We start from the raw sequence: 60,948 nt of genomic DNA on the forward strand, positions 1-60,948 counted from the left end.
AGAGTCAAATTGGTTGTTAAGTTTTAAAGTAGGGTCAAAAGCGCAATTGCTCTATCTATAGAACACTTCACACTACAGCATCCAAGTAGGGTGTTGCAAGCTACAGCCTACAAGAGGCTACTTTTTTAGTATCAGCCATTGATGTACAGCACCCTGGTAGATGCATGGAGTTATGCATTCATGATTCTACCGCCACATAGAAAATATTATATTGCTATATTGTAAAAGGTCTAATGAAGTATCTTTAAAAAAACCTCTCAGAAGGATTAATCCAATCTTATCTTTTTTTTTAGAGCATGGAGGACTTCTAACCATGTCTTAGCATGATTTTGATACCCTGTGGCCCATGGGGAGTTGGATCCTCTAACCATGTCTTAGCATCTGTTTAAAAGAGTTTTTTAGTGGCTACAACTTCTTCTAAAATTTACATCTCCGCTATGCAATTTAAATTCTCATCTAATTTGTTAGACTCTATATTTATAAAATCTAGAAAATAAATTAACAGTTAGAAACTATGAAACCCAACCTTTTTAGATTTTCATTACTTCCTTCTTGTCAAAATATAAGAACCTAGTCATATCGGTTGAGATGCATTCTGTACTATGAATCTGGACATATTCAGCACTATATTATTATATTTTAGGATAGAAGAAGTAGATGACTTAGTAATCACTAGCTGCATATTATAATCTCGAGCTCCACAAACAATGTCTTAATCAATTGATAGTCTCGGATAACTTCAGGCGTCGAGTTGTACCATCAAACTGAGGATTTTGGAGGCGTCTGAACATGTACCAACATGCCTAATTGCCTATCAAAGTAGTCCTAATGATGCAACATCAATGTCTGGATTGGGTCCAATCATGTCTGACCATGTCTGTTGTAGACCAAATTTGTAGGACCCTGGACTCCAGTGGACATGTTATAAGTACATCACATAGGCACGTAGCACCATTAAGTGTGACCGTGTCAAAAGGGAGGAGCTAGACGAATGGATTGCCACTTATTAACCTGAAGAAAGTGTCTTGTGAAAGCACGGTCGGTGATGTCATCAGTCATCTGACTGAAAATGGTTATGGTACTGTTCAGCTAGCCACTTGTGAGTCTCCCTCCATCAATATTGTTTTACAGTAGAGATATTCCAGCATTTGTTCTTGGACTAGACGTCTTGACGAACGAAAAGTTCATCGAGCTAGGCAGAGTCCGAGCTGGAAATATGAACTCTGAATATAGTTACACTGAATTTGATACAATGTAATCATGTGAACAACCAAAATGGATCATCTAACTTACTGCTCTCTAACTTTAAAGTACTTGATATGTAAATCACATAACTTGTGGTCCATATGTCAGCGACCTATGTCAGAGAAGTTTCTTCCTATGGACAACATAGTTTGAAGCCATTTTTATTTGAAGCCTTACTAAAATTTTGATAGGATAAAATATATTAGACAGTTTAATACTACCAATATTTTATATTAGATTGTCTCAACTACATAGATTTGATAAAAAGTTGTATCCAATCAAAACAACTATCACGATCGGAGAACTCATTTTTACTACCGGTTAACAACCTCTTTTATTATCGATTGTAACACGATCTTTAGTACCGATTGAAAGAACCGGTAATAAAGATGCGTACTAAATCAAAAATAACATGTGTGATATAGGATTCAAACTCAAGATCTCTCATCTCAACCCTCACACACGTTACCATCCCGCCTACTACACACATCTAACTTGAATAAATATGTTTTCCTTTTAAGCTAACCCTGAGGCATCTTTAGTACCGGCTGGTAACATTAACCGGTACTTAAAAATAGCTTTAGCTAGTCCGAGTTGGTGGTACTAACCGGTACTAAAAATACTAACCCGCACTAAAGATCTTTTAGCTTTAGTCTCGGTTAGTGTTATCAACCGGTACTATCTTATAGGGGCTTGAATTTTTAGAACCGATAGTAAAGCATCTTTAGTACCTATTTTTAATCTAACCGAGATATTTATGTTTAGGGGACTAAGGCCCTCTTTGTTTAGGCTTAGGCTTATTGGCCTAGACTTTTAAGTCAGCTTATTGGCTTATATGATTTATAAGTCAGTGGATTTAATGTCCTAAGTTTAGTGGTGGAGTCATACATCTATCTCATATAAACCAAAAAAGCTTCTCCAACCTAGCTTTTGGCTTAATAGTGTTAGAGTGGCTTATGGCTTCAAAAAAGCCAAATAAAAAAGCTGCTTGTTTGTTTTGGCTTAGACTTTTCGACTTATAAGTTGGCTTATAAGTCTAAACAAAGAGGGCCTAAGATAAAAGATCGTTTCTAGTAATGTACTGCTCAAGTTAGCAAAAAATTTGGCAAGGGGCAACAAACAAAAATGCCTCTTCCGGTTCTTTCTCTCCCTCTCTCTTACTCTTTTTTCTTGCCAAGCATCACATATTTATTACAGCGATAACCATTATTCTGTGTTATATCAAAATGATCTTCTCTTTGTAGAAGAAAGTATTTTTTAAAATTGAAAATCGATGTGGAGTACAATAGTTTGGTATGGAGTATGAAGATTTGTGAGTGTGGGCGTAGCGATAGGTTATACAGGCCGCCATCAATCATCACTACTTCATTAGTACAAAAACATCTCCCGGAGATCCGGAATAAGGGCAATGGAAAGACATTGATTTGTAAACCTGATTAACAACCATGGATGCAGATTGGAGTGCAGGAAACCGGCCAGATCCATGCATGCCTCCAGTTAAGAGGATCGTGACAGGTGACTACGAGTCTACGAGTGCTGAGTTGTTCTGGTCTCTTTACTCTGCATACCACCCAAAAAAACAGCTACTAGCTGGTTTCCGATTACCGGTTTACTTTTTTTAGAAAAACAAAGGAGAAACAAATTTAAAGGCAAAACATTTTCCTTTGCAGCAATCAAAGGCACATGTACATAGTTCATACAAATTCAATTTTCTGAGTTGCCACAAAACAACCACGCGAGCACAGGACAACTCTGACCTTCTAACATCAAAGGATCAGGGAATGTTAACTAAATTATTTTTATTTTTTTAAAAAAAATTGACAAGATAAATTCACATGTGAATAATGTGATACGCCACTCTATAAACATGTAAGTTCAAATTCGACTTCTATCAATTACAACAAAAATAACAAATCAAACTCTAATTAGTACACATATATTTACATATTTACAGTTAAATTTGATATTTTTATTATAACTTATAGAAGTTGAATTTAAATTTATATGTTTGTGAAGTGATATATGTCGACGGGGATATCCGTAGACCGGATATAGAGGGTATTGGTGTACGCTGGTACGAGGATCTACGTAATATGACATCAAGCAGGCAGAAAACAAAGATTATACTGGTTCAGGCCCCTTGATAGGTAATAGCCCTAATCCAGTTGATATGGGATTATATGATGGAAACCACATATTACAAAGGGAAAAGCAGAACTCGATGATACCGACGAGGTCGTAATCGAACAGGTTCGATTAGATCTCCCGGCGACTTGGCTCCTGTGGGCTTCAACTCCGTAGGCTGTCGTGGATGTGTTGGCTATGAGATTCGATGCCTTAGATCCTCCCGGGGGTCCCTTTTATACCGCAGGTCAACTGGTCTCCAAGTAGGACTCGGAGACATCGGACCTGGCACGATACAATGACGACCCAGTTCTGTCCGAGTAGGACTCCTTCCATCTGTAAACTCCATGATGAATTTCCTTAACGTACGCCGAAAACGTCCGTATACGCGCAAGTATACCATATCGATATGTGACGTATATCAAAGGTAGAGGGTATACCTTACCCGTAACCGTGACAGTAGCCCCCGACTTCTGCTTAAATGAACTCGTGTAACTGATCGTGACTTCTGATGTCGAGGTTGTTGTCGTTCTAGGTGTGAGGACCAAGAGATAAGGAGTAATCGACAACGCCAAGTGAAGCTCAACGGTCATGAGTGAATTTAAATTGAAGTCTGAAAAACTGCCGCGCGTAACGGACCTAGAAATTTCCGGCGGCCATCTCTTTCCTTTCCTTGGAATTCGCACCGTCGGAAGTGCGACTATTTAAGGGAGTTTTGGGGATCCATTTTGAAGTCCGCCTGTTGTGAAAAAACTCTCCAGCCTCCAAGCGTTCCTCGTCTTCTCTGCTCCCGCAAAAACCCTAGCTAGCTCATCTCGGTCCTTTCTCCGGCGATCCCCGGCGGCAATGGACCTCGACAAGTCTACCTCCACCAGCGCGTCGCTGAAGAAACTACAGGAGGATGGCGCCCTTCCCGGTCGCGGGACCATGGAGAGAGAAGCAGGAGGTATTGAACCCCAGCCTGTCCTGGGTCGCATGGTTGCGATCGAGGACTATATTCTCTGTGGTTTTCTTCCTCCGCCTTCTGAATTTCTTCTCTTGGTCTTGAATTTCTACGGCCTTTCTTTGCTCCATTTGAACCCCAATTCCATGGCCTTCCTCAGTGTTTTTTTGCATCTTTGTGAGACCTACATTGGGGTAGAGCCGTTTCTTGACCTTTTTCGTTTCTACTACGAGTTGCGTTGGATGGAATCAAACAGGGTATCCGGATGCGTCGGTTTCCGACTCCGGGATGGCCTGAAGTCGCGCTATATCCCTTTCCAGTGCCCTTCTTCTCATAGCAAATGGCGGGCGAGGTGGTTCTATCTTCAGATAGAAAATTCGGATCCAGTCTTCGTTGCTCCTGAGGAACAACCAGACAAGATTTCGTCTTGGACCGCAAAACCCGCCTTAACCCCTTCTCTTCAGTCCTTCATCGATGCCATCGATGACCTCCAAATATGAGGTTTGTCAGGGTATGAAGTCGCTGCCGACTTCATTGGTAGGCGGATCCAGCCGCTCCGGGCTCGAGCCCACCCATCCTTTGACTATTCTGGGCCGGAGGACGCGACCCGGGTTTCTTCTCGGGGTATTTTTCTTGTATTTAAATTGACTTCCTTATGTGCGTGTTCCTCCTGACTTATCGAATTCTGGTTCTCAATCTGCAAGTTTGAACAGCGAAACCGTGGAGCGCCGCGTCGGCCAATTGATGATCAGCGGCCCGACAACGGCGAGCAAAGTCCCCGTCCCCCTTTGTGAGAAGGGGGCAGCTGAACGCGAAGCTACCATCAATGTAAGTGTACTCAGCAGCCCTTTTGCACTTTTCTTCCGAGATCGCATTGTGACTTCATAAAGCGTAGGCTCTCCCTCTGACTGATATCATCCGGCTGCTCGTGGATTATCAGGCAGCGGCGTCGCTGAAGGAGGACGTCGCCAAGGAGGCGTCCGATGTTGCTGCCGCTGCTGCCACAACAAGTGGTGGCAACTTTCCGAAAAGGGGGAGGAAATTCTCCTCCGTGATCGGAAATCGTCGGAAGGCGCCCACTCCCTCGGTAAGCTTTCCTGGTCCTTTATCGCGTAGTCGGAAAACTTCCACCTCACATCATACCCGTTATACTCCAGGCCTCGGATGCGTCTCCTCCGCCTCCGCGACGGCAGTGGCTTGTGACGCTTGGCGAGAAGTAAGTGGATGAATTTGAGGTTTTGTCACTTCGTCAAACTCTTGCAGCCTGTCTCAACTGCAGCCTTTCACAGGGCGGCGTGGGCGAAGGCGGCGCAAGACAGATCTGGAGGGACCTCCAGCGCGTCTCCTGCTGTGGCCTCGACAGATGTCGTGGTCGTGCCCAGGAGCCGCGAGGCGACGCCTAGTGGCCCAGCCAGCGATCTTGCGGCTAGTCGGGGCTCGTCGGCTGCCATCCTCACCTAGGAGGAGCTCTAGGTCGAGATGGGGCGCCTCCTTGAGGCTGGTGCTTGCGGCATTAGCTGTGAGATCGCGGAGGCGAGGGCGGCGGCGGCGTTGTCAGTGAATGAGCGCGCCGACCGGCTGACGCGTGATTTTGCAGAGGTTCGCGAGGACCTCCAGAAGATGAGGGAGCTGGTGGCCGGCAATGAGCGACAACGACAAGAACTCGAGCATCGTATGTCGGAGCTTGAGAACAACTTGTCGGAAACCTGTGGCTCATTGCGGGTCACCTATACTGGTCTGCACCAGCTCGCCGGGGAGTGTGGCGTCAAAACTACCATCCCGGCGAATCCCGACGAGTTCTCGCTGACGTCTTCGCTTGCAGAACTGGCGACAGCGATGGAGGCAATCCCCCTCCAAGCACGCGACCAGGATCGGACAGGAGACGTCCAACTTGATCTATACCGGGGCATGCCATGTCCTCGCGTGTGTGAGGCTGGCACACCCTGAACTCAATCTGCGGAAGATCTTGGATCAGGGGGCGGCTAGCGACGCGCGCAAGGACATGATGGAGGAAGTCGGCAATCTGGGGGAGTCCGTTCTCCCGCTTTTTGAAGAGTAGGATCTTTAGTCATGCTTTGTAAAACTCTCATTGGTTCCAACCGCCTTTGTGTATGCAGTCATCACCTTAGTTTTCTTTAGCATTTTGATCTCGAGTACCTTGTTGTCATTTGTAGAGATGTTGATGTCGAGGATGTCCAGCAGCGTGGGCAGCCTGAGTTGCCAGTGATCGTTCCGGCACTTGCGTTCGAGCCATATGTGCCGCAGGGCGATGTAGATCAAAATATGCCTGTGGAAACGGGCATGGCGACGACTTCCTTAGGTTGGTTATTTTTTTTCATCTCCTTTACTCTTCCGTCTAGATCGACTTGCTTTGCTGTGTTCTTGGGAGAGAAGAGCAGTTTGCCTTAGTCATTTACATGCTGAGCAGACCTTGAGAGTGCGCTTGCTGACCAAGATCGCCGCATCCAGTATTGGAGGACGAAATTTGAAGTCGCGGAACTCGAGAGGATTATGCTGGAAGTGAAGAAGGATCAGGCCATGGAAACACTCCGAGGTCGTGAGGTGTGGTTCAGCTCGTATCTGAAGAGTTGTTGCACATCCATGACAAGGGTCTGTAGAGAGCTCCGAGTACCCCGTGGGGATCCCGAGGAATCGGCGGCCGGATACATCTCGTGGCTAAATGGGGCTTGCGCCCAGCTCGAAGGCATCGGCCAGCGTATCGACGAGGCCCTGAAGCAGGAGTGCCGTCGATCGAGCCGATATGCCGGGGGCATGTATTGGCTTGCATACGATATCATCGTCCGCAGCTGCACCTCGAGTTCCTCCACGAAGGGTTTTCTCGTTCTCGAAGAACTCCTACGGAGATAGATGGCCTGGCGAAGTCGATGGCGCTGCTGGCGGAGAAGGTCTTCCAGTCCATGGACTGGCGTTGGCCTTCCTGGTAGTCTCCGTGTCCTGTGACAAATGTCTTAGGGAAAAGTGTAATATAATTTTGGATTTTTACGGAATTGTAAGAAGTACTTGTAAAATAAAAAAGAAATCTATCTAACTAAGCTTTCTTACTCTGGACGTAGTGTGTAAGAGTGTCTTCTCACTTCGCGACTTCGATCAGTCGTTTGAGTTATATACTCTCCCTAGCCCCCAACCTTGTCATCGGAGAATTCTTCTTGGAAGATAAGGCTCTTGGACCTTTGACCTGCCTCAGTTGAACAAGCACTGATCCTAGCCCCCAGCCATGAAGTTGGAAAGTTAATTTCGGATTACACGGCTTGGTTAATACGCACGGCGAGAACTCTTACACGACCAGATCTTACATGGTCTTTCGTCTCTACAGGATCCGACAAGGCCTTATCGGCTCTGGGCATCCCCAACCGAAGTTCCCTTAGGTTCCTCAGAGGCCTTGTCAAGACGGCGTAAAGGGACATGAGGATAGGTTTCAATGCTAGGTGTCATCTAGGTAAGGGATCATCGGGAAGAAACACTTTGATTGTAATCTGTACCTGAAAAATAGGCTTTATTGAAGCTGTAAGATGTCTTACAAGTATGGATACTATTGACTTATACATAGAATTTACGTAATTGATCAATGTTCTAGGAATTTGCCGACTCGCGACCATCGCCGTCTGCAATTTTGAATGCGCCTGGCCGCAGAACTTGTGTGATCGTGTACGGTCCTTCCCATTTGGGTGAGAGCTTGTTTCGCCCTGCTTGGCTTTGAACCCGTCAGAGGACGTAGTCACCGATCGAAAGCGTGCGTGCTCGGATGCGCTTCTCGTGGTAACGGCGAAGGGCCTGTTGGTAGCTGGCTGCTCGAACGGCAACTCGTTCGCGATGTTCCTCGAGTAGATTCACATCGTCGTATCGCTGCTCCTCCTAATCCTCATCGGAATACTTCTGTACTCGTGTACTTTGATGTCGTAGCTCGGTGGGGAGCATGGCCTCTGAGCCGTATACGAGGAAGAAGGGTGTCTCCTTGTTGGACGTTGTCGGTGTCGTACGCACGGCCCATAGTACTGATGGAAGTTCCTCGACCCACTTCTTGTCGTGTGACATGAGCCTGTCGTAGATGCGGGTCTTGATTCCTTGTAGTACTATGCCGTTTGCCCTCTCGACCGTCCATTGCTCTAAGGGTGAGAAACCGAGGCAAAGCAGATCTTGACTCCCAGCCTGATGTAGTAATCCTGGAAATCGGCACTGATGAACTGGGAGCCGTTGTCCGTTATGATACGGTGAGGCAATCCGAATCTGCAAAATATCCCTTTGATGAACTTGATGGCATTGTCGGCCTTGATTTCCCCCATGGGTGTCGCTTCAATCCACTTAGTGAATTTGTCGATCGCCACGAATAGGAACCTGTAGCCGCCCTGTCCTCGTGGGAATGGCCCGAGTATGTCTAGCCCCCAGCACGAGAACGGCCAAGTAAGAGGGATAGTCTGGAGTGCTTGCGCTGGTAGCTTTGTGTGTTTACTGTGGAATTGACAGGCTTCACACCGCTGAACCATGTCGCAGGCATCTTTGAGGGCAGTTGGCCAGAAAAACCCTTGTCGAAAAGTTTTTCCGAGTAATGTCCGACCGGCAGCGTGTGACCCACAGATCCCTTCATGTATGTCGAGGAGGAGATGTCTGCCGTCGTCGGACGAGACACATTTTAGGAGTACCCCGTTTGGCGCCTTCTTGTATAGATTGTTGCCGATCATACAGTAGATTTTTGCTTTACGGGTTATTTTCTCGGCTTCTGCATCGTCCTCGGGCAACTCTTCGCTACCTATGAATTTAATGAGTGGGGTGCGCCAGTCGTCTTTGGTTTCGATATCAGCAACGGCGCATTCTGCCTCTGTAGCCCCCGAGCTGTTGTTGAGGGCGACCGGGCTATCTTCGCCGCTTGCCTCTTTCACTGATGGCCTTGTCAGGACGTCCAGAAAGGTGCCAGGTTCGAGTGGCTCTCGTCTAGACGCACGCCGTGCTAGATCATCCGGCTCGATGTTGTCCTTGCGGTATACATGTCGGACCTCGATCCCATCGAACCTTTTTTCCAGCTTCCTGACTTCTGCGAGATACTTGGATAACTCGGGGCTAGAGCACTTGTAATCTTTATGCACCTGGTTCGCGACTAGTTCGGAATCCCCTTTCACGACCAGTCGCCTAACTCCGAGTGCAGCTGCACCTCTTATCCTGGCGAGTAGTCCTTCGTACTCGGCTGTGTTATTGTTCGCCCCGAAGTTGAGGTGAATTGCATGCTTGAATTGATCTCCCAAAGGTGATGTCAAGATGAATCCTGCCCCTGCTCCTTGGCTGTTGAGTGCGCCGTCGAACGCCATTGTCCACGTTTCGTTGTCGATTTGGTTGTCTGACCTGTTATCAGGCATGGTCCAATCGGCTACGAAGTCGGCGAGTACCTGGGACTTGATGGCTGTTTGTGGCACAAAGTGGACATCAAATTGGCTTAGCTCGACTACCCATTTTGCAATGCGGCCAACAACGTCTTTGTTTCTCACGACTTCACCAAGGAGGAAGGAGGATACAACTATGACCCTATGGGCTTGGAAGTAGTGGCGTAACTTTCTTGATGTCATGATTACCGCGTAGAGTAGTTTTTGGATATGTGGATATCTTGTCTTTGCATCGTGGAGAGCTTCGCTGACGTAGTAGACTGGTCATTGCACCTTCTCTCTCTCGACAACAATGATAGTGCTAACGGAATATGGCGTGGCGGCGATATAGAGAAATAATTCTTCATTAGGTTGGGGGGCAACAAGTACAGGGGGATTGACAGGTAGCGCTTGAGTGCAATAAATGCCTCTTCGACTTCCTGTGTCCATACAAAATTGTCTTGCTTCTTCAGCAGAGCGAAGAAAGGTTGTCCTCGCTCTCCCATCCTAGCGACGAACCTGCTTAGTGCAGCCATGCATCCGGTTAGCTTCTGTACTTCCTTGACTCTTGTAGGCAACTTTATGTTCTCAATTGCCTTGATCTTCTCGGGATTTTCTTCTCTTCCTCTGCCAGAGACGAGGAAACCGAGCAGCTTGCCCGATGGTACCCCGAACGTGCACTTCTCTGGATTGAGCATAAGGCGATATCGTCAGAGGTTGTCAAACGTTTCCCGTAGATCGTCAATCAATGAGTCGCTTGTCTTGGTCTTGACAACAATGTCATCGACGTAGACCTCGACATTGTTTCCGAGTTGGTCGCTAAGTGCGCCCTGAACCGTGCGCTGGAAAGTGTTTCCTGCGGTTATTAGTCCGAACGGCATCTTAACGTAGCATAATACCCCGAAAGGCGTGATGAATGTTGTCTTCTCCTCGTCCTCTTTCGCCATGCTGATTTGGTGGTAGCCGGAGTAAGCGTCGAGGAAGCTCAACAACTCACAACCGGCTGTTGAGTCCACCAGTTGGTCTATTCGAAGAAGAGGGAAGTGATCCTTCGGACACACCTTGTTGAGGTCGGTGAAATCGACACACATTCTCCATTTCCCGTTGGCCTTCCGCACCATGACTGGGTTGGCTAGCCACTCTGGATGGAGTACCTCTCTGATGAAACCAGCTTTGAGAAGCTTGTCGAGCTCTTCTCGTATGGCTTGTTGGTGCAAATCTCCACAGTTTTTGCTTTACTGGCTTGGCGTCGAGTCGCACCATGAGTTTGTGCTCAATCACCTCCCTGGGTACCCCCGGCATGTCGGACGGCTGCCAAGCGAACACGTCAGCATTGTCGCGGAGGAAGGTGATGAGCACGAGTTCCTATTTCTCGCCTAGTGATGCCCCGATCTTGACGGTCTTGTCGGGGTTGGCACTGGAGAGTGGAACGATCTTGATTGCGCCGTCCAGTTTCGGCGTCTTGTTTGTCTTTCTCACTTTCTTGGGTGGCTCAACTATGGCAGGTGGGCTGGGTGTAGGGGTGAAAACGGTTCGGATTTTTTCCGGATTCCGGACCTGTTTTCGAAAACGGAATCAGCCGGTCGGAATTTTTTCGGAATTTCTCGGAAACGGAATCGAAAACGGAAATATTTTTTCGGAAACGGAATCGAATATGATAATAGCAGTTTCCGTCGGAACTCGGAATCGGTCGGAAAATTCCGGAAAGTTTGTCGGAATTTCTGAAGTAAAAAAAAGCCCATCCAAATAGTCCATAATTCCTCCTCAAGTTCCCGCCCAACCCAAGTCCCTAGGTCCCTAACTGGCTAACCCTACAGAGGCTAGAGAGGAGAGAGACAGATCGAGAGAGGCGGCGCATCTAGCCTCCAGGGGGTCGAGCACGCCACCGCCGGCCGCCTGGCTGCCGTCCTCGGCTAGTGGGCTCCTCGCGACCTCGCCCCCGCCGTCTCGCCGCCCTTCCTCTCTCTCGCTCCGTCCTCGCCCCCACAATTTTCGCAGCCGCCACCACCACCGACGAGGCGACGACGCCGACGCCACCGACGCGGACGACACCGATGACGCCGGCCACTGGCCACACCGCCGACAGCCTCACCACCACCGATGCACGACGCCTTGCCTTTCAGCAGCCATTAGCCCAGCAGCAGCAGGTGTTCCTCAACCTCCACGGCTCCACCTCTATCACTCTTTGTTGCTGTGTACGCTCTAAGTACTGAAATATTGATGGACTGATATGTGTTGCTGTTATGTGATGATTGATGACTATGTAGTATGTACTGATGATGGAGTGAAAGCACTAATAGTTTATACCTTGTACCATAGTGTTTTGCTGTAATTTTTTTAGAATATTTGTTATGCAAATTATATGAAGTTATAGAAGAATATATTTTGCTGTGAAGCTCAGTTTGAGGGGTTTCTGTATTCCGATAAATTTTCGTTACCGTATCCGCGCCGATTCGTTTTCGCTCCGTTTTCGTTTTCGATAATATTCGTTTCCGTTTTCGTTTCCGGGGTTTCCGATTTCGATTCCGATTCCCAAAAAAATATGAAAACGAAAACGATAAAGGTTGTTTCCGTCTGTTTTCGTACCGTTTTCACCCCTAGCTGGGCATGTGCTCGACCATGTCGAGGCTCCGCTTGTCGCATTGCACTGCCAGCTTAGCATTCCCTTGAATAGTGATTGTTCCCTTCGGTCCCGGCATCTTGAGCACTTGATACGCGTAGTGAGATGCGGCCATGAACTTCGCGAGTGCAGTTCTCCCAATGATGGCATTGTATGCTGTATCGAATTCAGCGACATCAAAGGTGATCTGCTCTGTTCAGAAGTTATTTGCTTGGCCGAAAGTCACAAGCAACGTAATTTTGCTCAATGGTTTGGATGATGACTGAGGGGTGATTCCATGGAAGGGTTGATCGGTGGGTGTCAACTCGCTTCGTGGGATCCCCATCGCGTCCAAGGTGCTGGTGAAGAGAAGGTTAATCGAGCTGCCGCCATCGATCAGAACTCGCGCGACCTTGATATTCCGAATAGTGGGTTTGACCACGATCGTGCACAACAATCCCATGGCGATATCCGATTGTGATATTTCGAATAGTGGGTTCGATCACGATCGTGCACAAGTAGGAACCCTGACAATATACTGCACAACAATCTATTTGTTTCAATTTTTTTATAGTTATTTAGCTAACATAATAAACTGGTGGATATCCATGGAGTGATTAGGATCCATCTCCGAGAGGATCATCGTCCATCAAAGCCAGCACAATGTGCGCGGCCTATGACCATTGTTTATCCCCCACGGCAGACATCACTGCAAGAGCTACAACCTCTACCATTTTGTTAGCCTATGTAGCAGTACATCGTACAAGTATGCATATTTGCTACTAGTCCCTTCGTTCAATATTATAAATTGTTTTGATTTGTCTATAAGTTAAACTTTATTAAGTGTGAACAAATTTATAAAAAACTTAGCAATATCTAAAACACCATATTAGTTTCATTAATTTAGTATTGAATATATTACGCTAATATGTTTGTTTTGTGTTGATAATGTTACTATCTTTGCTATAAATTTAATTAAACTTAAAATATTTTAACTAGAAAAATATTTAAACGATTTATTATATAAGGGGCGTTTAACTTTTTGCCACTTTTAAGTCTATAATATGTGAATCCTTATATATGTATGACATGTGGTCCAGTAACCTTGTAAGAGGGATAAATAGTTAAATATCTCGTTATATGGATCGAAGAAGTACTGATACTATTCCTATTTGGTGTGTAAAACCGACATTTGTTCGTGCGTTCATTTAACAGCCGTACTACACTACCAGTACGACGGTACTACATGTCACTACAGAAAAGTAAGCGGAATGTTCTTCCTCTTATCTCTCGCTCGCCAGATCTGCACCGCGCGGCGCGCGGCGCGTGACGGATCATCGAAGCTGATGACGAGTCAAAAAAAGCTGTACTCCTACCCCCTTGGGCCTCAAATCATCGAGACGCGGGACCATGCGATCCGTCGAATCGAACGGGAGCAGGCAATCCGCCAACCCAACCCCCCCCCCCCCCCCCCCCCCCCCCCCCGAGATTGGTTGGGTGGTTCGCCGCTCGCGCGCGCGCGCTGGGCTGCGTCCGCTAGTTCCTCCTCCATTCCTTTGCCATAGAATTCTCCGCGTCGAGGGGGCCGGAGACGTACGGCGCCCCGCGCGCACGTGGTGGGACGGCGACACTGATCTGAGCCGCCGCTGCGTGGCGTACGTCGGCATTGCAACGTGTGGCGCCAGTGGCGATCTCACGGGCGCGCGCGGGAGGCTATTCACCGGGCGGCGCGCGTACGTAGCCCCCACGTAGTTTTTGCCGGTGCGGGCAACGCCGAATCGCCCGATCGAGCGGTGAACAGGTGTTAGAGTGGGACGGCGGCGCGGTGGATTCGCCGTTTTCGCGTGCGCAACACCTGATGAACGCGGCGGAATAGTTAATCTACGGGACGTGACTGGCTGCTGCCTGGCAGAATGGGATGTCTGTTCGGTCGGGACTCATCAGTCGGGACGGGACCAACGGTGATTATTAACATGATCTATATCTATCTATCTCTCCCAAATGATTACGGGAAACATGTGGGAGATTATTATTGGTGGGGGCCAAATAATTCCATGCTGGGCCGATCCACGAGCCAACACGCGTATCCCACATGGGCTGGTCTCCGTCCGGTCAATGCAACAGCCAGCGAGCACTTGTCCCTGACTTCGATTCGATCGTTCTGAGATACAGATCAGCCTAGTGGAGCAGAGTGGAACAGAGCAGCTAGCTTGCCATGCGAGTCTATAAATTGCACCTGCCCGGGGTGTTCGGCATATCACACTTGCACTGAGCACTGGACGCGTCACATTCACAACAGCATACTATAGTCAGATATAGTTGTGATTAATTAGTGAGTAGAGTGTGATACCTGGACTTTGAGAGCTAGAAATGGCACCGACTTCGACGTTCCCGGTCATCAACATGGAGTTGCTCGCCGGGGAGGAGCGACCTGCGGCGATGGAGCAGCTGGATGATGCTTGCGAGAACTGGGGATTCTTCGAGGTGGTTATATGTAGCAAACTAGCAATATAGTACTAAAACCATAATCTATAATAATGGACACATTGAACATTGAACAGACAAACTAAGTTCCATTTCGATGCTGGATAATGGATGTCATCTCTAACTAACTCTGGCGTTTTGTTGGTGCGGTGCGTATCGTGCAGATCCTGAACCACGGCATCTCGACGGAGCTGATGGACGAGGTGGAGAAGATGACCAAGGACCACTACAAGCGTGTGCGCGAGCAGAGGTTCCTCGAGTTCGCGAGCAAGACGCTCAAGGAAGGCTGCGACGACGTGAATAAGGCGGAGAAGCTGGACTGGGAGAGCACCTTCTTCGTCCGCCACCTCCCGGAGTCCAACATCGCCGACATACCCGACCTCGACGACGACTACAGGCGCCTCATGAAGCGCTTCGCGGCGGAGCTGGAGACGCTGGCGGAGCGGCTACTGGACCTGCTCTGCGAGAACCTCGGCCTCGAGAAGGGCTACCTCACCAAGGCCTTCCGTGGCCCCGCGGGCGCACCCACCTTCGGCACCAAGGTCAGCAGCTACCCGCCGTGCCCGCGCCCCGACCTCGTCAAGGGCCTCCGCGCCCACACCGACGCCGGCGGCATCATCCTGCTCTTCCAGGACGACCGCGTCGGTGGCCTCCAGCTGCTCAAGGACGGCGAGTGGGTGGACGTGCCGCCCATGCGCCACTCCATCGTCGTCAACCTCGGCGACCAGCTGGAGGTGATCACCAACGGCAGGTACAAGAGCGTGATCCACCGGGTGGTGGCGCAGACCGACGGCAACAGGATGTCCATCGCGTCCTTCTACAACCCTGGCAGCGACGCCGTGATCTCCCCTGCGCCGGCGCTGGTGAAGGAGGAGGAGGCCGGCGTGGCGTACCCCAAGTTCGTGTTCGAGGACTACATGAAGCTGTACGTGCGCCACAAGTTCGAGGCCAAGGAGCCCAGGTTCGAGGCGTTCAAGTCCATGGAAACCGAGACCTCCAACCGCATCGCCATCGCTTAGCAACCCCGGCCTCGCTCGCTCTGTTCTGTGTACTGTGTGTGTGCATGAACTGTGGTTTCGTCGTCGTTTTGTGATACTCCTACATAGGATTCGTCAGAATGGTTCGTACTGTACTGAATAAAAGAGCATGCAGCTAGCCAGGTGTAGCCGTGTAGGTATGAATAGATTACTACTCGCGACGAGCTCGAAAGTTTGTACCGTGTCGGGTTCTTATTTCGATCCGTGTCATAGCAAGTCCCTGTTTATTTCTTGGATACTAGTACTAAGCACCGCCTGCAGTCTCCTCGTGACCTTGCCTGTATCTTGGTTTTTGGATGCATTATTACCTTGATTTTTTTTGGCAAAAAATTACGTACTACTTTGACAACTTGGTGACACTGTAAACTGAAATTCCTCGTGTGACGCACTGACGCTGCGTGTGTTCTGCAGTACAACTACAGCTACCGAACGAAGTTTAATTGGGCCGTGTAACTGGGCTGCCCCGGGACGGACTCATCGCCTAGCCCAGGAAAACTTTATATCGCCTCCTTCAACTATGTGCCGAGTCCAGTTAACCACCTTCAAGCAAATATATCAGTATATCACCTCCCAACAATCAAAACCAATGCAAATAAACTCCGATAATGCTTACCATCGGCTGTCCGGCCAAAAAGAAAAAAATCGGACGTCTCAATCTAAGGCCCCCTTCGATTCAAAGGAAATTCATAGGAATTTTAGAGGATTTCTTTCCCATAGGAATTTTTCCTATATAGTTCTTTGAATCAAAGGAATGGATCCTATAAAATTTCTATGGAATGCCTAATGCCATGCAAGTTTTAGAGGAATTCTAACATGAGGTAGAACCTCATGGAAACTTTCCTTTAAGGGCCCCTTCGAATCGTAGGAATGGAAAAACGGAGGAATAGGAAAAACGCAGGATTCTGACAGGAATGCAGGTGTAAAACAGAGGATAGAAAAATACAGGAAAAACACAGGAATGATCGTTTGATTGGACCACAGGAAAAACTCAAGAATCGGATGAGAGAGATAGACTCAAAGGATTTTTTTCCAAGAGGTTGGACCTCTTGCTAACTTTCCTACAAAATCTCTATATGATTAAACATTCCATAGGAATTTTGAAGGATAGAATAGAATTCAATCCTTTGTTTCAAAGGCTTTCATAGGAATTTTTTCCATAGGATTGAAATTCTTCAAATTTCCTACACTTTTCCTACAAATTAAAGGGGGTCTGAGTCTTTATCTCTCCTTTAATTCCTGTATTTTTTCTGCGGTCCAATGAAACGACCATTCCTATGTTTTTCCTGTTATTTGCAATCCTTTGTTTTACACTTGTATTCCTATCAAGATCATATGTTTTTCCTATTCCTACGTTTTCTCATTCCTGCAATTCAAATGGGCCCTAAGAGAGCAAAAGCGCAAGTGCATGACAAAGAAGTTTGTTAGGTGTACTCATATGCCAAGGGGAATGTGCATGCAAGTATGTTTCAAAGTTTAAATGATTTTTTCTCTTAAACTATTTTTCTGAATTTCAAACTAATTATATCATTGAATTTGTTATAATTAAATCTTTATAACAAGATATCACATGACTACATTCCGATAACTTTTCTTTAACTTTTTAAATATTACACACATTGTTAATGTAATGTTCCAGCAAGTATTTATTGATGTTTTACTAATGCATTTGCCCTGTTTCCCATTATTTTTATATGTTTCAGTAAATACTTTTTTATGTTTCAACAATTACAATTTGATGTTTCAAGCTAAATATAAAAATGTTTCACTAGTTAGGACATAATGTTTCATGTGATAATGGTTACTGTTGCAGTCAGTATCTTTTATATGTTGCATCTCTTTGGAACATTTTATGAAGTGGGTTAAAACATCTCCCCAAGTGACCTTTTTTTTTGTATATGGTGCAACATAAGTTTGATTTTTCTGGAACACATATATATTTTTATCAAAATAAATTCATGTGAGATCTTGTTATAAAGATTTAATTACGATGAATAAAATGGTATAATCTAGTTATAGATTGGACACATATTTTAGAAGAAAATTTTGTTTAAAGTTTGATTAAAAGAGAGAGAAAGTATTTGTCACACCCTAAAAATCCTAAATATATAAATTGTTGTTTAAATGGAATTATTAGAAATGATTTTAAAAGCCTAGAAGAGAAGATCTAATTTTAAATAATAAATTCCAATATAAAATGAGGCCAGATAAAATTTCATTAAATACTTTGCTTGATTCTATAATTCCTAGATTTTTCTGGGATTTATTTGAGCCAAGGAAGTATTTTTAATAAATGGAATTGCATTTCATGAATAATTTAAATGGAAAAAGGTTTTTTAAAAGTCTCTTTTGGCTTTGGGCCGAAAGTCGGCCCAAAACCCTCTCTCTCTCTCTGGCCCAAGCCGGCCCAGTCCGCAGCCGAGTCGCCGCTCGCGCGCGCTCCCGCTCGCTGACAGGTGGGGCCCACCTGTCAGACTCGTCGTCTTCCTCGCGCCGCCGCCGCCCGAAACCCTAGCGCCGCGCCGCCGTCGTCTCCTTCCAAATCCGGCCGATCCTTTCCGTTTCCGATGAAATCAATAGAGGGGAAATGATCTTCTCGATCTCCTCTATCTTTTCTCTTTTGGAATCATCGGCTAAAATCGTTTGGAAATTCGTGGATTCGAGGTCGAATCGGATCGGTCTCTCTCCTCCGAACCCTAGACTTTCCTTCTCGTCGCCGGCCGCCGTGGGCCTTCGCCGCCATGTCCTTGCCCCTTTAAAAGGATCCCCGGTGTCTCCGCTACCCGTCGCCACCCTCGCCTTCGCCTCTCGTCGCCGGTAGAGCTCTAGCACCGTGTAGCTTAGCGCCGCCGTCGCCGCCGTCGCTCCAGCCGTGCGCCGCCGTCGCTCCGGTCGTCGCCGTCGCTCGGGAAGGCCGCCGTCGTGGTCGCCGTCGCGTCGCCGTCCTCGTCCGCCCCTCCGCCGTCGCTGTCGACCACCGGAACACCGTCGCCGTCGTCAAGCCGGAGGTCGCCGCCGCTTCTTCTTCGCCGCTGTCGCCGTCCGTTGTTCTTCCGCCGCTTCTTTGGTCACCGGTGAGTTCGCCGTGCCGTCCGCTACCCGTAGGTGCTCTCCGTTCGCGCCGCCGCGCCGCCGTTCGCCGGCGAGCTCGCGCGGTTCGGTCACCGCCGGAGAAGACGTCATCGCCGACGTCATCGATGCCGTCCGCCGTGGTCCGGCCGTGGACCGGTCGATCTTGGCCGTTCGTTTTGGATGGATCGATCTCGGCCGTCCGTTCTCGTGAACCGTCGCCGTGCACCCGGTCCACCGCAAACCCTAGCCGCTGACGCAATAAATCCTCTTTTCCTTTTCAAAAATAATTCATTATTGCGTCATAATTCAATTAAAATCCATATAAGTGTTTTAATCCGATTTAATCTTTAAAAATTCATAACTAATTCATCTTAGCTCGGATTTAGTTGGTTCAAGTCTCTAAATTTTTCTAAAATTGAGATCTACATGTTAAAAATATCCACATGTACTGTTCATGCTTGTTTATGTGCTGTTTTGGTGTTTTGCTCTTTTCTGTTTAGATTCCGACGTTTCCGGAGAGTTCGTTTTCGCAAGAGAAGAATTTGAGGAGTTCCAAGGCCAGCAAGGCAAGTCACACAGATCCCAAACAACCCTTTGAGCATATTGATCCCGTTTAAAGCTATTGTTTCTATTCAACTATTGCATTTATTTTCGAATGTCATTGGGTGGAATTAGCCTATTGTTTGTTATAGCCCTTTTGTTCTTGATTACTTTATTCCTTGATACCTTGGGTTATTATAAATTGACTAGTTGAGCTTTATATATTGGTTCAGCTAGATATTAGATGTGATTGCTTAGCCATGCTTAGAAACATTAGCACACTATTGGGATAACTTATAATTCACTATTATTTAATGATGGCTTAATGATAGCTCATGATGGTTAATCATGATTAGTTAATTAATTAAATTGCCAACTAAAACCTGATAATGGTGGGTTGTGAGCACATGGTTTTGATGGTCGTGCTCATGACAATTAAGGACCGGTTCACGAGTTTCGGTTGTGAAACATTAACCGTGCCAACCACAAGCCAGCGTGGGCAACGGCTTTACCTTTTGTATAGCATGGTTCATTGCGGGGCACCAGACTGAGAAGTGGCGGAGATAAGCCCACGGGGGTCGCTGGGGAGTCAATGCCTTGTTTATAAGGGGGTGATTATGATCCAGGAACGGTGCACTGTGGTGGATGGTGTTGTGCGAGGGGTACTATCACAGCTCCTTTCTGAAGTACCGTGGTGGTATCAAGGCGCATGGTGACATGTCGTGGGGCTGTGTCTTGTGGGTACAGTGGTACACCTCTGATCAAAGTAAAACTATTCGAATAGCCGTGCCCGCGGTTATGGGCGGGTCTAACAATGTCTTTCGTGATTAGTCTCACACCTCTCATCATAATAAAAGATACTATGACTGGTAATAATTTGATTAGCTCCTGGTTTGGAATGGTATATTCCTGGTTTGGAGATAGAACTGTGCAGCCGGGATTGGTTGTTCAGAATGGTTGGGCCTATGCAACAGGGTATGTTGTATAGCGTTGGATTAATAATGTTTAATTATTACTTAACTGTTTTATTAAATTCTGAAATGTCTATTAAATGTTGTTTATGCAAATGAAACCATACTATGCCATCCTTTGTTATCCTGTGCACTTGCATAATTGTTGCGTGGCTTGCTGAGTATGTCATATACTCACCTTGCAATCATTCATCAGAGGAGGAGTTCTACAGTGATGCTGTTGGTGTGGAGGATTAGGTGTAGCCCTGGTCAAGCTGCCTGTGGAGTGGAGTCGTCTGCGCCGTTTATCTTTTTTTTTTCCGCTGCTTAGATCTTTATTGATTGAGAGGAACTATCTACCTCTGTAATGACATTTTATTCGCTTAATAATTAGAGTAATAATTGTACTCTATTATCAATTTGTTATTGTGTGCCTCGGCTGATTCCTGGACGAGGGTTCACACACATGTAAGCGTTTGGAATTTTGGATAGAAATTCCGGGCGTGACAGTATTGATTTGTCATGCCATTTTGGCAGCTACTCCCTCCGTCCCATAATATTACAACCTAGGACTGGATGGGACGTTTCATAGTACAATGAATCTGGACAGGTCCCATAATATTACAACCTAGGACTGGATGGGACGTTTCATAATATTACAGGTCTGTCCAGATTTATTGTACTATGAAACGTCCCATCCAGTCCTAGGTTGTAATATTATGGGACGGAGGGAGTAGCTTGCTTGCTCCTGCTTGCATGCATGCGCCAGCCTTTCTCCTCACTACGTGCATGCTACAGACACAGACGTAGCCTTGCATGTATGCATGTGTCAGATGTGATTTGTAGCTTTCTCCACTATTATGACAAATTTAGCAAGGGAAAAAACAAAAAAGGTAATGGGCTCCACGTGTTAGTGTAAGATGTTTTCTCTTTTTCCTTCCCTTTTTTCTGATGCCTTGTTGCATCTTTGGTGGCATCAACAACAAGGCAATGGCGGCATCACCAATCCCCCTTCTTCGTTGCCGACTTAGCGGAAGAGCTCGTGTCGGTGGGAACCTATCTTGCCTACCTCCTATGCCTCATCGCCTCCCCTTAGGGCGGAAGAGGCAAGGAGAGACAATGGCTCAATGAGGAGGTTTGCCAGCTTTTCCAGCTCATGCTCGCCAGCTTCTATCAACTTCTTAGGGAGGAGGAGACGGCGTTGGCGAAGCTTGAGCTCAAGCTCTCCTAGAAGACGGTGGCGGCGACGACGATGTTAGATCTAGGCATAGAGCCTTGGGCAGTACCTAGATAGAGGTGGCGGATTGATAATGGCGAAGAGGAGATGTTGACAGTAGCTGATGTTGTGCCGCCAAGGAGCCAAGCTAGCCTGTTGCTACTACTCCGCCCATCGCTATCCTCGAGCTCTATGACCGGATAGGAGAGAGAGAGCACTCGACTACCACCTTCCGGGAGCTCAAGCACTACCTTGTTGCCAGCTACTTCTACTGTTGCAATAGGGACGAGAGTAAGGAGGGTGTGTGTAGTAGAAAAGAAGATGTTTGGTTACTGACATGTGGGTCCCACATTGTTCGAAGTTAGGTCAACATGCCATGTAGGCGCCATGTAAGACAAAACCACTGTTCAAATATGTCAATGTTATGGATAAGTCATGCCTAATAATTCTTGTGTTAAGCTCAGTGAAGCCTACCACATACTAAGTTTTATAAGCAATCAAGCCTCATATACATTAGATGTTTTGGATAAGAAAAGAGAAACATAGTCCCGCTTCGGCATGATAAGGACCACTCGGATTATATCTACACTTACAACCTTATCTTTTCGCTTGTGCATATGCTTATAAGCCAAAATTTGAATTTTTAACCTTAAATTTGGAGTTCACTTTGGGGGTTTTTTAAATCGTGGTTTATTTTCCAGCCTTTTCTTTTAGATCGCTAAGAACACGTATATAACATTTTTTATTAACAAATTATTTTTGTTTGCAAACACACCGTTTGGCTTATTCCCTAAATAAGTTAAACGATGACCCCGTTAGTTCTCTAGTTCTACTTAAATAAGGGGACATCCGAGGGTATAAATACAAGACCATCGAGAGAGGCGAAGACAAGCCAAGACGGATCTAGCCAATCCAAGACAAACCAAAATATACCAAAGGCAAGCCTACAAAAAGCCAATATGGAGCCACATAGGCCGACAAAAGGGATCTAGCTAGAGCTATCTCCAATCTCATCGAGTTCATATTCGAGGAACCAGACTACGCTAACCGTCGATCACATGTGAGAGCTCCATGTCATTAGGTTGATAGATAATAGATTAGATCATCTCAAATATTGTACTCATGTGATATTGATATATATAAAAGTAGCACTGGTTCAGCCAACAGGAGTAGGGTTAGATATGTCAATTAAGGGGTTTGAACTTGTATAAAAATCCCTGTCTGCTGTCTCTTTTGCTTCAATTTCGCGTATATCTTGGTACCAACAATTCCCATACTTTATAAATATCTCATAGGCGGGTTCAGCCCGTCGATAAAATCATGTAAAATAAGTCGGTTTTGATGGATGAGGAAGACCATACATCTGTTTCACACTTTCACGGTTGAGGGATGACAATCAGGCTCAGTATAGTTGAGGGAGGGTCAACGGACTTTCCGAGCTAGCAAGGCCGTATGAGAATTTGTATTCGTGAACATTCCATCACACCGGCCACAATGGCCACATCGTGTTTCCAAACAACTGAGTGTAGCCTAGGCTCACTGAACTTTGGGACCACCTCCAAGCGTGTGTGGGCCCAGTTATATCCGATGTATCACGGTGCTCCGAGTCCACAAACTCCACGCTCTCTGGCCAATCCACTCACGCCAAGCGAGCCAAACTGCTCCGACGTGGCGGTGAATCCGACGTGGAGGCTCTCCATTGGTCCGCACACGCGTCCGTCCGTCTTCCTCGCGAGCGAACTTAAAATCGCAGTCGCACCCCGGCGCCGATCGCAAGGTCCACCTCCTCCCCTCTCCACTCCTTCTAGAACCTTCTCGACCCCGCCATGCGCCCCGCGGTCGCCGCCGCCCTCCTCCTCGTCGCCGCCGCCGTCGCGGCCTCGCCGGTTTCCGCCCTCTACTCCGCCGGCTCTCCCGTCCTCCAGTTCAACCCCAACAACTTCAAATCCAAGGTCTCTCGATCGACTCCCCCCTCACACTCTTCCCTTCCGTCTCCGGATCGGCTTCCCTTACTTGGGGGCTCTCGCTGAGTTCGAATTTCGGTTGGGGGTGCAGGTGCTGAACTCGAATGGGGTGGTGCTGGTGGAGTTCTTCGCGCCGTGGTGCGGGCACTGCCAGCAGCTGACGCCGATTTGGGAGAAGGCCGCGGGCGTCCTCAAGGGCGTCGCCACGGTCGCCGCGCTCGACGCCGACGCGCACAAGGAGCTCGCGCAGGTGAGCAAACGTCCTGTTTGGCATCTCGGTTCATTGGGATTGGCTGATCTACCTTTTCCTGGTGTGATCTGATCTCTGCATCAGTTGTTGCGTCAACGTAATTTGATCGAGCTAGGACATAACTGCGTATATGCAATGTGCAAACTCGACTCCATAAAAAAAAAGTTACACCTGTTATGGGTTTTTTGTGTAGCTCTCAGTATCAGAGAGTACAATGCCACATTTGTTTGGTGGAGGAAATATGGGAAGATCAATGTTTGGTGTCTACACGTACTGATCAAAAAGGGTCGTCGTTTTTATTTGTTAAAGGAGGGCATTAACATCGGATATGAGTTATACAATACCGAATTAATGCATATTAAAATGCTGTAGCTGGGATTAATATTGATGGAATGTGGTGCATTGTTGATTTCATACAGTAAATTTATTTATTTATTCACTTTTTCAGCATGGTGATTGGATGCTGTTCTCTTTTTTTTTAAAAAAATAACCTGGATTTTGAATTATATTGAACGAATTAAGCATTTTAGTTGGTGTTAATTAGGGTTTTATCTGTTTTTCTTTTGCTCCGAAGGTGAGAGCGGCCTTGGTTAGTTCATTGCCAATAAAAGTGTATATGTGACTTTAGATGTGGGAAATGCATACCTTTATGAAGGACGAAACCGTGGAAGCCAATGGGTTGTGCAACTTTACAATATCTGATGCAACATTGTTTATTGGTGAATCAGAAAATTAGGTTATGTATCCCAGATTCTCTAACTGAAAATTTAGTCACTCATCAAATGAAATAAAGGCATCTATCCTGAGAGAAGGCAAGCAAGAGTGAAAGATAGTTATGTACCTTTGCCATTGTACCTGCAGTGCGGTGATTTTGAGTCTCTGTCATATTTAGACATTTTTTTTTTTTACAGTAATTTTACAGTATCATGCTTATTGACCAAGAGGCATTTTTTAGCTACGTTATATCTTTGTTTTGGTGAGTATTAGTCTTCTGTCTAGGCTAAATCAATGAAAACTGCACATTAGAACGTCTTCCACCATTGCCATTTGTAAATATTTTGACTGGATGCTATCAAGTTTTTCCTGATGCATGATGCCTTTGTTCTGCAGGAATATGGAATAAGAGGATTTCCAACTATTAAGGTGTTTGTTCCTGGAAAGCCTCCAGTAGATTATCAAGGAGCAAGAGATGTAAAGCCAATTGTTGAATTTGCTCTTTCACAGGTTTGTTGCAGCTTGCCCTATTTGATATATACAAAAATGATATGTTGTTTTTACTTTTATTGCTCCTGTTCTATCTGCCACTCCACTAGTGTATACAACTACAAATCCTTTTCTGAAGATGTTAAGTGCTTCCTGGATTTTCACAGACCAAACTTATTCAGATTGCAATTGTCAGCTGAATGTTGACATAAATAACTTTTATCTTAACATGAAGTATTACTAGGGGGAAAAAACAACAGATATCATATATCAAATGATACTAATGTCCTAGGTAGCTAATTGATTTTGCTATATATCTCCCTCAAATGCTAAACCTTTCAAACTTATCAACTTTTTATATGGGATACTGGATATGAGGTGATGCAGTGATGCTTCTTAGTTCTTACCATGGTGGAGCTTTATGTACCTGCTCTTGCACAGCTGGTGCTTCTGGTAGCGCCCATGATTTTCGTTAAAAAATACACTGTCTGTCGCTGCTGTGTTACAGTGGGTTGCCATTTTACCTTTTTTTTTTTGGGGTATTTCTCTGTAAAAAATTTCAGCCTTGTGACACACGATATGAGTTTCCACTTTTAAATACAATGAATCTGTATCCTACAGGTCAAGGCTCTTCTTAGAGATCGGTTGAACGGAAAGACATCAGCAGGTTCAGGTGGCAAGAAATCAGGTGGTTCAAGTGAGAAAACTGAACCAAGTGCGTCAATAGAATTAAATTCTCAAAACTTCGATAAACTTGTCACCAAAAGCAAGGATCTTTGGATTGTTGAGTTCTTTGCACCATGGTATGTGGCTTAATGCATTTATGGTTTTCATGTTGACTGATTTATTCTTTACTGTTGTTTCTGAACTTAACTCTGAATCCAAAAGTAGAGAAGGAAAGTGAAGAAAAACACAAAATTGCATACAATTTAGTCACATGTTAGAATTGTAGTGTGTACATTTTAGATCATTGCCCTTAAGATTATGTTGTTCAAGATAATAAGTAAATCCTGTTAACTGAAGACATTATTTGACTCATCAACTGTACTGGTCTTTTGTAAGGTGTGGGCACTGCAAGAAATTGGCACCTGAATGGAAAAAGGCTGCAAAGAACTTGAAGGGCCAAGTGAAGCTAGGTCATGTGGATTGTGATGCTGAAAAGGTTCTTGCCCTTTTTCTATTTGGTCATAAGTTTTTGTTGTATGTGCATTTCTTGTTTGCAAATAATTTATACAAAATTATAAACTGAAATTTGATAATGCATTGGATATTTCATCAATTCAAAGGACTTTGATAAAGGTATTGTAAAATAAAATTAAACTGAGGGTTAGCACTCTAGTTTATAGGGACACAATCAGGATATGCATAGGAAAGTACAAAATGCTGTATCAAGGAAAGCAATGGCCTAACTTTATCCTAAGGCATTTGTTGGGATCTTATTTTGTGCTGTTTTAGGTTGTCTCTTTAACAGTTTAACATGATGTACTATGATTGAAGTTTTATGTTTTTTTTTCTAGAATACTAATTCAAGTGTTTGGTCAGTTGATAAAAGTTACCGAGTGAGTCTAAATGAACTTAGGCAGAAAATTCAGGCAGTGTATCAGTATATTTATAAAACACAGTTAATGTTTGACCTTTTTAAAGCATTCATGTGCGTTCTGTACAACATTTGTCAAACTATACAACCTAGTTTTCAAGTACCACTTATGTAACATAACGTGTGACTTGAATTTTGCAGTCTTTGATGAGCAAGTACAAGGTAGAAGGCTTTCCTACTATTTTGGTATTTGGTGCCGATAAGGAGAGCCCATTCCCTTACCAGGGGGCTAGAGTTGCCTCTGCTATCGAGTCCTTTGCATTGGAGCAGTTGGAAGCCAATGCTGCTCCACCTGAAGTTTCTGAGTTGACTGGCCCAGTAAGTTTTCGTGATATTAACAAAGTTATCCTTTTGTGGAGACAATGGTCTGGGATTGATGTTTTGACGAGGTGGTTTGGCTTCTGTAGGACGCCATGGAAGAGAAATGTGCTTCTGCTGCCATTTGCTTTGTATCTTTCCTTCCAGATATCTTGGATTCAAAGGCCGAAGGAAGAAACAAGTACCTTGAGCTGCTATTATCTGTTGCTGAGAAATTTAAAAAGAGTCCATACAGGCAAGATTCAACTAAACTTGTTGTGGACTTTATACCATTCTACCTATCATTCCTTGTCTTGTTATGTCTTTTGAGATAAAAAAATCCACAGTTAAATTGATACATCAATTTCCTTTTGCTATTGAATATTGATTGACAAAAAGATTGATAGTAACCTTCATATATTTGAAACACCTTAAAAGAATTAAATGACTTAGTTCGATAATGTTATATGCCAAGGCGTGTATACTATAAGCTCTAAACATAATGGAGATTTTATATATTATATATGCAAATCTGCCATGTGACTGAGTTCTATGTTGAGAAGTTTCCTCAGACAAATCCATTCACTTAGTTAATGCCTTGAAATCTCTTCCGTTTCTTGAGAAAGCCATTCTGAGCTAGAAAAAGCATTGTCTTGCAGTTTTGTCTGGACAGCTGCTGGGAAGCAAGCTGATCTTGAGAAGCAAGTTGGAGTTGGTGGTTATGGCTATCCAGCGATGGTTGCTCTCAACGTGAAAAAAGGCGCATATGCTCCACTCCGTAGTGCTTTCCAGCTTGATGAAATAACGTAAGTTCCTTGTGCATAGAAAATTAATTGCTGCTTAAGGTTCATTTGCCAGATGTTTGATGACAAAACCGGTCTCCTGCAGTGAGTTTGTGAAGGAAGCAGGGCGCGGTGGGAAGGGTAATCTTCCTTTGGACGGTACCCCAACGATAGTCCAATCTGAACCATGGGACGGCAAAGATGGTGAGGTTATTGAAGAGGACGAATTCTCCCTTGAGGAGCTGATGGCCGACAACTCTCCAGTAAATGACGAGTTGTGATTCTGATAATTCCGGAAATGATGTTAGAGTTGATTAGCCAGACTGTAAATCTGAGTAACACTAATGCTTCACTCGTGTCAACTGTACAATTTGGGCGGGACAATTTTCAGAATGCTCCTTTGGTGTTATTACAGTACATTTAGTTGAAGAAAAACATCGTTTGTGGTCTTTTAGGAAGGATGCTTTTCTCTGGGAAATAAAACTACTTCGTAATCTAGATATTTTGCCTCAACGTGTTTTCCTTCAAATAGAAATCTATGCTTTATGCTGTTGTCTGTTGACAAAACAAACTGGAGTAATTGTGGATTTGTGGATATGATCGGAAGTCAGAACCACAGACCGAGTCGTAACAGTGCCAACGATAGCAATGCGTTTTCTTATCCAAAGCAGCTCGCCGAAAGCAGCAGCCTGCAGTATTTCCTGTCTTTTCCAGCAAGCTTTTTACTGGAGCACATCAGCTGGCATGATCCATTGGAATTTTAGAAATCAAGAGGTCTCAGTCTACTGTGTTTCCGAGGACTTCACTGGCACTGGGATGCAATTTTATCTTGCCACTAAAGACTTGTTCGTGAAAGTGACGAGTTTCAGTCCACTGGATTCTATTCCCTTGTTATTTATTTATTTATTTATTTATTTATTGTGTGTGTAAATGTATGATTTGAGCGTGAAATTAGGGGTTGGGTTTGAAGCCAAGAAAATTTCTGTGGTTGCCTAAAAAACAATCTGAAGTTTATGCTAGATATGATTTGGGAGTCTATATATGTGCCAGACATATACTTGGAGGGTTTCTGCCATGTTCACTTCGGCCTTGTTTAGATCCAAAAAAAAGTTTAGCTAAAAACATCACATCAAATGTTTTTAGCTAAATGTGGAAAAAAAAAACCAATTACACAGTTTGCATATAAATTGCGAGACGAATCTTTTGAGCCTAATTACGCTATAATTTGACAATGTGATGCTACAGTAAATATTTGCTAATGACGGATTAATTAGGCTTAATAAATTCATCTCGCAGTTTATAGACGGAATCTGTAATTTATTTTGTTATTAGTCTACGTTTAATACTTTAAATATACGTCCGTATACTTCAAAAACTTTACACAAAAAACTAAACACACCCTTCATGTGTAATTTGCAGGTTTGCAGCCATCTTGGTTCCAAATTGACCTAATCTTTTTTTTCCGAAACAAGCCTGATTAAATATAAGAGCTGATTACAACCTTGTTTTGGAAAAAAAAATATTAGACCTATCAGGAAAGCGTTCGAGAAAAATAGACCTATCAGGAAAGAACAAAGATAATCCACATCGTTGAACACTGTAAAAATGTGAGCAGACGAGTATAACCACAACAATGACCAACTCCAACACGAGCAAAGGGATTCGGATCGTCTGACGTAGTCGAAGTTACGTCAGAGGGAAGTAGCAGCAAGATGGAGCGCACGATCTGCATCAGACGGCAATCAGTGAGTGTGAAAAAATGAACTGGCTCACACGGCCCATGACAACAAAATCCGGCCCACAGAAGCACAGTCAACAATCAAAGACCGACGATGCGACCTTCCTCCTCTACTTTCTCGCCTTGCTCCATGGCCGCCGGCTGCTCGCTTCTGCTCGCAAGCTCACCGCCTCCCTCGGCGCGGGTTCAGCTCGACCATAGATCTAGGGAAGCCTCTCCACCACCAGCCCACCACCCTCATCCCCATCTCTTGCCCGCGGCCTCCCCTGCACGAGAGTCACCCTGCTACCGGCGTGCCTCGACGACGACGGCGGCGGAGGCGGCGCCCTCGTCGAACTCTTCGGCCACATCCTCAGCAGAGCACTATCATGGGCCACACCACGACAGGAGGAAGGCACTGGCTGCTGCATTTTCTGGAGGAGGCTAATATCATCACCTCTGCCTTCTGAAGGAGGCTTACAGCAACTGCTCGAGAAGCTGAAAGGAGAATATAAATTGATATGGATTGTGATTGTAAATTGAATTAAGCCAAACATTTGAGACAGTTGTTGTTGCTGACAGTAGAATGTGCTGGTGTTGCTGAATTGAACATGTGAGAGTGAGGCTTAACATGTATACAGATTGTCCCAAAGGGTGAAAAAAGGCAAAAAGAATATGCATACTACCTTAATCTTGGCACTCTTTCTTGCATACCTAGAATCCTTCACCAGGATCTAACCAAAATAAAATCAACAGTAAACACAAAATAAGTTTTTCCTAAAATTTTTGCCCCAACTTCATCATACTTGTACTAAGTGCAGCTAAACTTGGGTTATTCTCCACAGCACAACTTTATTCCCAAAATGGTACTTCAGTAAAAATATCATCATTAATAGGCCCCTGCAAACTAAAAGAAATTGTATTCTCCAAGCTTCTCCTGGTCCCTGGAAACACTATTCTCTACCATTTGTGCCACTGCACCAACATGGTCCGCATCTCCCCCATTATTTTGTTCCTTTCAAGAAAAGAGTATCAGAGGATCCATAAAACATAGTACTGAATAGTAACATAGTGTTGGAACTTTTTGTATAACATACCTTCGAACTTTTTCCCTTTTTCCCTTTCCCTTGTTGTCTGGTCCTAGTCCTACGCTTTTTATCAAGCCAATTTCTTGTTCGCTTTAAACTTCTAACACGAACCTTCGATCCTTTTTCTTTAGGTGTGCATTACTCAACAAATTGTTTGGGGGCGTAACCTCCGTGTGAGTTATACTTGGATCCGAGGTACTAGCACATCCACTGAGTTGCTCTTCAATTTGCTTGCTAAGGTTGTCAAGGGCATTGTTTACTAACAAGGTGCACTCTGGATAGCTAGCAGCTTGTTGTGCCAAGTTGAGAAATTTGTGGGAGAGGAATTTATAGCGAAAGCAAGCATCCATCCTTGAGTTCTCAAATAGTTCTACCTGCTTGACCATATGCCATCTCCCTTTGGCGCTTGCTCCGCAAATAGTTCTTGTGATCACAAATGTTGTAGCTTAGATTATGTGATCCACCAACTTGTCGACTAGCCAACTCATATGCCGCCTTTGGCCCAATTCCAGAATCGTTTGCTGTTTCAATTTCAAAAGCTTGTAAATCTGAAATTTTCCTTTATGAGGCCATCAAGTGCAAGGTTTCATGCAAGTGCAAGGGGTGATTGTGTTCAAGAACCAACTCAGACACTTTATAGTTTCCCTTCTTTTTGTCCATTGCTACACTCATACGAGCTTGACAATTAGTTTTGGTTTCAGCTCGAGGACACTTTGTTAGATGATCCCTTTTGTCATTTCCTCGATGACCCTCATTTCCACAAACAAACCTATATGATGTTACTTCACCATCTGATTTTCTTTGTGTACCTTTTTCTAACCTCAAAGCCTTTTTGACCTCCATATCTATGCCAAAACATCCCAGCCTCATCTGAACATTTGAATTCCATACCAACATGGGGGACCATACATGGAAGTAGCCTCTCTCTATATAGAAAAACATCATCAAGTATATGACTTGTGTACACACATAGTGAAAAGAATTTGCAAAGCGCATACACAAGATGACCGAAAAAAATTGCAAAGATAAGCATGAAGTTGTTTGACATACCTTTCTTCTTCCATCTCACAATTTTGACAGCAGAGATTTAAATGTATCTTCACTTAGATATTTCTTCCATGTGAAAAGAAGAAAGCTTGATCAAAGGAAACCTGATAACAAGAGGTTGATCAATTATAACAAGGCGTTCAAGTGGGATACAGTAGAAGAGAGGCAACCAATTGAAACTTACTCACTATCGAAGTGCATCATCTGCATCGTCGCTGCGCCTTGGTTCATCGTCTGCATCGTCCTGCTCAGAGCAACAGCCGAAAGGGCGCCTTTTTTTCCCTCGTCTATTGTGTCGCGCCAATTTTTCCCTCCATATAACCAAGCAGCGACGGGAGCAGAATTAAATTTGAAAATATACTATTCATTCAATTTTTTATTAGAAATATTCGGGATGTAAAATATTTTGCACAAATATACCATCGGTCTCGCACAACCATTGCGCGAAATTGACATGAAGATGACGTCGCGACCGGTATCGCACAGTGAAAGTGCGAGACCGCGCGGTCTTGCACGGTTCCGGCATGAGACCACGCGGTCTCGCTCAAGGAAACAGCGATACCGAACAAGCAACCAACGCTATCGCTCAAGCAGAGAGCGATACCGTGTCTTGCCGATTTAATTAGTGGTTAATTATCCTGATTAGTGATTAAATAACAATTAGTTAATCACTAATGATAATTAGTCACTAGTTATTATTAGTTAATTGTTAATTAAGTAATTAATCACTAATCAAATGGATCCCATTTGACAGTGTCGCTGATTGCTTCTGCGAGACCGTTCGGTCTCGCTCTTTCTTTCCGCGAGACCGCACGGTCTCGCGCCGTTGTCGCGCGAGACCGTGCAGTCTCGTGCTTTCGCCGCGCGATACTGCCCGCGACGTAATCCCCACGTCATTTTCGCGCAACGGAAGTATGACAATGATGGTATATTTCTGCACAAGTTTTTGCATCCTGAATATTCCTGAGAAAAAATTGAATGAACAGTATATTTTTCAAATTACGGCAGCCGTGGGCGAACGCGGCAATCGACAGCAAGGCTATTCCTGGGCCGGATTTTGTTGCAGTGGGCCAGGTGAGCCCATTCGTTGTAGCTAAGTTCACTGACGGCCCGATGCAGATCGTGTGGTCCATCTCGCTGCTACTTCCCTCTGACGTAACTTCGACTACGTCAGATGATTTGAATCCCGAGCAAAGGTATTTGAACGAGCATCGTTCATCATTTTTGCTCCTTTTGATAGCTCCAAGCCGACATCACCAAACAAATTGATGACCCATGTTCTAAGCTGGCGCTGTTGGTTGGATCATCGGCAAGTCGACAAATAAGACTTCATAGATCTTCATCAAAACCACGCAATTGTAGGGGCCATCAACAAAGAGGTAAAGAAACAACTCTGGATAGTCCCATCTCTAAAAACAAACTAGGAGAATTCTAATCTACTATTTATTAGATGTCAAACTGCTCGAGACCTTATTCTGAATAAACCATTATCGAGAAAGAGGCATGTCTTCTCCCCTCTTGTCATTGGCGAGGACGTCGGAATAGAGGAAGGGACTGGAGGGGCATCGGCGAGAACACGAATGGAGGACGCACCATGGAACGACTTATGAGAAAGAGCAACTCTCTTAGTTTGGAATCTATCTAACCATAGTACGCTAGTTACTAGTCCACTAGTAAAAAAAAAATCGTAAAGATCACAAAACGTAGGTACTTTGATTTATCTATAACAAAACTATAGGTATAAGAAAGTGTATCACAAAATTGCAGATTTAACAACACATTTTTTTTCACAAAACTACATATTTACATCAATTCACAGAAGTATAACTTTTGTAATCTCAATAGTGTTATGGATATAAATTCTAAAATATCTAGTTATTTGATAACTTCATTACTAAATCTATAGTTTCGTGATATGATGACTTAAATTTGTTGTTATGTGATACACATTTTTAAACCTATAGTTTTACAATAATTTGGTTAAAGTACGTATAGTTTTATCTAAATTACTCAAATTCGTATGATGCTAAATTGTAAAACTTGTGCTCGATGATGGTAAACCGGAGAGTACAATAAAACGCTTGCTAATTGTCTTCATCTAATTTTTTAAGCAAAAGAAAAAAAAACAAAGCTGACACTGAACTCGATCGTCAGTGGTCACGCATATTTGAACGCCACCACTGAACGCGGTACACCGGGCAAGCTAACAACAAACACCCCTTTTGGTTAGGACTCCCTCACTCTAAACTGCACCCTGGAGACTTGGCACGTAGCGCCGGCATCCACACTACTACACTAGTCCACCCCCACCCACCCACCCACCCACCACCACGCCACGCCACCACCTCGCTTGGCGCTTGCCAATCGAACGCCCCACCCGGCCACCCCTACCCGAAGCTCTCTGCTGCTGCCGCTGCCGCTGCCGCCGCGCCGCGCTTCCCATAAAAAAAAAAAAAACGCACGGAAACAGATAACAAAAGCGCGAGTCGGAGTCGCTGAACAGCACAGCGAAGCGCAGCGCAGCCGCAGCGGAAGACGGAACCCGCTCTTCCCCACCCAACCCAACCAGAACCTGCTCCGCATGGCACCGAAGCGCCCCGCCGAGGAGGCCGACGCGGCGGCGGGGGGATCGGCCTCCGAGGGCTCCGACGCGGAGGCGTCGGCGGAGGCGGCCCGCGGGCACGGGTCGTCGCCGTCCCCGTCCAAGACGCCGCCGCCCGCCAACCCTAACCCTAAGTCCGCCGCCGCGCCTCCCTCCGCGGTCGCCGCCCCCGCCTCCGCCGCCGGATCCGACTCCGGCGCCGCCTCCGGCGCCGCCTCCGACTCGCCCAGGGCCGCCGGCAACCCCAGCGGGCCGCGCTCCATCGAGGTCAACTCCGACTCCGAGGACTCCGCGCTGCCCCTGGCGTCCGACGCCTACGCCGACCAGGCCGCCGCCGCTGGCGCCGGCGCCGGCGCCGACTCCGACGACGGCAACACCTCGCCGCTCCCGCCCCCGCGCCCCTCCCGCGCCGAGGCCGCCGCCATCAAGCCCATCAGCTCCCGCCCCATGGACCCGCCGCCCCGCCGCTCCGCGGGCGGCTCCGAGCCGCGCGCCAAGCGCCCCCGCAGCGCCGCCGTGGCCTCCTCCGCGGAGCACTCGAAGCGCCCGTCGCGTGTCTGGAGCCAAGCTGACGAGCTCGTCATCCTCCGCGGCCTCATCACGTACCGCACCAAGCGTGGGGTGCTCCCTGGCTCAACGCAAGACATTGGAAAGCTCCACAGCTACATCCGTGGCCAGCTCAGTGCTAAGGTATCAACTACACAGCTCAGTGACAAGGTCCGGCGCCTCAAGCAGAAGTATCAGATGCTCGCAACACGCGCCAAGACTGGGAAGGAAGTATTCCCCACTCCGCATGACCACAATATCTACCAGCTTGCCAAGAAGGTCTGGGGGACAATGAGTACTGCTGGTGAGGGAGGAGGAAGTGGGTATGATAATGCTGATGCTGGTGAGAGCGAAGAGGAGCAATATGGCAGAGAGAGCGATGATGATATGGAGAGTGGGCGGGATAACCGTCACCGCAAGAATCAGAGATCGGTGCCAGTCACTATGGCAAATGGCAATGGGACTGGGATTGGTGCTGTGAATGCCATTGTGAGAGGGAGGAGTGAGTTTGAGAAAGGGAAGGATGTATATCCTTACCTGTGGGAAACAGTTGAGGAGCTGTCCAGCCAACATCCAACTGGAGCAGTGTTCAAGAAGGCGTTTGAGTTGCTTGAAGGATCGAAAGCACAGGTGATGGAGGAAAAGCTGCGGAAGTTCAGGCTGACTGAGATGAGACAGCAGTTGCGTCGGATGGACCTGATGAAGGACACACTGAGTATGGTGCTTGATGCCCTGGAGATGGCTGACTGAGTCCATGGGTGATATCTGGTGAGTAGTGCATTGTTAAAAGGGGGAAATTAGTGTCTTTTTCTTTTCTAGATAGAATCTCTGTGGTTAATTACTTACCTTTATGGACAAGGTTGCACATTCCTCAGTCAAAAGTTAGGGATAGAACAAGTTATGGTGTTCTCCTTGTTATTCTGAACCAATGTATTTTATGATGCTTAGGTGCTAACTTTGTGCTATATACTATAACATTTCTGTTGTTTGTTTAAATGTGCGCCAATGCATCTTTGTTAGTGTTTTTTTTCAATCTTTCTGTGTGTTAACCTTTTCAATCAAATCGGCTAACTGAATTATGATGTTATGTATCAGAAGCAGATGTTTGGTTCACACCTGCAAAAAGGTCATCTGTTACCGTGTGTTTTTTTTCTTAATCGCAGTTAAAATATGTTTACCTTCTCTTTTGGTTTCTCAATCACATCAGCAAATTGGAGTAGCGTGTTTCGCAACCAAGGCCAGATGTTAACACGGCATTAAGTTAAATAATACAGTATGTTTTTGTTTTCTTAATTACAACTAAATGCATTTACCTTTTTGTTATGTCTCTTCATTCAGCTTTTGACTTGCATTAATGGCAAAACCACTATTTGACTTGGTAGCGATTTTCTAGTACAATTGAAACTTCAACGAGTAGAAAAGGAGTACATATTATTAGTGGAGATATTACAAATTCCTTTCAAGTAATTGGTGAAGCCATATGCATTAAGCAGTTCAGAGGTACCTCAACAAATCAGAAGGACGGTGAATTACATCCTCTATCTTTACTTGATAACAAAAAATTGGTGTATGCTTTATCAACACATTATAGGGCTACCATGATTCAGACATGGTTTTGAGGGGGAGATATGATTTACCAAATGTGATGTCTCTATCATCATCTAAACTTATGATTTGTGTGAAGAGCATATATACCTCCCTGAGTTTAACAATCATTTTTAAGTTAACCTTGGAGAGAAACCTTGGTTTGATATTTATGCTGTAAACTTTGTCACTTGTCCAGACCAATAGTTTCCTGGACTGATGATTGTCAAGTTGTCCCATTTGGTTCCAGTGAGAGTATGACATGCGGCCGGCAGCCGTTGACATGCTTATGCAGTTGTGCAGGTATTGATATTATGATATATATGAACCTAGCTGGATCATCCTTAATGCTACAAGGCTATATCATTGGTGTTGCATGTGCGTACCAGTGAATATCTGAATTGATTTTGAACCGAATGATTCTTTTAAAATCCCTTCTTTGCACGCGGAACTTCGTTTGCGCTAAATATTCTGCAGATCATGACGTGTCTGAGTGCATGACTAGTGTTTGCGTTTTTGCTCGAGCTCATATTCTTTAGCTTAGTTTCACTCCTTTGATTAGTTGAACCGTCATTTCACTCGTCTTACGGTTTGATCCCCTGAACTTTCATCATATTGACTGGAAGTTATGTTAGTCCTGACTTATGTGTTTGATGCTTCCTCCAACTCCAAGCTTGCAATTGCCATTGGCGCCACACTGCACAGCTACAGGACGATTCTGATAGTGATCCGAACGTTGGGAGGATCAACGAAGTTTAGGTCTCCTCTTGGAACGCAGGAGTTTTACAGGATTTTCGTATGAAACGATTCATTTCCTCCAAAGTTCCTCTAAACTCTAAAGGCCTTGCCATTTACGTGAACTGGTGCGTCGAAATTCGAAGTGCAAGTGTTGCTTGACTGCCTGTAGAACTGCACAGCGACCATCTGATGGAACTATTTCAGATCAGAAAGCATATTCTTCGTGCTAATCTAAACCATCTCGACAAACCGATCGGAGAGACCAGTACAATAATTATCTGTCCCGAATAATTATTTGCCACGCGTAGCTTGGCGGTGAGGCCTTTAAGCAAATTTCATCTTCAGTATACACCAATCTGTCACGCGACATAAACAACAAACATATATGGGTACCTTCTGAGGAGGTAGGAACAATAAAACATACAGGAGCAAGTGAACTCTGCATTTCCGAACAGAATGTAATGTCAATACAGTGCAAAAGGGATGCACAGGATCAATTCATCACACGACACAAAGGGGGGCTACAATGAGATAGTATCAACAAAAGCCTTCAACGCCATTCCACATTCCACCCACAATTTGGCCAGGTTTCTTGAATTCATGGCAGCATAGGATAGGATCTGTTTCTTCTGAAGATGGTGACAAATATTCCCTCAAGAACAGAAAACTAAAAAAGCTATATCTTTCTGTGTCAGGTCACACATGATGGATCAGCATGGCTCAAATCACTGACCCCATTGCGAGAACAGCATAAGATATTCTCACATTTCAGTGAGGTTGAGATCATGGATCAGCCAAGTTCATTTCATTGATTTGCATAGCACCATGAGGACCTTCGTGCCAAACAGATGCCATCAACTCCTCAAACTGCAACATAACATACAAAACCCTCCGCACCATTGGTGAACTCGTTGCACAGATCATATCTTGCAGTGAACTCCGGAATAAAAGTCGCCTCCATCTGTAAGTATGTACAGGGTCCACAGAATGAGGCTTCACTGAAGGATGCTTCTTTCTTACATGCTTGCAGAGCTCTCCATAACTACCCATGTATGAGCAACCATCTTGCATACAGCTCCTCTTGTTTTGGTTCAACTGTTCCCGAGCAGGTTCAACCAATGTATATCCCTTAACCTCACCACGGCAAAGGGGGCATGTAAGCTCTATGGAGTCTAGGTCCTCACAATCTTTTGAGCTTCTCCGTGAATCTATGAGTTGATCAAGACAGTTTGAATGGTGGTAATTGGTTGCACATATATATGGACGACAACCTTTATCATGAGACGAACAAAGTAGGACAGCATTATGTGGGCATTCCAAGCAAACTGGACAGATTGAATCTTTCCACGCACATTTCTCTGTTGCTGCCAATTCCTTGTTAGCAACTCTCTTGAAATTGCATTGGCTGAAGAGCCTCCGATTATGTGATCTGAGCTGACGAGATGAACATTTCTTGCCCCTTATACTTTTAGTCATCTTGGTAATAGCTGCAAGATGCATACATTCAGAATATAAGATTTTGAGTCTGTCAAAAGATAATTACATAATTTCATACTGTCCACATCACAGAATTAAAAAAACAAAAGGGGCTTATCTAACTGTATATTGATCTGAAGTTGGTCTGGAGGGGGTCAATACATTTGTATCCATTAGCCGACTCTACTTCAGATAATTTCCTTGTTCACTCTCCTTATCTCTAAAAATGAATACATTATAAGCCTGCTCGACGGTCAAAAGATAACAAATCACATGCTTGATGTCAACTGCTGCTACAGTTTTATCAGTGTGCATTGGAAACAATGCAGTCTGATTCTAGCTAATCGACCCATCACATAAATCATGCGTTCAATATTCACTCATTGACAAATTCATCATATGGTGATGACAAATTCTATGGGAACAAAAGTTACTGCTAAACTTTGAACCTTTGATTTAATTTAGCACAATTCCTACTGGACACCAGATGGAAACAGTCAGATCAAACAGACAACTGGACATAATATCAGAGATAATTGATCTGTTTATGCCAGAGATACATGGTTTTCTTTTTCAACCACAAAGATTAAAAAAAACAAATTATGATGATCCTAATGGCAAAGAAAATGGATAGCTTTGATGCTTGTCATTGGTACTGCAAAACAAGTGGCATTTCAACAGCCAGACCAATTATAAGATGTGGGCAAACCCTCCCATCAAGAGATAACGGTACGTCCGAAATCATAGGGCCTGTTCAGTTTGTAGCCAAAATAAACCTTACCAAGTTTTAGCAATTCCAAAATTTTGGCAAGATGGCAATATTGCCAAAATAAATTTTGGCAGGATTTCTTATGTATTGACCAAATTTGGCAACAAACTAAACGCATTTTTTGGCAACTTTGCCAAAAAAAAATGGTATGGTTGAAAATGACATCAAAATAAACAGGCCCATATATGCACAGAAAACACTGATGGTGATGTAAAGTTGCCAGCAACCAGAACTTCTAGAAAATTCTTCAGCATAATTGCAGATTTGCAATACCATGACTTCACTAAAAAAATCTGCACTATCATCAACATTGCCAGAAATACAGAAACATAGCAATCAAGGTTCTAAATACCAACTGGCAGGCATATAGCATCTAGATACAAGAAGCAATGAAATATTAAGTCTATCAGTCCATCAATCCTAACTTTGATTGGAAGGGTGTGTATCAACAAGATAGTTCATTCAATTGAACTCATAACCCGTGACATGTAAGTTTTTATGAACAGTTTACAAACGTTTGCACACAACAAGATCATTTTCTGTCAAAAAATATATGTCCAAAAATTTTCCAAATCTTTACCTTTGCACTAACAGAGCACGACCTATAATAATTTTGGTACAGGGAACGTCACGTGGTAAAACTTGGGCGTGCCATTGCCATCAGGGGCATAACCGAATTCCAAAACCTAAATTTGAGGAGAGACTACCCCACATACGGCTCCCGGCACCTCCACGAAGCATCAAGTGCACAGTTCCCAGATCAAGAAGTCTAATCAAGAACCTAAAAAGCAAAAGAAACAACCCACACAAGCAAATCCGCCCGGAACACGGGAAGGCGGCGCGGGGGGGATACTACCAGCTCGAGAGGGGCTCGATTTGAACAGCAGAGATCGAAAGAGACTCACCACCGCGGGGCCCCGTTTCCCCCCGAGGTGGGGAGGAGACGGGGGAGGGGAGGCTGCACCGCCTGCACGGGCGGCCGGAGGAGGGCGAAGCGGAGACGAGAGGTTGGTTGCTGGGGTTTTAGGGCGCGCGCGGCGGTGGCGTTTTGAGACGCCTCCCCGCTCTCTCTCCTCTCCTCGTCCCCCCGGCTGCTGCGAAGTCGCCGGATTTTGGGTTGGTGGTTCGCCGCTCGTGGCGACGTGGGCGGGTAAACCGGCCCAGTAAATGATGGGCCGGAGCAGGCCGAGCACACAGCGGCCCATGCATGGTTCACACTTCACCCCCAAAAGGCCCATGTATTTTGGAACGGGGCAACCGAGCATACAACGGCCATGTACGGCTCACACTTCGGTCATGTTCACTTCACTTTGATGCCATTTTTCAATCTTACCAAATTTTGGTAATGTCAAAAATGCCAAAATTTTAGCAACTTATCAAAATTTTGGCAGGATTTCCTATATAGTTACCAAAATTTGGTAGCAAATAGCCACTTTTCCAACTTTACCAAAATTTGGTAAGGTTGAAAATAGCATCAAAGTGAACAGGCCCGAACTTTCTTTATGCAATCAATATACCTAATTATATGTATTGCTAAACAGATCTTTATCTATGTGATATTTTTCTGAGACACATGTTTACATAGCATTCAAATCAACAACAAAATCAGCAAGATTATCCTTGTCAAGTGATTTTGGTCTTGATCGCATGCACCAAATAAGTTCGTACACCAAAATAAATATTTTATAAGTTCATGCACTAGATTGCACATATCTAACAACTTTATATACCGCTATTACAATTTACTCACAAGTGTACTAGTACTATATTTCTAATTTTTTTTAATCCAACCACTCATCATTTTAATTTCTTTCTATCTTAGTACCAATCATCCCCGCCGTTCCAACCATCGCTCATTTAATAAATGGCATTTAAGTTATTTTTCTGCTCCGGTAATTTGCCTTTAAAATAGTGGAAGTGCAGTACTTACGGAAGTGCAGTACTTAATTAGGAACGAATGTAGTATAAATGTTATACTGTCATTTGGAATGCAGGGGTAAGGGTATCTTCTCCATACTCTTCTTTGTTTGTCTATTCATGTACTAAGTTTTTGACGCAGTTTATTCCTGTGCATCATACGCCATATAAAATGTAAACTTAATTTTTGTTTTGTCTATTTTCACCATCTGTTTTATGTTTATGTTGCTATTAGCATTTTTCTTTCTCGTTCAACTTTAGTTGAACTCTGCAAGTGCATCATGCATCATCACATAAGAGCAAGTTTAATAGTATAGCCCACTACTAGCTCTAATTCATTTATAGCTAATCTAATAGCTAATTCATACAATATTTGCTTACTATACTATTAATATATGGTCTCACATGTCATACACATATTGCGTTTTGAAGTCTGTACTGCAGCTGGCTACCGATCTGTAGTCTATTGCTCTTCTCTCTCATCTTTTATCTCATTTAAATATATTTATAGCTGGTTAATACTCTACTATTATACTTGCTCTAAACGGTTTAAACAAAATGAAGGGAAAAAAAAAGAAAGACCCATGCGGAACTACTCCAACCATCCCCGTACTGTATAGTCTTGAATGCGTAGTACATGGAGAGCTGTGATGCTCCCGTTTATCGAGATATCAGCTTTTGCTGCGTTCCTGTTCCTCTCCATCTCAATCACTACCGCATCATGACTCCATAATTGCTGCAACCAATGAGGTTCTACCACGTCAAAGATAATGGCAGGGCCTCCAGCTCGGTCCATTCACAGCCTGGCTGAGCAGGACACAAATGACTGCTCACATGGGCGTACCTCTGGCTCTGGACAAATTCAATTTTGTAAAATGAGGCATTTTGGTAAAATTAAAATTTAAACATTTAGAACAAAAAAAAAAGCTAGTAGATATGTTGGTGAGTTGTCAGCGTGTGCAACAAAGTGCCACCCCATTCACCATGGTGTGACAAAAAAAAAAACCCTTGCCACGTCTCCAAAATTTTGGTGTGACCAAAATTCATTTTCCTACTACCATCAAATGAAAGTTTGTAAAGGGAAACCTAAATATATATTGCTACCTAAATGCTTCAAATATTATTAATTCTATTGGCATTATAAATTGATGGAAGTTTTAAGGGTTTTTATAAACTTTATAGCCACGCTTGCTACTTCCTCCATTCCATATTAAGTTAATCTAGTACGAGATCTGACATATCCTGTCTAGATTTGTGGTAATATGCAACGTCACATCTCGTACTATATTAACTTAATACGAGTCGAAGGAAGTAGATCTTAGACAAATAGCTTCGGCTAAGGCATGTTTTTTTTAAGACCGGATGCGGATGAAACCTGATAGATGATCGATTTGTTTATAAGAAAGAGTTAATCAAAATACTACTCCCACCGTACCAAAATATAAAAGATTTCAGTTGGATGTGACACATTCGAGTGCTACGGATCTAGACTAGGAGCTTGTCCAGATTCGTAGTACTGAATGTCTCAACTTGCTAGACTTTGTTGCTTAAGTAGTACTCCCTCCGTTTTAAAATGTTTGACACCGTTGACTTTTTAGCACATGTTTGACCATTCGTCTTATTAAAAAAAATTGTGAAATATGTAAAACCATATGTGTACATGAAAGTATATTTAACAATGAATCAAATGATATGAAAATAATAAATAATTTCTTAAATTTTTTGAATAAGACGAATGGTCAAACACGTACTAAAAAGTCAACGGTATCAAACATTTTGAAACGGAGGGAGTATGCCATTTTTAGGGCTCGGAAATCATACATACACATGTTTAGCAAAAATTTGTACTCACTCCCTATCAAAATATAGCAACTCCTAGCATTTAAACTGCATGCTTGAATATAGCAACTTCTCCATTTACTTCCTCGTCTCAGCAAATGGCAATGATCTCTCATATAATTTTGCAAACTACTTCCTAGTAGTATCAACCAACAACCATTCCAATTTAATTTCACCTCTCTCCCTAATCTTTGAAAAAGCTCGATAAGTGATTATATTTTGGGATGGAGGGAATAACTATGCAGATACAAATTGGGCTTAGTTTTTGTGCCAACCGGTGAATGTATGGCACTAATCAAAATGTTTGTCATATAACCATGTTCCAAATGGATTATTGGACTAAGATTATTTATGCCACGCTTCTAATAAAATGATTAATTTGAACCACTTTTTCTAAGCTATTTGTTATGTTTATAATCCTCCGTTCCAAAATATAAAGGATTCGGGTTGGATGTGGCACGTTCAATCTATAATTTTCTGAATTTCCAAAAGAATCAATCGTTTCTAGCTAAGTTGCTCCATCCAAATAATCCTCCTCTCCTCTCCTATTTTGCCTAGGCATCCAACCAACCAAACAGGTCCATATCTAGTATTTGTGACAGGGACAATTACGAAGATGGCCAAAAACCCCACATATTTGTGACTCGAGTGTAATGCTATCACCAGCTCCCCCCTCTGCACTCCACACATGACTGAGTCTGAAGGTATGAACATACACTGTCCTCCTCCCTCTCACACGCTGTACCAGTACACCACAGGTCATAAAAGTCCCATTTGCAGCAGCCATCAAAGCAGCTCGTGCCCAATGGTAATTGGTAAGCTAGCCCCTCAATAAATGGCAATTCAGCTCGCGCGGCCCATCCCAAGGAGCTGCGCCAACTGCCCTCCTCTCCCTCTTCAAAAACACCAGCGCTCTACTGCACTGATGGCTCGATCAGTAGCTACCTCTCTTGGCGTGTCTTCTTCTTCTTCTTCCTCTTCCCCACTGTCCATGGTGGACTCCATCTTGGCATCTCTGAATCAGTTTGATTTTGATAGGAGTTCTTGTTTTGGAGTGCATGGCATGTCCAGGCTGAAGTTAGGTTAAGGGGATTGTTGTCTGGTTCAAGGTCTCCACATTGTGCAAAATGTTCATTCATGGAGGCACAGGATGCTTGGTGATCTCGGACCAGGCTTCAATCCCTTTAACCAGCATCTGCACAATATGTTTCTCATCCGAGTGTGGTGCACTGGTATGTTATATGTTTATCACCTCCAGTTCTTGTTCTTGTGTATTAAGTATTAACCCGGAAATTTTCATTTGCTTTTAGCTGTAACTGGAGTAGCTCTTGCTTTGTTTTATCAGCATATGAACAAGCAAAGTTTAACAAAGATCTAGGTTTGCTCATCAAGAATCCAAGGTTTTGGTTCTATCTAGAAGGAAACCCTGGATAGCTAAGGACCAGTTACTCTATATAGTGTATATGTGTTTTTGTAGACAGTGAGCAGTGTATATGTGTGTCAGGCATGCTGCTCATGCGGGGAAACGCATGCTGCGAGCTTCTCATTTTCTCAGTTCTCACTGACTCTGAATCAACTGCTACCCTGCAGTTTTATGCACCTCAACACCTTGCATTTCTGCATTGGCATCAAATCTCGATCTCATCAAGTTCTTAACTATGTTTACATGAAAATGATATCACACCCATGCATTGCACGGATTTAATTGCTGCAGGTGTTCTTCTCTGAAAACTTATATCAACAGCCATGCATGCAGATCTTGGAGATGAAATTCAGAAACTGTACGTGCATGCATATTGTGATTTGTGAAGCACTGCATCGTGGTACTATGCTAGTACTGTACGTAGCAATAATGCTAGTATTCACTGGGTTCAGGGTGGTAGTAAACGTGAGCACTGTCACTCTGACAATCAGAACAAGGGGAGGACCGGAGGACATGAACGTAACTGCCGACGCATTTAAGCAGGGACACGGCTATAGCTAGCCTCATTACTTCGCTCACGCAGCAGCTGTGAATTGATCGACGATGCCATTTACACGGCGAAAAACTACTACCACAAGTTGCACCACTTCAAGGCGCCAGATCGTTTTCTCTCTGGGATTTATGTTCCATGTGTGTTCTTCTGCAGACTGCAGTTTACTAGTGCGCTGCATACTGACCTTGCATTTTCAGAAAAATCTTCAGATATGTAATTGCAGCAGTACTACTAATCATATGTTGTCTTGATCGAGTACAATGATGAACATTGGTACGTCAAATGTCGATGCCTATGATGGTTTCAGAAGGATGCATGCTAGCTTAGCGCCTCCACTTGAGGTAGAATCCAAGGTTCATGTCGTTGATGAGATCAATTTGGTGTACAGTCTGCAGACTTGGAGCAATCGATGACTCTGTTCGTGAAACTGACGAGCACATGCGTTGACATTGATCGATGCTTTGGTAATCTCTGGAAGACAGAAAGATCAACGCAATGATCATCACTAGTTGTCCTTGTCGACCCCAAATTTCTGCCTAGCTAGATAGCTCAAACCAATTAATGTTCCTAAATCTTAATTCAACAACATCACAATCAAATTGCAGCAGATATTGTGTCCTGTAATTTCCTGCGTGATAAGAACTGGAAAAAATAAGACTGGATCACTCTGGGAATACGTTAATTGAAGATTATAACTGACCGGCTGACGAGAATGATGCTAGCTTGTAGATTCATGCCTAACTAGCTAGATAACTAGACAAGCCACATTTTTTTGTCGTTTTTAGGATGAAATACATACTACTATTATACAGTGGTTTTCGAGGTTAATGCTTGTGTTAACATTGTAAACACGCACACGTCAACTGAGCATCAGAGAAGGGGAGTCAACTGGGCTCCCTGTCGTCGTCGCGCGGGCGACCAGGGGTGAACCCTAGCACCGCCGCCACACACCTCCTCTCTCTGGCCTCGCCGCCGTCGGAGCGCGTCGCCGGAAAACGTGCGGCCGCTGGGATGGCGGCGGCGAGGCTCCAACCCAGGCGGCGCGGAGCTTCGGGAAGGCCGCGGCGGCGGCGCGGCGAAGAGCAGTGGATCCGGCGCCGCCACCACCGGATCCGGCGCCCAGCATCGGCCACGAGGCGAGTGGCGGCTGGATCCGACGTCTCCGCTGCCGGATCTGAGCCGTGGTGGTGCGGGAGCACGGCGGATGCGGCGACGCCGATGGCGCGATGGCCGTGGCTGGTCGGCGGTGGTGCGGAAGCGTGGCGTCGGCGGGGAGACGCGGCATAGGCGGCAAGCGCTACGGCTGGGGGCGCGGGCGGCCGCAGCAGGCGCAGTGGCGTGACGGCCGTGGCTGGCCAGCGGGCAGCTGTGGCCGGCAGCGCGACACGACGGCCGTGGCTGGCTGGCAACGGCGAGGCCGCCACGGCGGAGATAGTGCCGGCGAGCTGGCGGCTGGTGGTTGGGTTGAGCTGGGCGGCGGTGGTTCTGGTGGTGGTGGTGGTGACGGCGTCATGGTGGTTCAAGGCGGCGGGGATGGCGTCGGCCGAGGGCGCGAAGGCGGCGGTATTGGTCCCTGCGTGGCGACGGCGCAGTGCTCGGCGGCGACTGCGGCGGTGCCCCCAGATCCGCGCCTCTCGGCCGGATTTGGAGGGTAGCCGGCTGTGGTGGTCGGAGACGTTGGCCGACTTGCGACGGCTGGCAACGGCAGTTGGCGACGGCGGCGATGTGGCCGCGGCAGTTGGCAGCGACGGTGTCGGCCGACGATGCCGGCGAAGGACTTGGCGGCAGCATGGCGAATGGCGACAACGAAGCGGCTGCTGGCAGTGGCGGTGGCTCGCGGAGGCGGTGGCTGGTGGCCGCGACAGCAGTCACCGGAGGCATGGCGGCCCTAGACGGCTAGCTGAGGGCGTGGGAGACGGCTGCATTTGGCCGACGCGGCATCGTTTGGTGGAAGGGTCGGAGACCGGATTGGCGCAGAGAGGCGCAGCCGATGGCAGTGGAGGCCGGCTCGGCGCGAGAGGCGCAAGCGGCAGAGTTGGAGGTCGGCTTGGCGCGAGAGGCGCAGCCGATGGAGGGAGGCTGGATTGGCGCGAGAGGCGCGTCCGGTGGAGGAGGCCGGCTTGGCGCGAGAGGCGCGGCCGGCGGTAGAGAAGGCGACCTAGGTGTGAGGAGGAGCTGCTGGTGGGTGTGGCGCAATCTTCGGTGCACGAAGGCTGGCCGGCGGGGGACGCCGGTGCCGGGGTCCCACATGTCGGCAGAGCTTGTGTAGTGGTGGAGCATCGGTGTGTCAGCCGTGGGTTTCACCCCTCAAGGGCGATTGCCGGGCGAAAGCCTAGTCTTGGCTCCTTTGAGTCCCGACGGACGGCGGTGGCGGTTTTTCCGTCGCTTCTCTTCTTGAAGACGTCGTTTTGGCATCCCCTAGGGAGCGATCTCAGCTGTGTCCCTTTGTTGGTCTAGTGGCGGCTGGTCACGCTTAGCGGCGGCCGGTCCGGTGCTAGCCTTCTCCTGGGCTTGTGTATTGGCGATGTCGGTGTGTGGGTGGTGTTGTTTTTTTCTTTTTCCTGGTTACGACCCTCCAGGGTTATAATCTTGTAATTTTTTCCTGCTCTATCAATAGAACTTCGCACCGTCTCGTGCGAGTCATTAAAAAAAAAGCATCAGAGAAAGGGAACTGGGGGCGTCTGGGCCAGCTCAGCGCGCGTCAAGGATGGCAAGATAAGCAACCCCCACGGCCCAAAACTCTTTGGGCCTCCGCACGTCATCACCTGTGCTCCAGTACAACACGGCCCAGAAAGCAACGGTTAGTCGGTTACTATCAGACTAGGAATAAGTCCACTTTGGCTCCCTTAAAAAGTAACCTGAATCTGATCTGTGACCCTCAATCGCAAAAACCGGATAGGACGACTCCCCGAACTATTCAAACCAGTGCAATTTAATCCCCCTCAGTGGTTTTGGAGGGCGGTTTTGCTGACGTGGCGTTGTTGGCTTCATCCCACATGACGTTTATGTGGCATTAGAAAATATTCGTAGGTCCCATATGTCATTTACTCGAAAAAAATGTGGGCCCACATGTCATCCTCTGTCTTTCTCTTCTTCCTCCTCCCTCCCTATCCCTTCTCTCTTTCTCCCCCCTTCTCTTCACCTTCTCTCTCGTGACGTAGTGGGAGGGCAAGGGCGCCATCGCGTCGGCGGCATCGATCTGGAGGTGGTCGACGGGGAGGGGCACCGCCGTCGTAGTACTAGCATCGTTTTAAAATTTCTGTAAAAGACACACTGTTTAATAGTTTGAAAAGCGTGTATGCATAATTGTCCAGGCTGAGTTTGGCACTTCATGTTCCCAACTCACGTCTTTTGTTTTTTGCGCGCACTTTTTTCAAACTACTAAACAGTGTGTGTTTTTTGTAAAAATTTTCTATACAAAAGTTACTTTAAAAATTCATATTAATCTTTTTTTTAGAAAAGCTAGTACTTAATTAATCATGTGCTAATAAACCACTCCGTTTTGCGTGCATGAGGGATTAGTTCCCATCCTACACTACCGAACAAGTACTGACACATTGCCCCACTCACAGAACTTGTTCTGTAGTATTTTCTAATATTAAAATACCACTTATTTTAAAATGATGAAAGTACTCCATCCATCCCATAATAGAAGAGATTATACAGTTTTTAACATAAATTAAGGAAGTAGCAAAAAGAACATATTTTTTTAAGATAATGGAATAAAATATTTCGGCCTTTGCTCAAACGAGTTACAGCCAATTATTACATAGTTCACACAATAACAAACTCACACAGTGAGTCTAGAACCACAGAATGAAAATTTTAAACAAGCACAAACTAATAGACACCAACAAGATAAAGATCACACAACTATTGAATTCTATTTGAGAACCTCCATCCGAAGTTGGGGAAGAGATGCATAATCGTTGACTCAAGTTTAGGACATGCATCATTAATTAGGCTGATATCTTCTTTACACCTTTGTAATTGGGTCCAACACCGGAGCCAATACGTTGCCCTGAAAAGTACCTGTAAATAAGATTTTGATGGTGATTTATCAAAAACCATATCATTCCTACTAGCCAAAGAGCCCAACATAAAGCGGATGCTCCAACAAGAATAAGATTCTTAATTCTTTTATCAACACCAACAAGCCAATTCCCGAATATATGAGACATACTTTGTGGAGGATGTAAATCAAAAGAAATGTGTACATATCTCCAAAGAAATCTCGAAAAATGACATTCAATGAATAGATGGTAGATGGTTTCATTTTTCATAAAAAACAACATCTTAAACTATCATTCCAATTCCTTCGCCAAATTATCCTTAGTTAACACAATTGTACCATAGGAGGATAAAATAAGACAAATTGTGGTAGATAGGAGGATAAACTTGTACAAGATTTGATATATGTGGAATAAATTAGCAAAGAGTTGATAGGTGGAAGAATAAAGTAATACTCTCCTTGTCCCTAAATATAAGGGATTTAGTACTATGATATATCACATCTAACCAAAATCTTTTATATTTATGGATGAGGGAGCAAAAAAATTGATGAATGGGAAAGGGATTGTGTTATCTTAGGATTCCAAATAGTAACTTATATTGCAGGACAAATTATAGAAACAAAATTTCTTAGGCCATCCACAGTCGGTGTCCCTGGGTCGTCCTCCCGCTCACGCCGTCCGTGCGGCGTGTCTCTAGAGGGAGGTGCGACCCCCACGCGGGGAACGCGCCCCTCTAGCTCCCCAGCTCGCTTTTTCCAGAGACACTTCCTCGAGGCTACGCGTTGTGGCGACCCGGTGCCCCATCTCCTACCTTCTCTCCTGGCGTTTCCCTTTCTTGCCCCTCACCGGCGGCATGGCAGCGAGAGAGAGAGAGAGAAGAGAGAGGCGACGACGACGAGGATCCGCGACGGTGACGACCAGATCCGGCCACCGCCGCGGCAGCCGGCGGCCACCAACCGGCGATGGGCTCGGCTTCCGCGATGGAGAGGATGACGATGACCCGGCGACGACTGCGCCCGCCACCTCGACGGCCGCGTCCGCCCACCAGATCTGCCCGCCTCGGTGCCGGATCCGCCTCCTCCGGCCGCCGCTGGCGCTGGAACCACTTCTGCGACGACGGCGGGACACGGCTAGTGGAGGCGGAGGGAAGAGGAAGGCGGCTGCTAGAGAGGGCGAGGAGGGAGGCGCAGCGGTGGCTAGGGAGGGCGAGGAGGGAAGCGGCGGTGGCGAGCGGCGGGGGAGAGAGGAGGGAGGTGGCGGCGGCAGGCTGGGAGGCGGGGGCGGCGAATGGTCGACGAGGAGGGCGAGAAGAAGAAGCGAGAAGACGCGAGAAGAGGGGGCGGAAGAAAAGAGAAGGAAAAAAGAAGAATGGGCTGGGGGAGGGGTATTTGGGGATTTTTCATCTGGGGTTATTTTGGGCCAAGATATCCATTGTGGGCTGTAGTATCCTCATCGGGTTGCTTCAGATTTTGAGGAGCCCATCCAGAGATACCTTCTATTGCGAGCTGAGTTTTCTACAAGTCTCCTCAGTCAGTGAGGACACTCTAGAAGTGTCTTACATTATTACATTATGGATGCCCTTATATTATACGAACGGAGGTAGGGGTACTAGTAGAGGAGTATGAATAGGACAATTTCTCCTAATCAGCACGCTCTTCAGGACAAAAAGGAAAAGACGCAACCGTACACTGCCAAGATGCCAAGCAACTCCGTTGATCTGATCAAAATCAGATTGGATCAGAATACAAACGGCACAAAACAAAATTCGAACGAACCAACACCAGCTTCTCGCAGATCTGGATCCTCTACATTTGCAGTCTCGCAGATACTCGCAAGCACCCTCGTAAAAACCTCACCCTCCCGTACTCACACCTCATGTGATCCCAGGTCTGCAGTTCTGCACAGCCGAACACAAGATCCAAAACCCCCCGCACGCTTTCCAAAGCAAAGCACTCTCTCGACATCGCCCCACTCCAGGTCAACAGTCTCCACTCTCACTGGCTCGCAGTCGCACACACTCCCACGCCTCCGCGCTCCCGACCACCGTCGCCATCATCATGCCACCACCCTTGCTCCTCCTCCTCCTCCTCGCCGCCGCCGCCGCCGCCGTCGCGCCCGCGCGGTCCAAGTCGACGCTGGAGTCCTGCTCCTCTTCCACCGCCTGCCCGGCGCTGCTCTCCTACACGCTCTACGCCGACCTCAAGCTCGCCGAGCTGGCCGCGCTCTTCTCCGCCGACCCGCTCGCCATCCTCGCCGCCAACTCCATCGACTTCGCCGTCCCGGACCCCGCCGACCGCATCCTCCCCGCGGGGCTCCCGCTCCGCGTGCCCGTCCCCTGCGCCTGCTCCGACGGCATCCGCAGGGTCACCACCGTGCGCTACGTTGCGCGCCCGGGCGACACGCTCGCCTCCGTCGCCTCCTCCGTCTACGGCGGCCTCACCACCCCGGACTGGATCAGCGACTCCAACGGCATCCTCGGCGCCAAGCCCGACGCCGCCGTCGACGCCGGGACGACTCTGTTCGTGCCGCTGCACTGCGCCTGCTTCGGCGGCGTCGACAACGGCCTCCCCGCGGTGTACCTCACGTACGTCGCCGGGAAGGGGGATACCGTCGCCGCAGTCGCGCAGAGGTACCGGACCACGGCCACCGACCTCATGAGCGTCAACGACATGGCCACCCCCGAGCTCGCCGCCGGTGACATCATCGTCGTCCCGCTGCCAGGTGAGCCCTTTTCTAGCTTCAATTCATAGCTTCTTCTTGGATCTGGTAGTTTTTGGTTTTGTTGCTTTGTGCTACCGAGATGTATTGCGTGGTTCGTTGGTAATTAGATCCATGGCCATGGGTGGTTAACCGACAAATTTGGTTGGTAATTTTACTCCATACTCAGTAAGAAGTAGCAGTAGGAGTACTATACTGACAGTAATGTGATTAGTCTAGTGTGTCCTTGGTAATTTAGTGCAATGCAGTAACCGCACTGGCCACAAGCCTTGCTACTGCGAGCATGAGATTTACTCCGAATTCTGGATATGGGCAATTGCAGATTTGTAGTACTAGAATGCGTCTAATCCGATCCTAAGTTGCTATATTTTGGGACGGAGGGAGTATCTAGCTTTGATATCAGAAAGGTTATGTTTAGTTCCTACGCAAAAACTTTTTATCCTGTCGTATCGAATATTTAGACATATACATGGAGAATTAAATATAGATAAAAAAACTAATTACACAGATTGCGTGTAATTGTGAGACGAATCTTTTAAACCTAATTGCGCTATGATTTGATAATGTGGTGCTACAGTAAATATGTGCTAATGATGAATTAATTAGGCTTAATAAATTTGTCTCGCAGTTTACAGGCGGAATCTATAATTTATTTTTTATTAGATTACGTTTAATACTTTAAGTCTGTGTCCATATATCCGATATAACACGCCAAAACGTTTCATCCTGTAACTAAACAGGGCCAAAATGCTTCAAGATTCGTGAGGTGAAACATGAGTGCCAGCAATGCAGCGCATCACTGCTTGTCTGCTCAAATTGTTTACTAGTGCCAGTTCGGATGCTCTGTTTGTGTATCTGCACGTACTGGCGCACTCAGCTTTAAAATAAAAGGGTCCATGCATGAAACTTCACCTTTCCACTGCTCCTTTTGATCATTTGCTGTCAATTAAGCTGACACCCAAGAAAAGGAGATGAAAAAAAGGTGTAGCATGCAGCACGATTGCACGACATAAATTTGACAATTAAGAATGTTCAACACAAACTTAGAGAGACTTTAATTTCACTATTGTGAGAAAGAAAGTGTTGTGTCGTTTTCTCTGTTGTGAATAGCTGAAAGGTCTTCTAGAGTTCTTAAGTGCGATCCATGTGTGATGCATTGAAAAAATTAACGATTTTCATTTGTGCACATAGATTCAGCACTGAAAAGCTGTGCTGTTTTCCTGTTTCCTAAAAGGAGGTTGGTAAACAAACTAAACACTCTGCTCTGAGTTTCTAGACCGAATTGTAGTTCCGATAATTTCTGAAGGGAAGTGGCCAAAAGTTTCAATCCCCTCCATACCCAGATGTTCTGTCAGATCACGGACAAACAGGATTCTATCATAATTAATCAGTGGCCACTACAATAGCCAGTACCTAGCTACAGTTAGTACATGATTGGTCCATTTCGTCCTCGTCGTCACTGTTATCCCTATACCGTTTTCTGCTTCATTTATCTCACATGCAATTAATCATGACGGAGTACCATTTTTTTTCTCTCGAACATGCAGCGTGCACATCATCGTTCCCGGCGTTCACGGCGGACTACGGCCTGGCGGTGGCGAACGGGACCTACGCAGTTACTGCCAACCGGTGTGTCCAGTGCAGCTGTGGCCCAGGCAACTTGGAGTAGGCACCGATCGATTTCACCCTCACATCTTCAATCTGCTCCAGATCTTACGCGAACCGAGAGATTTCTCTCCTGTTTCTGACGCTGCCGTTGCCCGTTGCTTTGCTTGCTTTTGCTCTGCTGTTGCAGCCTGTTCTGCGTGCCGGCGCCGCTCGCCGACTCGACGTGCTCCAGCATGCAGTGCGCCAACAGCAGCATGATGCTCGGCAACTTCACCCTCCTCATGACCAGCTCCGGCTGCAGCGTCACGTCCTGCAGCTACGGCGGATTCGTGAACGGCACAATTCTCACCACGTAATTGATCAGCTTTTTTTTTTTTGTGTGTGTGTGTGTCCCAAATCCATCTCGCATTTTGCTATTCAGAAACCGTTGTCTCACCGTAGCGATACATTTTGTGCATCTTTCAGGTTAACCACAGCACTCAAGCCTCAATGCCCAGGTATAAAATTCGTGCTCAATTATGTCTCAGTTCACCATTTCTGCCTTGAAAAACCGAGACTTTATGCAGCTCTTGCTTTTCGTGCAGGTCCGCATCAGTATCCTCCGCTGATTCCGCCGCCGACGTCGTCCTTCTTCGAGACGTACCTCGGCCCTTCGCCGACGCCGATGGCATCCGAAGGAGGCGTCATGGCCGGCATGGCGCCGACGAGCACCCCGGCGGCGAGCTCCGGCCCTCCTCCGGCCGGCCGGCACGTCGTCGGCGACGTTCTTGGGGCGTTCGCTCTCTGCCTCGTCGGCAACCTGCTGTGGTAACAGAGCGGCTCTCGCCGTTGATGCTACATAATTTTGTACAGAAGCTGTGGCCGGCTGTGTTTTTGTCGGGCAGCGTCGGGTTGTGCCCAATTTTTGTTGCGTTCATTCGATTTGTCTGCCACTCACTCCTGTGGAATGGCAAACACAATTACAGAAGTGCAGATCTCTCCAGCGCGGCTGTAATGGTCCTGAATTCCTGATGCTATTGAGAATGTGAGTACCGAGTAGTGTGCTTTTTATCGACGCTTTTTACTGTACCTTCTAGTACTGATATGCTTTTTAGGGCACCCACAATGGTTATTTACAAACTCTCTACAAGAGATCCATGTCAGCATATTTTCCTACTTGAAAGATATTAAATAAAGAGAGAGAGCAAAACTATCTACTAACTTAGAGATAGTCTATAGAGAAAAACGAGGCAATGCATGAGAGAGCTATAGATACCCATGTAGACATACTATTGAGGTGATTTACTATTAATCTAGTCTATTGCTGAGATGTACGTGTTTTATAGAGAGCACCTTACTCTACCATTGCGGATGCTCTTATATGCGTTTCTCCCACGCTAATCATCAATCAATAACTCTCCTTCCTACTCCTTGCGCGTAAGGGGGCAACCGCCCATAAGCGGTGCGCTGGTTGATCCAAATTTGGGCGCTGTGGTGGTGTGCATGCGTGCCGGTTACGTGGTGGAGGGGCTGCTCCCGGTGAGAGGGCTGGGCTTTTTGTAAAAAACTCCTCGTATTTGCACGGAATATCGTATACGTCCTCGCACCGACTGACATCCCGTTTTGTTTCTTACGTATAACCCCTCGTGTTCCAGAAAAATACAATGCGAAGAAGAGAAAATTACGTTTATAGGGGTAGCGCCATAAACATAAAAATCATAGGGGGTTTTCTACAAAACGTCCTACACTAGGCCCCCCAATCCCGAAACCCTCCCCCCCATTCTGTCCATCTCCTCTCCTCCCCTCCCCTCCCACCTCTACTCTCTTGGCGCGGGTTCCGGCCGGAGCTGCCGCCGGTGGGCGGTGGCGGCGGCGGCTACCGGCGGTGGCAGAGGTGGCTCAAGGTGGTGGCTGCGCGGAGGGTGGAGCCAGCGGCGGCTTCCCTCCCTCCTCCCAGATCCGGTGGAGGCGGAGGCGGCACGAAGGGTGGACGCCGCGGCGGCGGATCCGCTGGGAGGGGTGAGGGCGGTGGTGGCGGCGACCCTCCCCTCCGGATTTGGCGAGGCGGCTACGTCCGCGGCTGGATCCGGCACCGCCGTCGTCGGATTTGGCGACCTGAGAAGGCGGCGGCGGCCCTCTCCTCCGCCATCGTCGCCGTGGTGCGACCTCCCCCTGTTCCCGACCCCCTAGATTGGATAAGGAGGGGAGGAGGGTGGAGGGGAGGGTGAAGGCAGTTTTGGAGGCGGCTCCGCCGGGAGGGGGGATGGCGGTGGCGGCGGCGGCCAGATGCGGAGCTCCGACGCGCGCCCGCCGCTCCAGACCTCGAGAGTTGCGGCGGCAGAGGTTGGATCCGCCGCCGCCGAACTCTGGAGCGGCGACGGCTTGCGGATCCGCCATCCCCGACCTCGGAAGCGGCAGGCGGTGGCGTTGGGAGTTAGCGGCAACGGTGGTCCTCGGATCCGGCGGCGCCACCCTCGGGAGAGCTGGCTCCACTGCCGTCGGGAATGGCTACGGATGCGGCGATGGGGACATCGGCGACTGCGGCCTGCTCGCTGATCCCGCCGCCTCTCCTCCCTCTCTCCTTCGTCTTCTTCGACCCCAGCGGCCGAAGGTCACGGGTCAGCGGATCCGTCAGCCGTTGATCCGGCCGCTGGCAACGACGACGACGACGGGAGCGGTGGCTGCGGCTGCGGCGAACTCCCGCCCTTGTCGTTGAATGCCCAGGCGGCGGGCAGCAACAGTCATCGGTGGTGAGCCGGGCGCCGACCAGGCTGGTAGCGGGGAGCAGGGGGTGGCGACTTAATGTCTGTATACTTGTTTCTATTTGTTCCTTCCCTTTGCATTATTATGATCTTTATTTCCATGATATTAATAGCTTAATTTCTGATGTATATGCAGTTGCACTGATTGGAGGGTCCCTTTTCTTTCTGCAACAGTTTGCTGGCATAAATGGCGTTCTGTACTTCTCATCATTAACATTCCATGATGTTGGTATTACAAGTGGTATCTTGGCAAGCTTATATGTTGGAATAACTAATTTTGCAGGTTTGTTAAACTTGTTTTATAATGCTCTACTTTGCGGTAACTATTCATAAGCTCATGGACCAAATTTCAGGGGCAATTGTTGCTTCAATTTTGATGGATAAGCAAGGTCGAAAGAAACTCTTGACAGGAAGCTATCTTGGAATGGTATATATTGCTTCTACCGATGCTTTTCAGGAAGTTTTAATATAATATTTTATAGTTGAGTAAATTCTGCATTGTTTTTCTTGTTTCGGAGGAGTTATGGCAAGTGTAAGCTATGATGAGTATATAATTTTTTATAGCATGATTACTGTTCTGGAAATATTGTTGTGATCTGCTGTAGTCCTTAAACAAAACCTGATGCAACTTTTCTACTTTTTGCAGGCACTTGCAATGTTCCTAATAGTATATGCTATTAGCTTCCCCCTTGATGAAGGAGTTAGCCATGGCCTGTCAATTACTGGAACTCTGTTGTATGTACTTCTGCATTACTTTCTTTTTCATATTCTTCATTCCACTTGCTATGATACAATGTTCCCTGGTAAAGTACTTGTAATTAGTATTTGAAAGAATTTTACTTGTTGAACATGGTAGCTGTTTTTTTACAGAGGTTACTACAAAGGGTGTCCCTTTTTTGGAACCTTTGCTTTGAGGTCTATTTATGATTGCTGTGAATCAAAATCCTTGCTTGGAATATGGAAAATTCACGTGTTTAATTTCTCAGTTTGCCATTTACCTTGCATTGCTGATGGATAATTTAAGCCATTCACCTTTGCATTGCTGATGGACAATTTTAAGGATCCTTTTCTAGCATATTTATACTCTACTTCATGATCTGGCAACTGATCAGGTCTCACACATTTTGTGTTTATGGAACAGTTAATACTAAGCGATTTTTTTATCTCACTTATTTATTCATCTTTACATTTCCAGGTACATATTTACATTCGCCATTGGAGCCGGACCAGTTACAGGAATCATCATACCAGAGCTGAGTGGTGCTCGGACACGCTCGAAAGTTATGGGCTTCAGCTTCACTGTACATTGGGTATGCACTTTCCAACTGTATAAAATCGCCTTGTAACTCTCCTTGTGTAGTGTGTAGTTTGTATGTACTCTACATTGCCGCTTCAAGTCAAGATATGCAGTTTATTAGTCCTGTCTAATTCAATACTTATGGATTGGGTTGTTCATCAGATATGCAATTTTCTGGTGGGACTGTATTTCCTGGAGCTTGTGAAGAAGTTAGGCGTTGGAGCCGTCTATGCAGGTTTTGGTGGAGTATCCTTCTTGTCAGCACTTTTCGCCTACAATTTCATTGTCGAGACGAAAGGACGTTCTCTTGAGGAAATTGAAATGTCTCTGAGCCCTGCTGCCCCTGGCAAGCGAGAGTGAGACACATTCTTTCATTCACTTACGCAGATGGATCAAGCATTCAACCGCTCCAAGGAGTTTTTTATCCATGGGGTACTGGAATTCCAGATTGTTGTTCTAATGATCCAACCTGCTTGTCAGTGCATATAGTGGTTATGTTATGTAGAAGTAGTAGCCATCCAGCAGATCCATGTTGTCACCTTACTTGTGTAGTTATATAACCATGTATATAATGGATCACATTACTGAAGAACACACACCTCAGGCTGTTAATAGGGCAAGCAGTTGAAGTAACCATGCAAATAAAGAGTAGAGGAATTGCCATTGTTTTATGCCTTTCCACATTTTGTGCTTTAATTATATCTGCCTTGTTCCAAATTTGTTTTGGTGACAGTTTAAGCCTCTTTTGAGTGGTGGGCCGGTTTGAAAATCTTTTGAGTGGTGAGCCGGTTTGAAAATATAAACACGGTTTGCATTTGCATTACAAATGCATATTTCTCGATTTGAGAAAGTGCTGTCAAATCTCAATGCTTGCAAAAACTGAACTCTAATGTGATAAAAAGTCATTCACTTTTTTTTGGCGAGGTGTTCAAGGTAAGAATCTCTGAACATCAGATGTTCCCAAAGCTAAGCCATCAGTCAAACTGTGCATTGCCATGGCTTTCTACAGTCCACAATCAACTGTATTAGTTTTTTGAGTTCCATAAACCGATCAGCTGATCAGTTGCTGCTGATCTGGTGCAGGAGAGGACGACAAGGTAATATATAGATAATCGAGCTGCAGTGGAGCAGAGTTGTTTTAGAAAATGTTTCAAGGCATTATAAATTCAGTCTTGATAGTTCTTTCGAGATGGTGCTCTCTACTGACACTATTTTACTATCCTCGCTTTGGAAGTGATCTCGACCATTGATTTATAAGTTCTTGGGTGTAAAACTTATAAATCAATCTCAACCATTGACCATTCTTATTGTTGCCTCCTCTGTTGGCGTATTTGAGAAAATGATTATGCAGGATGTATGTGATCTGATGTTGCACGTGAAATTTGATGTTAAGCAAGAATTAGGATCCTTTGCAGTAACACAACAGAATTTGGCAGATTATGTAGTTGATCTTTCTTTATAGATAGGGACAACAGACAATGTAGCAGTTGTGATTGTTCCATTGGGATCTCATTATAGCTCTAAAGTTACACTAAAAGATTGGTATATATGCTTGAAGAAAATTTCAGGTCATCTATTTCACCATTACAAACCATTCCAAACCAACAGAAATCAGGTAGGTTTAATGTACAAAACTCAAAAAGTTCTTTTTATTGCAATCACTCGGCGATTTGTAGTCATGGCCACTTGGGCAATTTGTACATTATGTTTTGTTTAGAATATCGAGCTTTTCATTAGTTTTTGAGCAATAATAAATTACTCCAATAAATTTCTATTGTATTACATTATCTATTTGTTTCAAATACATCTTTAGAATTGAAAATTATTTTGTTTATATGGTAGTCATCCCCTACGTGTTTAGGGTTTGTTTTGATTAAGCTGTTAAACATCCTTGCGTGCGTTGCTGTGCGCGGCGTGGCGCCGCGCTTATACTTCTAGTTGGGCTAATTGGGCTAATAGATGCCATCAAGCTGTACTGCTTCCCCCACGCTAATTGGGCTAATAGAGGCCCCTTACGCCGCACTGCTTCCACCACGAGGAAAGAGGAGAGGGTAAAGGATAAAGAAGTGGTGTCACTGACCTTTGGGTCTCACGTACATTTTATTTTGTTCATTTCTGATTGTAATGCCACTTAGATGCCGCATCAGATGAGGATTAGGTTAATGTGACATGTGGACAACCACTGTCAATACTGCTGAAGGAGTTGTTTTACACCGGTTTTACTAGTTGAATGGATCGGTATACCCGATTTTAAGGTTAAGTGAAACAAATCATATTCGACATATATTTGAGGAAGTCAAATTGTACATTTTCCAATCTAAACACGAGTGTTCGGTGCATAGAGGCCCAAACGTAGCATTTTCATTATGCACTATGGATAGTAGTATAGATGGCCAAATGAGCCGCCCGGCCTGTCACGGCTTGACCATGACCGGGCCCGAGCTGAGATCAGTCAGGCCGGCACGGCCCGACCTACATGCTGAGCTGGGCCATGCTCGCCCACGGGCTGCACCAATGGTCCAGGCACGACTAAATAAGACTCGGGCTGCCTCGAAGGAACGATAGTTCATCGTGCTTCTTCATGGAATAAGTCTATTTTACTTCCTCAATCTCTTCGGGCCGTGTCTTATATGGCTAGAATAAGTCAATTTTGTATCCCTCTTCTCTTTAGGTCATGCCTTGTATGGCTGAATGAAGTCTATTTTGGATCCCTCAAGTATTACTTCCCTGCTCATTGGACCGTGTTGTGCCGGGCTGGCCCACCGTGCCATGGCATCATCCCAGGCATGGCCCAATTGTCGAGCCGGGCCAACACGAGCCTGACACCAGTCGTGTCATGCCGTGCTTGGGCGGGCCAAATGGTCGTGCCATGGGCTGGGCCATCGAGCCTCGGGCTTTATGGCCATCTATAGACAATAGCAAAGAGACCGCTCATGAGTGCAGTCGCCCGGTTTCCACTGCTGCCATCTCCACTATGGATAGCCGCCAACACCTATAAAAATCAGTTGATCATCGAAAAACACCATTATTCGATCAGGTTTGATGATGGTGCTAGCTCCGGCACTGACTATGGACACTCCTACATCCGCATCAGTAGAGCACGAATGTTGGAGCCTTTCCTGCTTGTGGCAAGCAGGGGGTCCTCACCGAGGCGCACATCAAGTTGGCGAGCTGCCTTGCCCATATTTAAGGATTCGGGTCCATAACCACGAGTACATATAAAGTTGACGAGCTGCCTTGCCCATACTTAAGGATTCGGGTCCATAACCACGAGTTCCAGTGCACTAGATCTTGTAGCACTCTTGGGTCGCAGCATACGAGATGAGGAGAAGAAAACGGAAGAAATCTGCGCAGGGATCGGGACGGAGTCTCGTTAATTCGTGGGGTTCAAGTTGGCGCGTCTCCATTGGCGGAGCTAGGAATTTTATAAGGCCCGGGTAAACCTAACTAAAACTGTCAACTCGTATATGTAATGTATATACTCTCATTTGCTACTACTTGAAGACAAAACAATTTTACTAGTTCAATATGCGCGCACATTTTCATTAGTTGAAAAACAATACAATTTTATTATAATCGGACGAATTGGATGCATGGTGCTTA

General features: G+C 45.8%; 7 protein-coding genes across 8 annotated transcripts; 6 read left to right on the forward strand and 1 right to left on the reverse strand.

Moving 5' to 3' along the window:
- The first annotated feature begins 14,529 nt into the window (after nt 1-14,529).
- LOC127785489 (1-aminocyclopropane-1-carboxylate oxidase 1) lies at nt 14,530-16,084 on the forward strand. The gene is made up of 2 exons (XM_052312953.1): nt 14,530-14,764; nt 14,929-16,084. The coding sequence occupies exons 1-2, from the start codon at nt 14,651-14,653 to the stop codon at nt 15,781-15,783; spliced, it is 969 nt and encodes a 322-aa protein (XP_052168913.1). The 5' UTR covers nt 14,530-14,650; the 3' UTR covers nt 15,784-16,084.
- Nucleotides 16,085-23,325: 7,241 nt separating this feature from the next.
- Nucleotides 23,326-28,167, forward strand: LOC127785363 (protein disulfide isomerase-like 2-3). The gene is made up of 9 exons (XM_052312793.1): nt 23,326-23,528; nt 23,632-23,790; nt 24,901-25,014; nt 25,615-25,796; nt 26,056-26,155; nt 26,732-26,908; nt 26,998-27,143; nt 27,547-27,693; nt 27,776-28,167. The coding sequence occupies exons 1-9, from the start codon at nt 23,403-23,405 to the stop codon at nt 27,948-27,950; spliced, it is 1,326 nt and encodes a 441-aa protein (XP_052168753.1). The 5' UTR covers nt 23,326-23,402; the 3' UTR covers nt 27,951-28,167.
- Nucleotides 28,168-33,863: 5,696 nt separating this feature from the next.
- Nucleotides 33,864-37,085, forward strand: LOC127784978 (STOREKEEPER protein-like). The gene has a single exon (XM_052312408.1). It carries the CDS (start codon nt 34,103-34,105, stop codon nt 35,417-35,419), a length of 1,317 nt encoding a protein of 438 aa, XP_052168368.1. The 5' UTR covers nt 33,864-34,102; the 3' UTR covers nt 35,420-37,085.
- A 327-nt stretch (nt 37,086-37,412) lies between these two features.
- LOC127784979 (uncharacterized) lies at nt 37,413-40,335 on the reverse strand. Its single transcript, XM_052312409.1, has 2 exons — nt 40,142-40,335; nt 37,413-38,478 (listed from the first exon to the last, which is right to left on the reverse strand). Exon 2 carries the CDS (start codon nt 38,465-38,467, stop codon nt 37,775-37,777), a length of 693 nt encoding a protein of 230 aa, XP_052168369.1. The 5' UTR covers nt 38,468-38,478; nt 40,142-40,335; the 3' UTR covers nt 37,413-37,774.
- Nucleotides 40,336-46,194: 5,859 nt separating this feature from the next.
- LOC127783797 (uncharacterized) lies at nt 46,195-46,623 on the forward strand. The gene has a single exon (XM_052310960.1). It carries the CDS (start codon nt 46,195-46,197, stop codon nt 46,621-46,623), a length of 429 nt encoding a protein of 142 aa, XP_052166920.1.
- Nucleotides 46,624-50,835: 4,212 nt separating this feature from the next.
- Nucleotides 50,836-54,355, forward strand: LOC127784500 (lysM domain-containing GPI-anchored protein LYP4). Its single transcript, XM_052311824.1, has 5 exons — nt 50,836-51,702; nt 53,247-53,364; nt 53,495-53,659; nt 53,773-53,804; nt 53,892-54,355. Exons 1-5 carry the CDS (start codon nt 51,039-51,041, stop codon nt 54,116-54,118), a joined length of 1,206 nt encoding a protein of 401 aa, XP_052167784.1. The 5' UTR covers nt 50,836-51,038; the 3' UTR covers nt 54,119-54,355.
- Nucleotides 54,356-55,060: 705 nt separating this feature from the next.
- LOC127784501 (probable plastidic glucose transporter 1) lies at nt 55,061-58,016 on the forward strand. Of its 2 annotated transcripts, none has more exons than XM_052311825.1 (6): nt 55,061-56,090; nt 56,185-56,331; nt 56,402-56,475; nt 56,695-56,783; nt 57,244-57,358; nt 57,508-58,016. In XM_052311825.1, the coding sequence occupies exons 3-6, from the start codon at nt 56,425-56,427 to the stop codon at nt 57,703-57,705; spliced, it is 453 nt and encodes a 150-aa protein (XP_052167785.1). In that variant the 5' UTR covers nt 55,061-56,090; nt 56,185-56,331; nt 56,402-56,424; the 3' UTR covers nt 57,706-58,016. The 2 variants fall into 2 exon arrangements, with proteins under 2 accessions (XP_052167785.1, XP_052167786.1); XM_052311826.1 differs by having other exon boundaries at nt 56,223-56,331.
- The last annotated feature ends 2,932 nt before the right edge of the window (nt 58,017-60,948 follow it).

Source organism: Oryza glaberrima, chromosome 9 (genome assembly GCF_000147395.1).
Source record: "Oryza glaberrima chromosome 9, OglaRS2, whole genome shotgun sequence".
NCBI classification, from domain to species: domain Eukaryota; kingdom Viridiplantae; phylum Streptophyta; class Magnoliopsida; order Poales; family Poaceae; genus Oryza; species Oryza glaberrima.

Coding starts and splice junctions, on each gene's coding strand:
- LOC127785489 (XM_052312953.1), top strand. CDS start 14,651: ATGGCACCGACTTCGACGTTCCCGGTCATCAACATGGAGTTGCTCGCC. Junction 14,765..14,928: donor AGAACTGGGGATTCTTCGAG/GTGGTTATATGT, acceptor CGTATCGTGCAG/ATCCTGAACCACGGCATCTC.
- LOC127785363 (XM_052312793.1), top strand. CDS start 23,403: ATGCGCCCCGCGGTCGCCGCCGCCCTCCTCCTCGTCGCCGCCGCCGTC. Junction 23,791..24,900: donor CGCACAAGGAGCTCGCGCAG/GTGAGCAAACGT, acceptor TTTGTTCTGCAG/GAATATGGAATAAGAGGATT. Junction 26,909..26,997: donor TTTCTGAGTTGACTGGCCCA/GTAAGTTTTCGT, acceptor TGGCTTCTGTAG/GACGCCATGGAAGAGAAATG.
- LOC127784978 (XM_052312408.1), top strand. CDS start 34,103: ATGGCACCGAAGCGCCCCGCCGAGGAGGCCGACGCGGCGGCGGGGGGA.
- LOC127784979 (XM_052312409.1), bottom strand. CDS start 38,467: ATGACTAAAAGTATAAGGGGCAAGAAATGTTCATCTCGTCAGCTCAGA.
- LOC127783797 (XM_052310960.1), top strand. CDS start 46,195: ATGGCCGTGGCTGGTCGGCGGTGGTGCGGAAGCGTGGCGTCGGCGGGG.
- LOC127784500 (XM_052311824.1), top strand. CDS start 51,039: ATGCCACCACCCTTGCTCCTCCTCCTCCTCCTCGCCGCCGCCGCCGCC. Junction 53,365..53,494: donor TGTGGCCCAGGCAACTTGGA/GTAGGCACCGAT, acceptor CTGCTGTTGCAG/CCTGTTCTGCGTGCCGGCGC. Junction 53,805..53,891: donor ACTCAAGCCTCAATGCCCAG/GTATAAAATTCG, acceptor CTTTTCGTGCAG/GTCCGCATCAGTATCCTCCG.
- LOC127784501 (XM_052311825.1), top strand. CDS start 56,425: ATGGATAAGCAAGGTCGAAAGAAACTCTTGACAGGAAGCTATCTTGGA. Junction 56,476..56,694: donor CAGGAAGCTATCTTGGAATG/GTATATATTGCT, acceptor TACTTTTTGCAG/GCACTTGCAATGTTCCTAAT. Junction 56,784..57,243: donor TCAATTACTGGAACTCTGTT/GTATGTACTTCT, acceptor TTACATTTCCAG/GTACATATTTACATTCGCCA.